Raw genomic sequence first — 69,785 nt, 5'->3', positions numbered from 1 at the left:
GCATGTGGCCACTGCCAGAGCAAGTGTCCAGCCCGTGGTGTCCCTGCAGCACAGCCAGGGCCTGGGGAGGAGGCCTGGGACATGTGAGGGAGAGACTGTGACCTGCCCTGACCCTCCAGAGATGCTGGTTGTGATCTCCTGCGCCGCAGAACAGGGTGACGTGTTTTCCTTTCCCATCTTTCCTTATGTTTTACATTGATTGCTGGGTAATAAATGGTGTTTGCTTGAAGCACATGCAATGAGGAGTGGGTCAGGGAAGTGCCCAGAGCGGAGCGAGTACCCCAGAGTGAGGACACTGTAGCCCTGCTCAAGTGATCATGGCAAGATTGGAGGTCAAGCCCCCTAGGAATCCTGGGCCCAGCCTTGTTAGGGATACAAGGTCTCTGCCATACATGAGAGTAGAAAGAGAGTCCTTGAGGTCAGGCAGCCTCTGGGTAAGGGGGTGGGGACTCAGATCCTTCCGCCAGCCAATTCCACTGGGGTCGTGTATAATAAGCCAGATTAGACTCTCCTTACACTTGTACTCTGTCCTCACTGCTTCTCTCTCTTCCTTCCCCCATCTCTGCTGCTCCCCCTCTGGGCTTTCTCAGCACCTGGCCCCACAGCACTTCCTGGCAGCCAGAGACTGCGCTTTCTGCATCTGCCGATGTGGCCTCTCTCCTGATTGCTAAGGAAAGGAACCTTTCCAGGAAATGGCTACAGCTTCTGGGAATCCCTGTGTGGCTGTGAACAGCATATGGGTCCTGGCACATAAGGCAACTTAAAAGCTGAGCACCCAGACAGGGGCTTGAACCCTGGACCCTCAGATTAAGAGCCTGATGCTCAACCAAATGAGCTACCTGGGCTTTTTGAGAAACATCTTCACCGTTAAAGCAATAAAGAATCCTGTGGCACCTTATAGACTAACAGACGTTTTGCAGAGCATGAGCTGGGTGAATACCCACTTCTTCGGATGCAAGTGGTGGAAATTTCCAGGGGCAGGTTTATATATGCAAGCAAGAAGCAAGCTAGAGATAACGAGGTTAGTTCAATCAGGAAGGATGAGGCCCTGTTCTAGCAGTTGAGGTGTGAAAACCAAGGGGGGAGAAACTGGTTCTGTAATTGGCAAGCCATTCACAGTCTTTGTTTAATCCTGAGCTGATGGTGTCAAATTTGCAGATGAACTGAGCTCAGCAGTTTCTCTTTGAAGTCTGGTCCTGAAGTTTTTGCTGCAGGATGGCCACCTTAAGATCTGCTATTGTGTGGCCAGGAGGTTGAAGTGTTCTCCTACAGGTTTTTGTATATTGCCATTCCTAATATCTGATTTGTGTCCATTTATCCTTTTCCTTCACCGCCACCACAAGAGCGAGCAGGCAGGCAAACGAGAGGCAAAAAAAGTCCCAGGAACCCCTCGTCTTTTTCTGCACAGCCACTGCCTGTCAGCAGGGTTCCCCCTCCTCCTCCTCAGTGAGACTAAATCTAAGCACCTAGACAGCCGGCCTGTCCGCTGCACCCCAATCCCCCATGCCTGAGCCTCCCTGCCACAGTCCTGCACCTGGCCCCATAGAATTAAGTCTCACATCTCGCTGGGAACTCGACTTCTTGTGCCCAGAGTGTCTCGGCCCCTCAGCAGATGACCTGAGAAACACAATGTCCGGCTTTTCCAAAGAAGAGCTTAGACCCTCATCATGTGGCCTAAAGGATAAGGCATCTCCTGTGGATCGGATGATTCAGGATTTGAGTCCCTCGTGGTTGTGCTCACTTTGTGCTGCAAGTCCTGCTCCTTCAGGGCTGGAACCTCTTCTTGGCCGCTCAGGCCAATGCTCTGGCTTCAGCTAGAGCCCCGGGAAGGAGTTGGGGGGTGGGCGTCACAAAGGCTGGGGCATGAGCCCCAGGTGCTTCCAGTCTCGCCTTTGCCCTTCCTGACTTGCCAAAGAAAATGGCGGCTGCCCGGCTAGTGTGTGGAGCAGTTTCTCTTCCAAGTGTGCGCCTGTCCCTGTGCTGGAGGGGGGTTGCTACATAGCACCTTGGGAGCCTGGGTGTTTCTCTGCTTCTCGCCAGCTGGGGAAAAGCCTCTTGGGGTAAAATCTCCTGCCCCACTGCCAAAGTGAGCACAGAGCGTGGGAACAGTAAGAGGCCCCACCAGGGGGGCTGGCCCTGCTTTCCTACCATCTTGTGATGCTGGCCACAGAGCGACAGCAGCCGCCCCGCATGCTCCTCTGCGGGTGGCCTTCAGTGTGGGTTTGGCATGGCAGGGAGCAGGCTGGCTGAGTGTTTTTGTGCCCATCTGAAGGCCACACATAGGCATGGTCCTGCCCTCCTCTGGCCCTGCCCTCGGTTGCTCTGTGGCTTTTAAGCCTTCCCTTGGAGCCATCAGCACCATATGCCTCTGCTCCAGGTGCCCAGAGGAGGAGAGGGCTGGGCTCCAGCCTGGGAAGCCTGGCCCTGGCCCTGCTTCTTTAAATGCCATGTGGGCAAGAGGAAGAGCTGCAGTGACAGGGACCAAAGTTGTGGGCATCAGGTGAAGCAGAAAGAAACCCAACCGTCAGGAATCTCTAGCCAGATGGTTAAGTTCTAGGACCCCGCCCTATGGTGGCCCAGCTGGACCAGAGACCCATCTCCCAGTGGGCACCAGTGACCCAGGAGGAGGAGAAACAAAACATCCACTCTAGTTCAGGCAGGGAGAGGGTAACCGAGCACATTGGGCTCCAAGGCTTTACAGCAAACCACCCTACCTGGCAGAGGCCCCACTGAGATTTGAACTCAGATTCCAGGATTCAGAGTCCTGAGTGCTGCCCACTACACCATGGGACCTGCTGCTGTTTTGTTTTCTAGACCCCTGTGACTCTCAGCTGGCTGGTTTGCACTCTGCACTTATTGCTTCCCACCAGCGGCTTCCTCTCGCAGGACTCTCTCTCCTCCTCCAGCGACTGTGGGCCTGCACGGCTGGATCCGTGGGTCCTGCCCTGAGTCCCTGCATCCCCCTGCTTTGTCTCCATTCCTGCAGACTGCAAAATGTCAGGGGAGGCCGCCCTCCCTTCACTCGGTGCTCCTGCTCATATCAGCCAGCTGCAGCCTCATCTCCTGAACTCGGGCAGCTGTCGCTTGATCCTGTTCTACAGTCACACGCTGACTGGTTCCCCAGCTTGATGGTCTTGTGGAAATCCCACAGGTGACACTGCAGGACTTGGCACTGTTGGTTTCTTTAATGTTGTGGTGTTTGCACGACTGCCAGAACAAAGCCGCCAACTCCTCCCTCACTGACTCCCACCAATCCCCCTGGTAACCACAGAACCTCTGATGCTTTCCCCTTCTGCCAACAACGCCAGGCCTCGGCCCCTGCTCCTTTATCTTGCAAGCTCTGGATGTTCAGCTTCCAATATCCTCTGCCCTGGGTCAGGGACAGGTGGCTCCAGGCACCAGCGCAGCAAGCGGCGGGGGGGTTGCCTGCTGGTCGCTGTGAGGGTGGCAGTCAGGCTGCCTGCAGGAGGTCCCCTGGTAATGCGGATTAGGCGGCATGTCTGCGGGAGCTCTGCCAGTGCCCCGGCTGCAGCAGCAATTCAGTGGTGGTACGCTGAAGGCACAGGATCGGCAGACCTCCCACAGGCATGCTGCTGAATCCGCCTTACCAGAGGACCTCCGGCAGGCATGCCACCGAATACGCCTTACCAGAAGACCTCTGGCAGGTGTTGGGATAGATCTGTATTACATTATATACTAATGTTAGATGTGTAGAAAGTGTGACTAGAAAGGAGCAGTGTGACGGTGCTGCCCCTGGGAGCCAGCTGAGGTCACTCAATCAGGGTGAACTGCAAACAAAATGGGGCAGACACACCCCAAACATTGGTGGTTATTCCAGTACTTAGATTTACCAACCAGCACAACACAGCTTCTGTAGCACCTCACTGGTTACTCAGAAGTCCAAACAACGCAGTTCCCAGCCTCCGGCCTCTGTCCAGACACACACATCAGATATGATGATGATTCCTGAAAATCTGATCTCATCATATAAAAGAAAAGGTTCTTCCAATCCCAAAGGATCAGCCACATACCCAGGTCCAATTATAACTTAGATCTTACCCAAAATACACGCTACAGCCAATTCTTATTAACTAAGCTAAAATTTATTAAAAAAGAAAAGAGAGAGAGTGCTGGTTAAAAGATCAATATACAGACAGACTTGAATTCAATTCTTGAGGTTCAGATGCATAGCACAGATGAGCTTGTAGTTGCCAAAAGTCCTTTTAGAAATAGTCCATAGATTATAGTCCAATGTCCATATTCAGGGTGACTCCAGTCAGTGACTCGGGATCTCAATCCTTATGGCTTAAGGTTTCCGTCTCTTGAAACCCAAAGCAGATCTGAGATGAAGCAGGATCATGTCCCAGGCTTCTTATATAGTTCCAGCAGCCTTTCAGCCTGAGAAAACAATAGGCTTAACTCCTTCTCCCAAACATCCTGGCAATTAGCACAGGGTAATTTACCCATTAAACAGTTCAGATACAGGTTAGTACAACCTTCAAAGAGACACAGAGACAATAATACTATTTCACTCAAGTATCATCATAAATATTAATATTCCTTTTTTGATCTTTGAATTAAAACTACAGCAATAGACAAGACTTGTTTGCTGACATCACAAGCCCTGAGCAAACATCTCCCTTCTACCTCTAACCATGCAGACTTACATTTCAAAGCTCTATTCATTCACATATCTTCCTAACTAGTCCTTAAAGTTCACCCATGGGTCAGGTCAGTGGGTGAGTTAATTAACTCTTTCTGGCCCTGTCACCTTCCAATGAAATATTATATTACACTCATAATGTCACAGGAGGTCAGGAATGGGATGGCAGGGGCTGCGGGTCGGCAGTGAGGGGCACCATCAGAGCTGGAGGGAGCAGGGGCTGCGGGTCGGGAGTGAGGGGCACCTGCAGAGCTGTAAGTCTGGAGGTCAGGACTGGGATAGCAGGGGCTGCGGGTCGGGAGTGAGGGGCACCAGCAGAGCTGTGAGTCTGGAGGTCAGGACTGGAATGGCAGGGGCTGCGGTCGGGAGTGAGGGGCACCGTCAGAGCTGGAGGAGCGCAGGGGGCTGCGGGTCGGGAGTGAGGGGCACCAACAGAGCTGTAAGTATGGAGGTCAGGACTGGGATGGCAGGGGCTGCGCGCCGGGAGTGAGGGGCACCAGCAGAGGTGTTAGTCTGGAGGTCAGGACTGGGATGGCAGGGGCTGCGGGTCGGGAGTGAGGGGCACCATCAGAGCTGGAGGGAGCGCAGGGGCTGCGGGTCGGGAGTGAGGGGCACCAACCGAGCTGTGAGTCTGGAGGTCAGGACTGGGATGGCAGGGGCTGCGGGTCAGGAGTGAGGGGTGTCACGGAGTCCCCGGGCGATGCTCTGGAACTGCTCCCACAAAGTCAGGCAGGACTCTAGGGAGCCTCCTCTCCTCGGAGCAGACTGTCTCCAGGGCAAGAAGCTCACACGGCTTCACCTCCTGGGTCTCTCCTTGGAGCATTCAGCATCCTCTGCCCTCCGTGCGCTTCCCACAGCGAGTCCGCCCAGGTGGGGTCCTGGGAAGCCACAGGGTCCTGCCCCCCCACTGCGCAGTCAGACGTGACTCTCAGCCAGCCAGTAACACAGAGGTTTATTTAGATGACAGGGACACAGTCCAAAACAGGTCTTGCCGGTACAGACAACAGGACCCCCTTTAGTTAGGTCCATCTGGGGCCCCAGGGAGGCCACAGCCCCATTGGGAGGCCCGAGCCCCATGGGGGCTCCCCTCCATTTCCCAGCCAGCTTCCAAAACTGCCGACCCCCCTCCAGCCCCTCCTCTCTGGGCTCTGTCTCCTTCTGCAGGCCAGGAGGTCACCTGATCTCTTTGTTCTCCCACATCTTTAGCATCCCCTTGCAGGGGGAAGGGCCTGGCCATTAGTTGTTATGGAGACTTCGTCACATGACCCAGTCTAGACGAAGTGAGGCAGAGTTTGGGCCAACGTCAGTTTGGAACAGCCCGACTTAGCCCGGCAGTTTTCTCAAAGTATCTGCTGTTGTAAACCGCATGTCATGTGGACGTGCGAACCCCAAAGGTATCAAACATGAAAGACACATAAGGCCAGTTACGGGGACGTTTCCATGGCCAGGCCTGAGCGTTAAGCAGCTGGGCTCTAACAGCTGCCTCCTCAAAAGGAAAAGGGGCCTCAGCACCCATAAAAATAACTGGTTGCAAAAATCAATCATCCTGCATCCATCACCACTTTAAATTCTGACCTCTCCTGCCCGATGTGTCTTTGTTTAGCAAACAAGTGAACTGGGGAACTCTGGGGCTGTTACCCTCTAACTCAGGAGAAGGTTACACATCTTGACTCAAGCAATATTCCTCTTGAAAAAAAATTATTTTAAAGTTTATCAAAATAAATTCCATTTGAAATAGAAATAATTACAGTCTACACTGGGGCTCTATTTTCATACATGCTATTTCTCTCCCATGTTCCCCCACTCTAATTCCTTTGGAGTGAGGTTTTACTTTTCAAGATTAGCCACCATTTCCGATATAGTAGGAGGGGCAGGGAGAGAACTAGAAGAAAACCTGAATTATATTGTAACACTGAAAGTTATCACATAAGCAGCCTCTTACTTTACACTAATTAACTTCATGTTTAATTTCATTAACAACTTATTCAAAGATTACAAAATATAAACCTATAGGGCAGTTTTCGCTTAATTCCCATTTCCACCCAGTGAGCTTTGTGTGAAATCACATTCTACAATAACCTAGGAGCCTTCCATTTCTGTGAGTTCATTTCATCCTGGGTCTTCTCCCAAAAGTGTGGGTGGAAGGGCTCTCATGCTAGTGGGTAGGTTGCATCATGAGAAAACCACCTGTGCTCTATTTCCACACTTTCTAATCTTTCAAAGTAGCAGGAGGTGGAGAAGTGATACAAATGCTTAAGACCTAATAGCAAAACTAAGAGACAAAACCACGGAGTCAGGACTCAGCATTCATGTATCCTGCAGCCTGAACTTGGAATGTGATACATTCCCTCATTGGCTACCATCATTTGCCCAGCATGGAACTGCTTCTTGTCCAGCAAGTCAGTCAGATTGGGACCCACAGGCATGGAATGGCTCTGAAGGAATCAGCTGTTTCTCTCTGTGCTTCATGAAACTTTGGATCCAAATGGTAAAAGACAGTTGTTCCCAATTTAATCATGGCGTCCTTTACGAGTGGGACCAATGCCACTTAACTAGGGAGCAGCATTCTAAAAATAGTTTACCTGGGCCACAGGTCACCATAGCTTCCATCTCTGGGGTGAAAATCAAAATCTGCAGTTTCTCCCTGAGTTCTTGTCAAATCTTTGAACTTTCCTGGAGTAATTTTACACGTCTCTGGTGTAGAATTCTTCACCAACCACACAATGTATCAATAGCGATAGTGAGGCACAACTCTCCCAAATATGCCCTTTCATTTCTTTAATCTGGTGGCACAGATTTAAATTAGGGACTAAATTCAGGTGTGGTTTAGAATCCCTGTAAAACACCAAATGTCAGGTATCTATGGAAAATAGGTCTCTTTCTGCAGCTATATAACATTCAACATGGATTTCATTTTCTGCATATTTGCAGCATCTCCCAGGGGTGAGGAGAACAGAGACATCACTTCCATTTTCCCCATCCCCACCTAGATAGGAATTGCATTTCCCAAATAATAGGCAACACGCACCTGATTAGGAAGGCGATATCTTCAGGAGTCACCTCCTGCAGGGCCTGGGCCACAACTGCTTTTGAAGCCCAATGCAGGTGTATCGTGCTTAGTTCCAAGCCATTTGCTAGGGACTCGTTTTCCCAGCCCTTTAGAAAAAATACTGACCTAACCAATTGTACAACAGGGGATTGGGACGGTGATGGGGAATAAAGAACAGGAGCTGCAAAAGGCAGAAGCAGGCAACTCATCTAGGGGAGCTGAGAGACCACAGTGAACATGGTGCAAAGGTCACTCTGTGGGAATTCGCAATTGTGATTTTTTAAAAAACAATCTTTGTCCAGCCGGAATCAAGGTATTTCTTACAATTCTCTCATATGTGGATTTTCTTATGTCTAACAAGGTGTGAGTCTGATTGAAGCTTTTCCGCACTCAGAGCACGTGTAGGACGTCTCTCCACTGTGGATTCTCTGATGAGAGATGAGGGCTGAGCTATAACTGAAGCGTTCCCACACTCAGAGCATGTGTAGGCACCTACCCGTGTGGATTCTCTGATGTGTGATCAGGCAGAGCTCTGCTTAAAACTCTTCCCACACTGAGCGCATGTGTAGGGCGTCTCTGCTATGTGGATTGCCCGATGTCTGATAAGGTTGGAGCTCTGACTGAAGCTTTTCCCGCACTCAGAGCACATGTAGGGCTTCTCCCCTGTGAATTCTCTGATGTGTGAGAAGGTCTGAGCTCCACTGAAGCTGTTCCCACACTCATGGCATGTGTAGTGTGTCTCTTCCAAGTTGATGCTCTCGCGTGTAATAAGGTCTGAGTGGCTACTGAAGTTTTCCTCTGGCCTCTGCTGAGTCTCACAGGCTTTTGTCTGTTCTGGGAGTGCACAACTCCTGGAAACATTCCCTTTGGGTCTTCCTGATAACGTCCCATGTGCTTCTACTTGCTCACATCTTCCTGCTGAGGTGTCTCCTCGTTCTCACTTGCCATCCCACCACCTGATGGGAGACAGAGAGAATCCAGACATAGGTCACTCCCTGTGCCGGAGAGAAAGGAATCTCAGAGAGAGGAATGGAAAAAGGTGTGAACAAACCAAAATATGAGTGGGAGAGAACAAACCTATCAGGAGCTGATTTTCCCCAAACCCTTCCCCAGAGCAGAGAGAGGAAGGGATCAGTTCTGGGTCTGCATCTCACCAGAACTCTCAGGGGAAAGTGAGATTGGGGAGGGACCTGCTGCCAACTGTCAGTCAGGATAGGTGGGAAGCCATGAGTGACATCTGCCTAATGATTCCACATCTGCAGGGAACAGTTCTGAACTTGGAGCGCTTACAACTTGGAGAGTCTTTGTAGGGCATCCCAAATGTTTCCTGTATTCACAGACAGTTGTTGAGATGGTTCACCCAATTCCTCACCTGTGCACACAGCTCTCGGGAGCACTTTTTTCTAGAGCCATAGAGGTCTGAGACCCACGGCTGGTCCCCTCATTCCAGCTGCAAGATCACATCAGGTTTGGAAACTGGAAACCCTGGGAAGGGAAAGAAAAAAAGGAAGGTCCATGGAATTTGTGGGATACTTGTCACAAGGAATATTCCATGGTTTTAACCCCAGCTCATTTTTAAGACGTAACACCCCAAGGCCGGCTTCCTTGGCTCAAAGTGGCAGAAGAGTTATTATTATAACTCATATTCATGACCTTAGTGCCTAAGAGCCAATGAACCATGGGCCCCTGTTGTGCTGGGCACAGCACAAACCCAGAATAGAAGATGGCCCATGCCCTGAAGAATTTACAGTCTAACTAGACAAGACAGACACAGATGGGGGAAGAGGTGGAACCCGCCAGCAGAGTGAACTATGTGACGGCAGAGGGACAGATCTGATGAACACAGGTATAGAACTTGAGACTATTGTATTTAATGTTATGACTGGGGCCAGTGTTTTCCGGAAATTGCTGCTATTACTGCATTTCCCCCTGAAACTACTCTTCATTTCTGGAATCACCCTTCATATCCAGAATAGCTGAACAGAAGGTGGTTGGGGATGCAGGGTCACAAACCCCACATTTCTGCCTGGAGACCCCTGACTCCTCCCCAGGGCACGGGGCAGAGGCTGGGGGCTGGCTGCTTTTGAGACTTGCTGCCAATTTCTTCCCTCCTCATACAAGTCTGGGCTCAGAAAAAACACTGGAGCTTCCCCTTGGGAGACGGGGCACTTGGCAGTGGGACGTCGGGCTCCCTCATCAGGCTGCAGAGCGGATGGCACTCGCACCTGCTCTCGGCCGCGTCCACAGCACCTCTCCCTGCTCCTCTCCCTGCACACAGCTGATTCATGCCCTGTCTCCCCAGCAAACAGCCGGCTCCAGGCTCTCAATGCCCAGGGTCTGGGCCCCACCTTCCCCACACAGCTGGCTCCTGTCCCCTCCCCCCAATGCACTTTCCGGCTGTAAAGGATTATATGTTGCTCATGCTTGTCAATTACTCTGTTTTCGCTGCCAGCAAACACTGGCCCTACTTATGACTGTTATCTGTATCTTTGAGCCAGCCCTTGAAAGCACGAATACTTCACAGACTGTGGTGCTGAGATGGGCCAGATGATATCGGGGAGGCTGAGGGATGGGGGGATGGGTTTCCTGTGCAATCTGGTGTCACTAAGGCTGGATCTCAAGGCTGGTTATGCAGAACTCCATCTTCTGAAGCTTTGCCCCGCACAGAAAGGGGCAGTGACTGATTTTACCTCTTTCGGGAGACTGAAGATGACAGACTTTTGGGGAGAAACAGTTGAGTTTGAGCTGACTGAGAAGGGCCTTTTGGGCTACAAACTGACATGACCTGAGAACCCAGACGTAAGCTTTTAAAGAAGGTTTTTAATATACTTTGGAATGATCGGGGATTCCCAAGAAAAATTTTGATGCTTTTCTTGCTTTGTATCTTTTCCCCATAAGGCACACTGACACTGTCATGGATCCACAGGATCTGTGCAATGCCCTGGCTTTTAAACTGTCCTTGGGAGGTGTCCCTTGAGTGCACTAGACCCCCAAGGGCTCCCACTCTTCCACAAGGACAGGCCATGTAGCTTGAGCACCTGAGACTGAGCCTCTGGCTTCAACACTCCTATTTCAACCTGTGAGCTCTGCCAGCAGATCCAGCCGAACGACATTCCTGTTCAGAGACTGTTCCTCAGTCAATGCACAGAGCAAGTTTGTGCTGTGACACTCGGCAGACTTTTAAAACATAGCAGGGTTCATTAGTCAACTGAAATACAGCACTGAACATCTTTAGATTAGCACAGAGAAGCAAATACGACGATATAGTCCATACTGGCCAATGCCCTTGAGCCAGGCTGCAGTAGAAAACAGTTTGGTTTCCTTTCACTTTGCCTGCCCGTTTGTCTTCGCTCCGGTAGAGCTCCTGCGTCTGCGAGCCCAGTTCTTCCTGCTCCCAAGCACATCATGAGTCCATGTGTGCTTCACTCAGCCAAGGGAGATCCTGCCATGGACAGGGGACAATTATTCCCTTGTCTCTGTTGGGTATTCCATTGATGTAGATTGGCCCCAGCCAATCCTTAACGACCAATTTATATCACCCCGTGACAGCTCCGTGACAAAACACCTCATGTCTCCTGCTCTTTATAATCATGGCAATACCAACCACAGAGGGAAACTGAGGTGTGTATTGGCATCACCAAAATTCCTGCCTCTCTCACACACACACGGCTCACAGCCCTTGGAGAGAAAGCAAAGCACAGGAACTGGAGGTTAGTCCAGTGAACACAGTGGAGGACAAGCTGCAATCCTCACACCCTGGTCAAACAGGAGAGGCATGTGGGTCCCCACCCATACAGAGGGGCTGGCTAGAGGCCTGATACCCGAGAGGCCATTGCTTGAGCAGACCATGGAGGCAGGTCAAAGGCTTCGCTACCCCAGAACTGTGGCATCGCAAAAGCACATTTTTGGGAATTAGGAAATCTAGTGACTCAGGTGTAATGGGAGGGAGAATTAAACTCCCCCAGTGTGTGGAGAAGGCTGGGGAATTAAACACTAAAATTCAGGAGCAACAGCCCCTAATTCTTCCGAAAAGAAGGAAGTTTGGGGTGGGCTTTAGCAATTAGGTTGCAGCACATTCATAGATTGGAATTATTAATTAATAAGTGATGTAAATCATGAGTATTAATGCTTGATGCTTAATTATGGACTTCCCAAAGGCCATGTATGGGTTGGGGCAGCTATTGACATTCTTGTAATCAGAGAAAAGGAGCAGATAGGGTATATAGCCATCCTATTACCATAAGGAAGTGGATAAAATACCTCTCCTAGTTACCAGGTTTTCATTTTGTCGGGTCCCTGAGACAGTGTAAACTGAAGCAGGCTCCCTTCTGATGGGCTCCTTGCCCGTCGATCTTTCTTTCCAAGGGTGTCGGTATCTTGTAAGTATGCACAGTGCAAAACCCTCTTTACTGTACTTACCTTAGTTTAATCGTTACGTGTATTGAGCCTGGCCTATGATTTCAGTTATAACTGTCTGGATTAAATCACGTTTCTGTGCGTTTCACCAAATTCCATCTTCTCAATTAACTCTGAGTAGCCCTGTACAAGGGCAAGTTGTGCCCCAACCTGTAATCTTATAGGTGTAGAAACTGTCCAGGCTACACCTCCGCCCTGTGACATCATCAGCCAAGCGCCCATTGGTGCCTGGGACGTGGCCCTGGTGTGGGAGGGAGGATGCAGCAAGGACTCAGGGTCGGAGGCCGGGGTCACTGTGCATTGAGATGGGGAGGCCATATGGGGAGGGGGGTAATGAGTGGGAGAGGGAGGTCAAGAGTTATAATAATAATAATATTGGGGGGGGATGTATAATGAAGTGAAACTGAACAGAAATAAAACTGGAGTGGAGGCTCTAAAGCAACAAGGTTTGGGTAGGGATTTGGGGTTAAAGGTCTGGGATCCCCCACAGCTCTGGATCCCCAAACCTCTCCTCCCTCCCACTGACCCACCCAGCCCACTTCCCGGGTGCCCGTCCCCCCCACACCCCGCCCCATCTTCCCACTACACAAAGCTGGCACCACCACCGGCCCCCGTGGGAGCTTCTTGGGTTACCTCCGCGTCTCTCACAACCTCCTCCCTCCCTGCTGCTTCTTAGCTCTAACCCTGCACACACCCGCCCCATGTCCTGGCACCCCAGAATTATCTACTCCCCCCTTCTCCTCCCCTCCCACGGCTCTGTTCTCTCTTCACCCGTGGGGTCCTGAATGGCAACATTATACACTCTCCTATCAAAAGAGGAGCTCATCTGACTGTCACACAAGCCATGCATGAGTCATACACCTATTAACTCAATTTAGAATTCTACAGGTGGCATATTTTCCTCCTAAAATGGGGAAACGGCATGAAAGCTACAGTGATTAATGTAGTTATTAAGGTATCCTATAAGGATACATTAAATGCAATTTTCAAATGACTGTTGGCACCAAAAAGGCAAATGTCCAAAAATTATTCTAGTGGGTGGGAGATAAGGCAAAAAAAGGAGGGCAAGGGAACTTGTCAAAACTTGTATGACAAATAAAAAGGTATAAAGTTATCACTGCTCAGGTTTTTTAGAGCCCCCACAGCTTCTAATAACCGAGAGGACAGGACTCCTCACCCAGCAAGACCACCGTCTCATAGTTCTCCTGCATGACATCCCTGTGCAGGGCTCTCTGAGCGGGGTCCAGCAGAGCCCCCTCTCTCCTGGTGAAATACACAGCCACCTCCTCGAAGGTCACCGGCCCCTGAAAGAGTGAGAGTCCAACACTCAGTACCTGCTGCCCCCGTCACAACCCCACCACACACAGGGGAGAGGAGCCAATCAACGGGAAGCTCTGGGTGGCTCACGGTCAGGAGTCCCACCCCCACCCTGCTCAGAGCAGCCAGGAAACACCAGGGGGAGGGGACGAAGCGAGAGCCCCTTGTCTCTCTCAGCAGATCCATCCCCCCACAACTAGCCACAGACGGACACAGGAGATGGAGCCCCTAGCAGGGCGCAGGGAGAGCTCGCTGGCAGGGAGCCCAGCGCTGTTCTCATTGTGAAGAGCAGGACAGGACCAGACTTAGTGGGGGGCAGACGACATGACGGTCCAGGGGGGCCTTGCTGAGGAGTGTCCTGTCTCTCCTCCCCCCACTTCTCTTCAGCTGTCTGCCCCTGCACCTGTTCCTGCAGCCCTGCCCTCCCCACTGAAAGCTGCCCCGGCCAAGCTGCTCCCAGGAGCCTCCCGTGTGCTGTGCAGGGGGTGTTTGCTGATGTCAGGAGGCCCCACCCTCCTGCCTCTGCCCAGTCTCTGCTGAGCTCAGGTGGGGACAAGATTCTGTGCTGCTGCCTCTGGGTCAGGAGTGGAGCTGCTGGCCCCTGCTGCTGTGTGAAGGAGCCTTCGGACTAGTGAGTGCCGCTGGGCTGGAAGTGACAGCGGGTGTGTCTCACCCCGCCCCACACTCACCCCACTATAGACACTTCAATTACTGTTATTACTTCTTTTTTCTTCCTGTCAAAATGTGCAAAGTGCACATAGTCTCTGTAATTTTATTCTTTCACATTCGGTCAGGATGACAGTGCTGGTATTTTAGCTTTCTAACTGGTCTGTGCATTTCAAAATTTTATTTCTGTCTTATGCTTAAATTCAATTCTTTGAGTAACGAGTTCTAAAATGCCTCAGCTGTCCTGGCTGGAGTAATTATCATTATTACTGTTATTACTGTATTGTGCTTTGTCATTCATTATTTAAAATGGTACAATCAAATAACAGACTCTACATTTTGCATGTACTTACCTTAGCAGGGCTCATTTAAAAAAAATTAGCTAAACTCAAAACTTTAGACACTGTGCAGATGAAGATCACTTATCTTCAGATTGTATTTTTAAATCTGTCTGTAAAGTAACTTAAAATGTCTATGAAAATAAATCCAGTTCCAAGTAGGATACTAATAGCAATGATGGAGTGAAATGTTAGTGAGTCACCTACATGATAGTGACCAGTTAACACAAATGCCGAAATAACTAGAGAAATAAATTCCCATTCGTAAAACAGAGAAAAAAAACTTTAATCCCCTATGTAAACTAAGTAAATATGTTTTCAGTGGAATGAAAAACAATTGACTAAAATAGCGGAGATAATGGCAGTAACATGGAGCGTGTCTGTTAGAGAAAATAAGCAGATTTTATTTATTTTTATTTATCTCTACTAAAGATGGGGTAAAAAGTATCAACCTCGTGTTTCTGATACCTGCATTAAAGCTCCAGAACTGATACCTCAAGGCTTGGGATAGGGAATATCTTGCTGTATTGTCTCCTGATTGTTCTAAATTTACTTTGAAATTTAATATGTGGCTGTATTAAGATTATGGGAAAAGAGGTACCAAGTGGTAACAGGGTGAACAATTAGCAGGAAGATTAATTTTAAATAAAAATTTTTTTGTAAAGGCACCTCTGTTTCCAAATGTGCCTTAACCACAGGATACAGGTTGTGTGTCAATGCTAATGAGGTATAATCAGAATCTCATTATAAAAAGGGGGTGCCCAGAGCAGGAAAATTGAGCTCCCTGTGGGAAATTCCAGCAGGAACCATCCCTCTACTGATGATCAATCCAAGAGAGACACCTCAGACCCTAATACTATTGAACAGGATGTGAGTAGAACTAGAGTTGTAACTTTTGCACAGGTCTTCATAGAATGTCTATATGCCTTGGGTCGTCGTAACCTTAACTGTAACTTCAATAAAACTTGTAAAACCGACTAGACCTTGTACCTGTGAATGTCTGTGTGGTCACTACCCTTGGTCTTTGTGTGTTCCTAGAGACTGTACATTTGAAGCAAGTAGCAGAGGCGACTTTCACTCTGTTAAGCTTGAAACTGTCGCCACCAGAGCCGACCCCGCGGCGGTGTAATACCACATTACAAACTGCACTTTAAATAAAAGGCTGCACAATACACCACACACCAGGCCACCCTCACTTCTGCGCTGCTGCTGCTGGCGGTGGCATGGCCTTCAGAGCTGGGCGCTCGGCCAGCACCCGCCGCTATCAGGCCGCCCTGCCAGTGCTTAATTTGTGCCATGGCTGAGCTCTGGCACCTCTTTCAATACAAATTAAGCACTAGACGGAGGCACCGGGGCCTGGACGTGACGGTGGGGAGCCTGTGAGGGCCAGGGGGGATGGGGGGCACCAAAATACAAGTTCACCCAGGGCGCCATTTTCTCTCAGGCCAGCCCTGGAGCTGGGTATGGGGGAGGGGCACATCCCCTCAGGCCGTGGTTCTCAAGCAGGGGTCCCTGGACCTCTGGGGGGCTGCGAGCTGGTTTCAGGGGCTCCTCCAAGCAGGGCCAGTGTTAGACTCGCTTGGGCCCAGGGCAGAAAGCCCAAACCTCCCTGCCTGGGGCCATGAGCCCTGCCACCAGGGGCTGAAGCCAAAGCTGGAGCAATTAGCTCTGTGGGGGGCCCTGTCACATGGGGCCCCAGGCAATACCCGTTTGCTACCCCCTAACACCAGCCCTGGCTTTTCTGGCGTATGCAGGGCAGTGGGGGGGGGGGTTATAACATGTTGAGGGGCCTCAGAAAGAAAACAGTTGAGAACCCCTGACTAAGCCTCATTGGTGGGTGCCCCTCTACATCTCACAGCAGCCGCTGGTTAGTCGGGTGAGGCTCCAGCCCTGGGATTCTGCTCCCTTTACCTAGCCCCACCTAGGTGTGTTCTTTGCTCTTCCACAAATCAGAGCATTTCCACCTTCTAACCTCATGGGTCTGTTCCTAGAATGAAAGCCACATATTACCCAGATCCCAACAGGTTTGCTACACCCTGGCTTCCTCCCATTCTCCACCCTGTGAATTTCCTGCCCCGCTCCAACCTCTAAACCAGACGGCCCAAGCCTCCCACCTCCTGTGTATCTGCTGTCACTCTCCCTCCAGCAGGAACCCACCAGTAACCCCCAATAATCCCTACCTGAACGGGCTCCTCTGCAGCCATTTCCCTTCCCTGTCCCATGGGAGGATGGGATGAACCGGAGCGAGACGTGGGCGTCATTCTGCAGCCTGGCAGGATGAGAAGGGCAGTTGTGGAGGTTTCAGAACTGGCTTTAGTTCATGTCACATCACAATTCCCCCAGGCCCTTTCCCTGCAGACAGACATCCTAGACTCTGCCATGCTGGAAAATGCTCGATCTCTTTATTACAGTGTACACCTGACCCCTCCTGCCAGGGGTAAATCCACAGACATTTTTCAGCCTCTGCAGTAATAAACTCTCTGAACAAAATGCTAGAAAGGAGCAGAACCAAAGGGGCTGGGCAGGCTCCACAGGGGACACTGGTTCCTCCTTCCCCACCGGTGCCCCAGCCATGCCCTGTGGCTGGCAGAGAGCGGCCACCCCATCTCCACCCCAGAGGGAGCTGTGTCTCAGGGGTCCCCCAAACAGCACCCAGGAACCCCCATCCCTTTTGGGGAATGACTCAGGGCAACAATTTCCCACCCAAACAAGGACGAATTGCTGCTGATGAAATGGGGCATGGGGGGGAAGCCCCCCAAATATGAGGAGAATTTAAATTGATATTTGAGAATTATGGAGAAAATCAGGAAAAATAAGAGACTAGAGAGTCAATAATTTTAGGAAAAACGAGGGAATCTCCTTGGGTTTGACGGTCCTGTGTGGGGAGGGGAGAACCAGAGAGACTTGTTACCAGTACTGGGGAGGGAAGTGGCACAGACAGGAGAAGGAGGCAGGTATCTCCCCCCCCCCGACTCACACACACTCTCCCCCTACACTTTCCTGGCTGCCCAGAGACCGTTCAACCCCCCCCCCCACCTGCCCCACTGCCCTTCCCCCGCCTGCAGCTCCAGCTTCTCCCCTCCCGCCCCCGCCAGCCACACAACGGGGAACCCCCGGGCCCCAGGCTCTGTCCCCACCTGGATCCCAGCGGGGCCGGGGGCAGATCCCGGCTGCAGCGGAGAACAGCGGCTCCGCTCCGGCTCGGGCGGCTCCAGCGCTGCCGGCAGCACGTGGACACCCGGGAGCAGCTGCTGAGCCCGGGCTCCTGCGTCACAATGTGCCAGAGCCCCGCCCCCAGAAGCTGCCCCGCCCCCGGGCTGTGCCAGAGCCCCGCCCCCAGGAGCTGCCCCGCCCCCGGGCTGTGCCAGAGCCCCGCCCCAGGAGCTGCCCTCCCCGGTCCGTGCCAGAGCCCCGCCCCCGGAGCTGCCCTGCCCCAGGCTGTGCCAGAGCCCCGCCCCAGGAGCTGCCCTGCCCTCGTGCTGTGCCAGAGCCCCGCCCCAGGAGCTGCCCTGCCCCTGGCCTGTGCCAGAGCCCCGCCCCAGGAGCTGCCCTCCCCGCGCTGTGCCAGAGCCCCGCCCCAGGAGCTGCCCCACCCCTGGGCTGTGCCAGAGCCCCGCCCCAGGAGCTGCCCTGCCCCAGGCTGTGCCAGAGCCCTGCCCCAGAAGCTGCCCCACCCCGCGCTGTGCCAGAGCCCTGCTCCCAGAAGCTGCCCCACCCCGGGCTGTGCCAGAGCCCTGCCCCAGGAGCTGCCCCACCCCGGGCTGTGCCAGAGCCCTGCCCCAGGAGCTGCCCCACCCCTGGGCTGTGCCAGAGCCTGGTCCCCAGGAGCTGCCCAATGTCCCATCTCTGGGCTTTGTTCTCCTGCCTCCTTCTTCCCAGTACCCCCAGCTCCCAGCTGCTCCCTTCCTGTGTCTGCAAACACCCTCCCTCCCCTGGGCGGGCTGCAGCGCTCGCTGGGGCTGTCTCCAGTGGCTGAAGTTTCCTCCATCTCTGCTTTACCTGCGGGGGGGAGAGACAAAGAGAGGAGATGGTCCCAGGGTATGAAAGCAAAATTAGGGGGCAGGGAAAGAAGGACTGTTTGGAAAGGTGGGTTTTTGGGAGGGGGGGAGGGAGTCAGAAGAAGTTGGGCAGCAGAGGCTCAGAGAAATTGAGGGGAACCCCCTGGGTGTCCCAGTGTTGGCCAGGGTTTGTACAGCACCTAGCGCAATATGGGGTCCCGATCTCAGTCATGATCTGTGCAGCACCTGGGAGCCCTGATGTCTGTTTCCTGATCACAGGCGCTGGGAATGGAAAGAGGGAAAACCTCAGCACCTGAAGGGTTAATGCAGCCCTGTGTGCAACCCCCACTGGGTGGCGCTGCTGCTCTTATGAGGGTTTTAACAGACCAACATCGCAATCCCAGTCCCATAGGGTCTAGTGGTCAGGATTCCTGGTTTTCACCCAAACAGCCTGGGTTTAATTCCCAGTGTGGGAATAATGCAGAGTTTTTGCTCAGAGGGGAGGAAGGGAATGGGGAGGATCCTGGAAACAGGGCATTAGACAGTGCTGGGAGGGGATCCCAGAAGTGGGAGTGTGGGGCAGAGCTCTGAGGGGAGATCAGGGAAGGATCCCGGCTGTGTGGGAAGTGGGCAGCATGGAGAGTCCAGGCCTGGCATGGGGAGTGGGAAGGGGGAATGTGTCCCTCTAAACTCACCCAGGGCAGACTTGGCAGGACTGGAAGAATTACGTGTTTGTTGGTAAATGTCAATTTCTGTGGAAATACACGACCCAATGGCAAAATATTTCCATCGATAATAATCAGAATTGACAGATGGGCAAAGTAAGAAACATGCTGCTTGAGAACGTGTCCTGTTCTAATCCTATAGGGGTCCCTTCTGCCTTGGGCACCACCATGTGGCCGTTTCATTTTCCTCCCCATTTTCACACAGACACACAATTTCCTTTGCATGGATCCACGAATAGCAAAACCTCCCTGTGTCTCTTGTCTGAGCCAGGGCATTCGATTCCATTGAAACCTTCTCTCCTGCAATGGCGATGGTCAGACAGAGGGGACGTGTCCACCTTCACCCCCCGCCCCCCGGCAGTCAGATATTTTCTCTCCTCTTCATGCTGCTGTTGTTATTCCATGAGTCATCAAGGATGGAATAAAAAGCTGAGGTTACTCCAGGGTGAGGAAAGAAAGGAGCCACCAACTCCCTGAAAAATCTCAGTGCCCAGAAAAAACCTGCCCTGCTATTGGACTCACAGAGGTGCTGGCGATACGACGGGAAAAGGGACTGTCTGAATTGTCAAGGCAGCGAATGGACAATCTACAGCAGCATCATTAACCACAAACACACTCTAGCCATGCTCCAGCCAGTAGGGAAATGGGCAGGAATTCTTGCTGTTCAGCCACGGCCACACGTACAGAGCTGCACAGCAGTGAGTGTGCTGGGGAAGCTGGTCTGAGCAATTGGAAATGACCCTTCAGTGAGAACAGAGCCATAGTGTAGAAAGGGCCCTGTGTTAAGTGGTGGTGACAGAGGGCTTAGGGAGCTGGGCTGACACCATAGGGGTTTTTCTGTGGAGGTTTGATTCTTGCCAGCTAGGCAAGGCTGATGTGTGGTTTCTTCATGGCTGTACTTTCAGTGATGCAGGTTTCTCTATCCCATTGTTCCATAATTATAATCAGCCAATCAGAACCTCTCCATAGACCCCTTACACGACAACATTTCTACCATATTGGCTGCAAATATAGAACAGTGGTCGCAACGGTGATCTATACAGTTACAGATTATATCAATAACGTCACAGGAGGTGACACGGCATCAGTGAGACCGATATTGGAATAGCCTCCAGTTTTGGTGTCCTCATTTGAAAAAGATGTTGTGAAATTGGAGCCGGGGCAGCAAAGAGCCACCAAATGTTCTGAGGGCTGGAGAAAAATGCCTTTTAGTGAGCTATTGAACGAGCTCAACCTGTTTAGCTTATCAAAAGAAGATTGGCAGGTGACTTCAATGAAGTGTTGAAGGGCCTTAATGGAGAGAAAAGATTGGGTATTAAAGGGCTCTTTATTCCAGCAGAGAAAGGCCTAACAAGACCCAATGGCTGGAAGGTGAAAAGAGACAAATTCATATTACAACTAAGGCACAAATATTCAACAGCGAGGATGATTCACCACAGGAACAAGCTACCAAGGAAAGTGTTGGATTTGCCATCTCCTGATGTCATTTAACGAAGACTAGATGCCTTTCTGGAATGTGTTTGCCCCAAAAGTAGCTCCTATGTCATACAGGAGGCCTGTGATATGCAGGGGGGCAGATTAGATGCTCTAATGGTCTCTTCTGGCCATAAAGGCGACTAATTTCTGAAAAACTGAGTGTAGCATTGGGAGCAGCGTGTGATGTTTTCCTGTCTAGCCGGCTTGCTTCCTAGAACGAACGCTCCTTGAATGGGGTGATCCACAGGGAGTAGCTCAAACCTCCAAACTGCCTGGCCAGGGGCAGGACATTAGCACAGCAAGGGAGGGGTGTGGCAGTGACATCACAAAGGCCTTTTGCAAGACCTCAGACTATTGGTCAAAGGTGGTGGGGAGGTGGTGACCTCACAGAGAGATGCTGACATCAGCCAGGCAGGACAGGGGTGAGGGGCCAGGGAAACCCCAGAGACCCCTGTGGCTTTGCTTCAGCAAGTCTCCTTCTCCAGGTCTCTCTTTGAGGACTGAGAGAGTATTCGGGTTCACGTACGTGAGCGCCAGGAGGAACCTCTTTCGAGTTTTCTCCTCCCCTTTTCCTGATTTTACTAGAAAACAGCCGTCCCTGTTTAGAAGGTAAGAGCCTCCTCGAGGTTTGAAACCTGTTCAGTCTGATCCATCTGGTGACAGTTGAATTCTAGGCATGGAAAACACGAGCTTAAGGAGGCAGAATTTTATTCTGCACCTGGGATTTTGTCCCTTAGAATCACTGGGGACATTAGGGTTTGTCCTTTTTGTTTCACCTTTTCCTCCCTCCTTTCTCTTTGTCTCTTGCTTCTTTTGTCCTTTCTCGTGTTCCCCTCCCAATACCAGGAGGGTGTGTGTGTGTGTATTGCGGGGGAGCAGTGTGGTTTTTCCCCATGTAGCCAGCACCAGACCTGGCACCACCCGCAGCTCTGCACCCTTCCTGCCACTGCATCCCCATCTCACCTCCTGACCCTGGCTGGGCGCCCCCGGCCCCTCCTAGCAGGGGGCTGTGCAGGAGGGTCTCCTTGCAACCATGAGTGGGTGTCTGGTGGGTGCTGTCACTTCTGCCAGAGACCCCCAAGAAACTCACCAGCTTCCTCCGCATGCCGGGAGGGCCTCCTACTTTCTGTCTTGGGGGGGAGGAGATTCCATGATGTCAGAGCCCATGGGGGGAGGGGCTCAAATCACGAGTCTGGAGTGGCAGGGCAACCCCCTCCCCCAGTCAGATTCTGCTAGGGGGCTGGGCTGGGATCTGTAGGGAGGGAGACACAGGAAAAATCAGCCACTACTATGGAACCCAGGAGTCCTGGCTCCCGGTCCCCCTGCTATGACCTCTAGACCCCCCTCCGCTCCCAGAGCCAGGGATAGAACCCAGAGGTCCTGGCACCCAGCCCCCTCCCTGCTCTGACTATTAGACCCCACTCCTCTTTTAGGTTCACTGCCTCTTCTATCCACCCACCCCACCTGTCCATCCCTTTGCTGCAGGTTCCTGGGGTGTCACCCCTGCTCTGCGCTCCCCCAGTGCAGCCCAAGGCTTTTCCTCCCCCCAACCACACATCCTCTCCCCCTCGTGCTGGATCATCTGCTTGGCCCCCCGCCCCTCTCGGGGCGCGCTGTGCGGCGTGGCTGGGGATTGTGCAGTGGCTCAGCACCAGGCAACGCAGAACGTAAACCACAGGCCCTGCCCTGCCCCACCGCACCGGAGCTGCCCTCCAGGTGCATTGGAGCCCAGCACCCTGCACCTGTTCCCTCCTGCCCCACAAGGGGTGAGCTGCAGTCCCCACCTCGCTCTGCAGAGGGGAGAAGGGTCAAGCCAACCAGCCCATTTAGGATGGGGGAATCAACACCCTTTTTTCTGCACAGCCACTGACCATCAGCGGGATTCCTTCTCCCTCCTGTGCCTCAGTGCAACTAAATCTCTGTACCTAGACAGCCGGTCCATCCACTGCACCCCAGTCCCGCATGCCTGAGCCTCCCTGCCAAAGGCCTGCACCTGGCTCCAGAGAATCAAGTCTCACGTGTCGCTGGGAACTCGATTTCTTGTGCCCAGAGAGTCTCAACCCCCCTCAGTAGATGACCTGAGAAACACAATGTCCGTCTTCTCTAAAGAAGTACTTGGAGAATTTTTTCTTGTGTGACCAGGTGGCCTAATGGAGAAGGCGTCTGACTTTGGATCAGGCGATTGAGGGTTAGAGTCCCTTGGTGGTTGTGCTTGCGCAGTTTTACCTTTGTGTTGAAAGTCCTGCTCCCTTCAGGGCTGGAACCTCTTCTTGGTCACTCAGGCCAATGCTCTGGCTGCAGCTAGAGCCCCGGGAAGGAGTTGGGGGGTGGGCGTCACAAAGGCTGGGGCATAAGCCCCAGGTGCTTCCAGTCTCGCCTTTGCCCTTCCTGACTTGCCAAAGAAACTGGGCGGCTCCACTTCCAAAGTCAGCACCATGAGTGGGAACGGTCAGAGGCCCCACCATGGGGGCTGGCCCTGCTTTCCTACCCTCTTCTGACGTTGGCCACAGAGCATCAGCAGCCGCCCTGCATGCTGGCCTGTGGGGGGCCTTCAGTGGGGTTCAGCACAGCAGGGAGCAGGCTGGCCCTGTGGCTGTCTGCTGGCCACACATAGGCATGGTCCTCTCCTCCTCTTGCCCTGGCCTCCGCTGCTTTTAAGCCTTCCCTTGGAGCTGTCAGCACCAGCCGCCTCCGCTCTAGGTGCCCAGAGGAGGAGAGGTGCTGGGCTCCCACCTGCCCAGCCCTGCTTCCTTCAAGCACAGTGGCAAGTGCCAGACTTGTGGGCACCAGGTGAAGCCGTGAGAATCCCAACCCTCAAGTGTCAGTTCCAGAGCCCTGACCCATCCAGCAGGAGGGGAAAAAATTGCTCTTGCAGCACTGGAGACAGGGAAGTGGAGCAGTGTGAGCTCCAGGGCTTTACCACAAGGTCCCACTGAGTTTTGAACTCAGATTGCATGATTCAAAGTCCTGAGTGCTGCCCATTACACCATGGGACCAGCTCATACTGCCATCTCTGGCCATCAGTGACCCTCATGGGGCCAGCTCATGTAAGGGACTGTTGGCCCCTTACTAAAGCTTAGTGGGGGGTTTGGTTGGCTAGTTCCCAGTCCCAGTAGAAGGGGGAAGGGCCAATGGGAAATCAGGCCCCTGAGACTGACAGTCCCCTGGGCAATGGGGAGAGGCCAAAGCTCCAAGTTAGCCGCACTGACAGGCCAGGCAGTGTAATGAGGGAGTCACCAGGCCAGGGGGTCCCATCCTCCGTGGGAGCTGGAACTGCCTGGGCCAGAGTGGGGCGGAGCTAAGGAGAGAGCAGGAGCCTGAGAAGAGCCGGGGAGCAGAGCTGTGCAGGTGTAGTGCCAGAAAATGCTCCGTGTAGGACTTTGCTACCTGCAGCAGTTACTGAGACCTGAGGTTGTTCTTATTTGCTGACTTGTCCTAATTGGCTAAAACTTGACAGTGGTGGGAGATGGAAGCATAAAGGCTTCATCCTCCAAACGATCCTGCCTGGTGTCCATCTGTATCTATTACCTCTTAACACAGGATTGTAAAAAATAGAGTGAGGTCATTTAAACATCATTTATTTTGCAGCTTCATTTACTGTGCTAACAATGTAGCATCCTGACACCGATACTGCTGCCCATGTGACCTGTGGCTTGGATTCATTATAGTGGGACGTGGGACACGTGGAGGATAATTTAAACTCTTAATTTCCTTACAGTTTCCCTGCAATATACGTCTCTGCTGGTGCAATTTCTGACCATTGCACGTCTATTGTATTTATTACAATAGCCCAAGTAAGTCACACAAGTGACATAGTCTAGGGGCTTGGCTACACTTGCAAGTTAGAACGCATTAAAGCAGCCCCGGGTGCCCTAACGCCTGAGGTGTCCACACTGGCAAGGCACATGGAGCACCTGGGCTCTGTAGGTGGAGCACTCCTGGTAATCCACCTCCATGAGAAGTATAAAGCTCGCTGAGCCCTGCTGAAATACCCGGGCATCAGTGTGGATGATGTGTTGCATCACTGCACTGTGTTTGGCCTCAGGAAATGTCCCATAATTCCCTGAAGTCAAGTGCCCACTCCGGTCATTGTTTTTAAATCGGGTGCAGGCATGCGGATATCCCCTTTCAAAGCTCCGTTTCTGACAGCCGGCTGCTTATCTGCTCCGGGACAAAGCAACCATTAGTGTGGAATGCTGCTGCTGTTGTGAGTGTGTATGGGGGGCGGGGGTCTGCTGCTGTCTGAACACACAAGACAGCATGCTGACACACTCTCAATCCCCCAAACACAGTGTCGCTCCCCCCACGTACAACACACTCCCTGTCACACTCCACCTCCGTCCCCCATTTGAAAAGCACATTGCAGCCACTTGCACACTGGGATAGCTACCACAATGCACTGCTCTCTGTGGCATTGCCAGAGCTGCTAATGTGGCCACTCCAGTGCGCTTGCAGCTGTCAGTGTGAACACACGGCAGCGGTTTCCCTGCTGTGGTTTAACTCCCAGTGCTCTACATCTGCAACTGTAGCCAAGCTCTAAATTTGCCAGACCAACCGAACTCAGTAACTGCCCTCCACCACCATGTGCAGTGAGTAGGGGCACAGTGAAGCACACACCACACTTGCTGGCTCAGCCTTGTGCATGCTGGGGTGGCCACCTCCCCATTGATGAGACCTGGTCCCACCAACTCCATGGAGCTCCAGTCTGCCCTGCAGCCATCCCTGTCTGTGTTGTCTTCTCTAGCAGTTGACTGGAAGGTGAGCATTGGCCGCATGCCATGTAGCCGTGTTATCTCCAAGGGCGAAAGCAGGAGGAATGGTGCCTTCATAGCCCACCTAATATTCCATAACCTAGTTAAGAAAAATATTTCTCAATAAACTCTCAGTAAAACACCAGAAGCAGCCAGTGTCCGCATCAGTGTACAAGCATTGGTATTTTCTTGAAATTTGTCAGACCAACCTAACTAACACCTAACACACATTTGAAGTTCTTCTTTTCACACTGTTGCTCATTCTCAGGTTCTGCTTTGTTTCCAGACAGATCCATTCTCTTTCAGGACAGCCTTGCTCTTTCTAACTGTTTCACTCACTGAGGTGTTGGAGTAAACACTCCCCTTCCTTCTATTCTCAGATAAACACTAGTATTAAGTGTTTGCTACTGATGGGTTTAGAAAGCATTTGTCACATAGAAGATGTCATTTCTGGGGGCTTGCTCCCAAGATCCAGTACTTTGGGTTCAAACGTCTCCCAGCTTCCTTGGGGAAAATAACACCAAGGCTTCTTTGCAATATACAAGACGAAAAGAGTTTTTCACCCCAGATGGGACTTGAACCCACCATCTCTGGCTTAGGAAGCTGAAGCCGAAGCCAAAGCCAAAGCCTTATCCATTAGGCCCCTGGGGCCCTAAAAAAAGAAAAGCACTGGAAAGAGGGATGGAAATTCCCTCTCATGATTGCACATTCCTCACATTCACTCAAAAGCCAAATACCCCATTTAATGGCCTTACAGAAATGTCTGTATCCCCTGGCAGCGAGGCACCTGGGCAGGTGGCTGACAGAGCTGAGCACCACCTTTCTGCCAGCCATCGTTAGAGAAGAACCCCACCCTAGCGTCACCCCTCCCTCCTTCAGCACCTCCACGTCTGTGGCTCTGAGCGGAAGTAGGATGATTAGGGGCGAATCCGGGGCTGGAAGGGGGGTAAGGTCAGCCTGTAAGGAGTAACCAGGTGGGGCAAACCCAGGGGGAGGCTGTGGGCTGCTGGTCAGTTGTTGGGATTCGAGCTCTAGATCAAAGCTGCACAGTGACCTGACCCCCAGGGTTACACGGCTGACATAGTGACCCCCTTACTGGCCTCGGTGACCCCCAAGCCCTTGTTACTAAGGGCATTGAGGAGTCTCTGTCCATTAATAACTTCTGGGAGCTCCCCAGCAGGCTGCGGGCGTCAGCCGCCTCCTGCCTCACAGGTTAGACTCTTGGTGCTGTGCCAGCCGCCCCCTCACTTGCAGGCCCAGTGTAAGAAGCAGGAGGCCCGGTGCTGGCAGAAGAGGGTTTTGATTAATCAACCTCTGTGTTATGGGCACAGGGCGCTTCCACTCAGTAGCATAGCTGGGGGGGGGGAGCAGGGGGAGCAGCTAAGGGCGCCGGGTTCCTCCGGTGGGGATGTGGAGCAGCCATTCGTTTTCCTGTTCGCACTCCTCTGCGGTGTGAAAATCGGGGAGGGGAGGCAGAAGCCCCACTTCCCTCCCGAAATGATGCCCAGTGGGGGAAGCCAGGACAACAGAGGGGGGCGGCAAGTGGTGGCCAGACTCTCACCACCAGGGTCTAGCCTAGCTCAGGGTCCAGCTCAACCTCCTCCCCGCGCCACTGGCCCCCAGCCCCCTTCCACCACCAGGTCAACCCGGGCACTAGGGCAGGAACAGGGTGAGGCAGCAAGTCAAGCTGAGCAAGGCAGGCAAAAGCCAGTCTTGTCTTCATGGGCCGCTCCCAATGACGTCCTTTTTGTGTGCAACTGCTGCAAAAACATCCCAGACAGAGAAGCAACAGGCCAAAATACTAGCATACAGCTGCCAAAGTAGCTCAGTTGGGAGAGCGTTAGACTGAAGTTCTAAAGGTCCCTGGTTCAATCCCAGGCTTTGGCAGGCCCTTTCATCCCTCTTTGCACAGTGGTGACTTGTTTTCTGGGAGCACAGTGGTCCCTGCACCCAAGGTGAGTCCCTGAGCTTGGACTCTGCAGTAGGAAAAGATACTGTGGGCTTCCACCCCTAATTGGCTGGCCTGACATTTAACAATGAGGGACAGGAGCTGTCTCTCCTAAGTGAGTTATTGGTGGACCCAATATGGCAGGAAGAGAGTGCTAGAGGGGGTGCTGGGCAGTGACAGGCAGGTATAGAGGATGAAAACTCTTCTGTGCAGCTGAGGGAGGGCAGTACCAGGGAAGGGGCATGTGTGAAAGTGGCCCTGTGGAAGGGAGTTGGGGCCCAGGAGGAGGCACTTGATGTTCAGTGTCTTGGAGCAGCTGGGCTTGGACATGGTGGGTGTTCAGGAAATGCACATTAACAACTCTAGGGTAGCTTGATGGGCAGAGGGTGATTGGGGGAAGGGCCCATCTCTCTGGTCCTCCAGGCCAGGGAAGAATGATGGGATTGGAGTCTTGTTCTTCACATTCGCAGTGCGAGTACAGAAGGTGGTGGAGCTCCGACCAGGGAGGGCATTACTGGTGGGCTTTGTGCTCCATGGCACTGGTTACGGCTATATTAGTGTGTATGGTCCCCAGTTAAGGCATGAAAGGAAAGTTCTATGAAGGAACTGGCTCCCTTCTTCTAGACCGCACGGTGTTTGGTGTCGGGGGGGATTTCAATTGTTGCACCGGCCTGAGGACTGCTGGTCCTGTTTTCCCGACTGTCAGAGGAAACTCTTCTATGATGAGCACTACCTGGTGCAGGTCTATAGCGAGGTTGGCTTAGAGAACGTGTTTCTGCACAGTGAACCAGTGGAGGGTGGGCAGTAACCTCCTATTCCTCTGACCCGAGCTCACACCAGCCGCAGAGGGGATACACCTTTCTGCGGGGACAGACCAGGAGTTGCACTGACCGGATTTCCGTGAAGGAGAGCACGTCGACAGCCCAGTGCAGGGTGGTGCCAATGGACAGTTCGGATCACGCAGCTCTCACCGTGTGCTCAATGTGGGCAATTCCCTGACCCAGGGCAGAGGATATTGGAAGCTGAACATCCAGAGCTTGCAAGATAAAGGAGCGGGGGGGCGAAGCCTGGAGGTGTTGGCAGAACGGGAAAGCATCAGAGGGTTCTATGGCAACCAGGGGGATTGGTGGGAGTCGGTGAGGGAGGAGTTGGCGGCTTTGTTGTGGCAGTGGGGCAAACACCACAACATTAAAGAAACCAACAGTGCCAAGTCCTGCAGTGTCACCTGTGGGATTTCCACAAGAGCATCCAGGCAGGGGAGCGAGTCAGTGTGTGACTGTACGATCGGATCAAGCGACAGCTGCCCGAGTTCCAGGAGATGAGGCTGCAGTTGGCTGATATGAGTGGGAGCACCGAGGGAAGGGAGGAGCAGACTCCCCTGACATTTTTGCAGCCTGCAGGGAATGGAGACAAAGCAGGGGGATGCAGGGACTCAGGGCAGGACCCACGGATCCGGTAGTGCAGGACCACAGTCACTGGAGGAGGAGAGAGTCCCGCGAGAGGAAGCCGCTGGTGGGAAGCAATAAGTGCAGAGGGCAAACCAGCGGAGAGTCACAGGGGTCTAGAAAATGAAATAGCAGCAGGTCCCATGGTGTAATGGGCAGCACTCAGGGCTCTGGAATCTGAGTTCAAATCTCAGTGGGACCTCATGGCAATATGTTGCTTTGCTACAAAGCACTGGAGCTCAATGTGTTTGGCTACCTTCTCTCAGGGTCAACTAGAGTGAGGTTTTTCCCTCCTGCTGGGTGACTGATGCCCACTAGAGATAAGTCTCTGGTCTGGCTGGTTCAATGGGCTGGCGGCTATAGGTTGGGGTCCTAGAACTTAACAGTCTGGCTAGAGATTCCTGTGGATTGATCATATGGTTGCTTCTTGCTGCTTCACCTGATGTCCATAACTTTGGTCCCTGCAGCTGCAACACTCTTCCTCTTGCCCACATGGCATTTAAAGGAAGGAGGGCCAGGGCCAGGCTTCACAGTCAGGGCTAGGCAGGTTGGAGGAAGAGTCCCAGGCTGGAGCCCAACACACCTCTCCTCCTCTGGGCACCTGGGGTGTTGTTTCCCCCTGTTCAGGCACCCCTGGGGCCCTGCACTTCACACAGCTCTTCCTGATTTCAGCTGTTAGTGAGGGAGCCTCACTGCTAGCGCAGACTGGACAGTTTCTTGCATGAGAGACACTGTCCCAAAGCAGGACTAATGCTTAGAGCTGGTTCTCAGTGATTTCAGATCTGTTGGTCTGCAGCAAGACTCTCCATTGAGTCTTAACCAGCTCTGTTATTACACAGGGAAGAACAAAAGGGTCAATTGGGGCCTGGAACCCTTTAGAAGAATCCACCCCACCGAGTACAACACTTGTCGCTACCTGCTGTCAGCCCCACTGAGAATGTTTTGGGGTCACTCCTTGGCTTTATCAGCCTAGGGGGGTCTCAGAGAATCTTAACTAATAGGTGCTCCAGTGGCGCAATTGGTTAGCGCACAGTACTTATAGGGCAGTGCTGAGGAGCTATGCTGAGGTTGTGAGTTCAAACCTCACCTGGAGCACTGGTTTTCATTAGCCAAGTGGCATCACCCCCTCATTTGGCCCTGTGGAATGTAGAATTCCAGCCCAGGGACCCTGAGGAGGGGAGGAGTCAGAAATGCCCCTTCACTTATTACCTCCTCTCCAGAGCACAGGTCAGAAGCTACAATCCTTTCTCCCCCACCAGCCCCTGTGCCAGGATCCCTCAAGCAGAGCCTGGAGTCCTGCCCATGGCATCTGTACTATTGACAAACACTAAGTAACGGGGACAAAACACTCAAATCCCACCTGGTGCGGGGAGCCAGGTTTGCTCTTCAAATTCTGTCGTTGGTACATTTCCAGGCCTGGGAATGTCCCACAACAGCATTGAATGGGAAGCTGCCTGCAGAACAGTTACACTGCACAGAACTCCTGTGGAGGAGGGGTGGGAATTAGTAACATTTTGAGGATCGTTTGGGAAATGAGCCTTTGCTGACAAGGTTTGTCTCTGTTCATATTTCACCTTCAGGTGTTATGTTGAGGGATCTTTAGTATATTTGTGTGAGGTTAATAACTATCTCCTCAACTTTATTTACTCAACTTAAAAATTGGTCACTTGATTTTTGCATCTCCCTGTGAAAATACAACTGACGTGTGGCTTTCTACAGGGGGTCATGATGTTAAAGTTAAGGAATTCAGTCTCTGTACTTCTGGGGGGGTGGGTTGCTTTTTTACAGCTGCCTCACTGCCAGGCACATTGGGCTGTTAGCTGCACCCACTGTCCTTGCCAGGGGCCCCTGCTGAATACTGGGGGTTGCACTGCCGTGCTGGGGTGACTGCAGGTGGAGAAGCTGCTGTGGAGCAATGTAGAGCAGGTGCAGGAAGGAGACGGTGTCACTATTCTCATGCTGAACTGCACAGTTTTCCAAATTTGGGACTAGATTCATAGATTCATAGACTTAAGGTCAGAAGGGACCATTATGATCATCTAGTCTGACCTTCTGCACAATGCAGGCCACAGAATCTCACTCACCCACTCCTGTAACAAACCCCTGACCTATGTCTGAGTTATTGAAGTCCTCAAATTGTGGCTTAAAGACCTCAAGGTGCAGGGAATCTTAACATAAGAACATAAGAAAGGCCGTACCGGGTCAGACCAAAGGTCCATCTAGTCCAGTATCTGTCTACCGACAGTGGCCAATACCAGGTGCCCCTGAGGGAGTGAACCTAACAGGCAATGATCAAGTGATCTCTCTCCTGCCATCCATCTCCATCCTCTGACGAACAGAGGCTAGGGACACCATTCTTACCCATCCTGGCTAATAGCCATTTATGGACTTAGCCACCATGAATTTATCCAGTCCCCTTTTAAACATTGTTATAGTCCTAGCCTTCACAACCTCCTCAGGTAAGGAGTTCCACAAGTTGACTGTGCGCTGCGTGAAGAAGAACTTCCTTTTATTTGTTTTAAACCTGCTGCCTATTAATTTCATTTGGTGACCCCTAGTTCTTGTATTATGGGAATAAGTAAATAACTTTTCCTTATCCACTTTCTCAACATCACTCATGATTTTATATACCTCTATCATGTCCCCCCTTAGTCTCCTCTTTTCCAAACTGAAGAGTCCTAGCCTCTTTAATCTTTCCTCATATGGGACCCTCTCTAAACCCCTAATCATTTTAGTTGCTCTTTTCTGAACCTTTTCTAGTGCTAGAATATCTTTTTTGAGGTGAGGAGACCACATCTGTACACAGTATTCGAGATGTGGGCGTACCATGGATTTATATAAGGGCAATAATATATTCTCAGTCTTATTCTCTATCCCCTTTTTAATGATTCCTAACATCCTGTTTGCTTTTTTGACCGCCTCTGCACATTGCGTGGACATCTTCAGAGAACTATCCACGATAACTCCAAGATCTTTTTCCTGACTCATTGTAGCTAAATTAGCCCCCATCATGTTGTATGTATAGTTGGGGTTATTTTTTCCAATGTGCATTACTTTACATTTATCCACATTAAATTTCATTTGCCATTTTGTTGCCCAATCACTTAGTTTTGTGAGATCTTTTTGAAGTTCTTCACAATCTGCTTTGGTCTTAACTATCTTGAGAAGTTTAGTGTCATCTGCAAACTTTGCCACCTCACTGTTTACCCCTTTCTCCAGATCATTTATGAATAAATTGAATAGGATTGGTCCTAGGACTGACCCTTGGGGAACACCACTAGTTACCCCTCTCCATTCTGAGAATTTACCATTAATTCCTATCCTTTGTTCCCTGTCCTTTAACCAGTTCTCAATCCATGAAAGGACCTTCCCTTTTATCCCATGACAGCTTAATTTACGTAAGAGCCTTTGGTGAGGACCTTGTCAAAGGCTTTCTGGAAATCTAAGTACACTATGTCCACGGAGCCCCCTTGTCCACATGTTTGTAGACCCCTTCAAAGAACTCTAATAGATTAGTAAGACACGATTTCCCTTTACAGAAACCATGTTGACTATTGCTCAAGAGTTTATGTTTTTCTATGTGTCTGACAATTTTATTCTTTACTATTGTTTCAACTAATTTGCCCGGTACCGACGTTAGACTTACCGGTCTGTAATTGCCAGGATCAACCCTAGAGCCCTTTTTAAATATTGGCGTTACATTAGCTAACTTCCAGTCATTGGGTACTGAAGCCGATTTAAAGGACAGGTTACACACCTTGGTTAATAGTTCATAACTTCACATTTGAGTTCTTTCAGAACTCTTGGGTGAATGCCATCTGGTCCCGGTGACTTGTTAATGTTGAGTTTATCAATTAATTCCAAAACCTCCTCTAGTGACACTTCAATCTGTGACAGTTCCTCAGATTTGTCACCTACAAAAGCCAGCAAGTGACCTGAGCCCCATGCCGCAGAGGAAGTCGAATGTCCGAGAATAATTCTAGGGGAAGGTGAACGCAGAGCAATGACACTGGAGATGCCCAGACCTCCAATAGGGGCAATGTGGAAATTAATAATGGGAAGATCATTTGTGAAATTAGTCGTCACTGACAAGATTTGTCTCTGTTCCTATTTCACGCTATGGTGTTAGTTAGAGGAATAAGTACAGATTTTTACTATATTAATTAAACACTTAATTCTATTTAATCAAGCCAAAAACTTAGTATCACTTATTTTTCTCTGTCCTAGCAAGAATGAATTGAATTTTGTGACTTTCTGGAAAGTGCAGCGAGATTAAATGTGGGAAATTCAGTCTCTGTGTTTGTGAACTGATGTTTTCCTCTCACAGGTCAGTGACTGCATTGAAATACCCAGAGGGATCTAAGGACTGGTGTACGCTGGGCACTGAACTGGCAAAGCGACGTCTCTCAGGGTGTGACCCCCCGACAAACCCATATAGTTAAGGTGACCTAAGCCCGGGTTAGATAGTGCTAAAGAAAAGGAAGAATTGTTCTGTCCATGCAGCTATTACAGGGATGGGAAAATCCCTCCAGTCACTGTCTACTCCAAAGTGCTATAGCAGTGCCACAGCAGCGTTTTAAGTGTAGACAGAGTAAAACTAGATTTATCTCCAGTTCGCACTGTGGATGCTCAGGCACTAAGACTACAATAATAACAACAGCAGCAGCACAGTGCTTGTGTAGTTGGCAGGATTTGAACCTGCGCAGGGAGACCCCAACAGATTTCTAGTCCATTGCTTTAACCACTCAGCCACAACTACTTGATATGCAGCTGTTTCACTGCATGATGATTTTGTTCTCACTAAATTGTCACTTCAAATTGTTTGCCCAGACCAGCTTCCCCAACACACTCACGGCTGCCCATCAGTGTAAGTGTGTCCTTGGCTGAACAGTGAGAATTCCTGCCCATTTCCCTTCCGGTTGGAGCAGCATGAGAGTGTGTTTGTGTGAACGACATTGCTGTAGATTGTTGTTCATTCCCCACTCTGACAATTCAGACAGTCCCTTTCCTAGTCAAATCTCCAGCACATCGTTCCAATAGCAGGGGGCAGGATTTCTCTGGGGCACTGAAATTTTTCAGAGGGCCGGTGCGTGAACTCAGCCTTGCATTCCACCCTTGATGTTTGATGGACTAACAACAGCAGCAGAAAGAAAGAGCGGAGCCAATATCTCCCTGGCAGGGATGCAAGTGCCATGACCCCTCTGTCTGACCGTCATCATTGCAGGAGAAAAAGGTTCACTGGCATCGAATGCCCTGGCTCAGACCAGAGACACAGGGAGGTTTTGCTGTTTATGGATCTGTGCAAAGGAAATTTTGTCTCTGTGTGAAACTGAGGTCAGAAATGAAACGTCCACACGGTGGCCCAATGCTCTAGGGAATGTGGGTGAAGGACTCGGGCTGAGAAATGATTTAACAGGGCTTTGTTTCAATTTATTGCCCTGTTTAAAATCTATGGCTAAAAGGCAGCCACTGTTGTTAGTACTTGTACCTGTGTAGGGACACCCCAGTGGGTGTCAAGTCCATTGTCTTCACCAGGGGCAGTCGATTATTTTAGCAAAGTACAAATTTCTTGATCAAGGCCTAGGCTCCAGAGAAAACAATACACTGCTGATAAGAAGAAGTACATCAAAAGATTTTGCAGCCACCATGGGCATAACTATGATGTGTCGTGTTTCACTCTTTATACCTGGCGCCACCTCCTTTCCCTTTAGCCTTGTAGTTGACCAAGGGCAAAGCTGAACATCTCCTCAGATACCAGGGAGTGTTTGTGTCCATTCCTGTGAGCTACACAGGGGTTTGATGTTGCTGTTTCAGTCCTCTGGCTCTGCCGGGATAAGGAACAATTCAGGCTGTCACTGAACTGAAGGAGGAAGATCAGTTTTTGACAGGCAGAGGGACGCCTCCTCTTAAAGGTGTTTGTCTGGCTGGCAGTCCTGGTTCCCAGGTCTCGCCCGTAGGGCTCCAGCAGTTTTGGGACCAGGTCACTCCCTTGGCCCCATCTGCTGCCCCCAGGCGCCGCCCCCTCAGTGCAGCGGAGCTGAGCAGCATCTGCCTGCTCGCTCCAGTGGCTGCCGGCCCCTCCCCATGGCAGGGCAGGGTGGGTCTGTGCCTCCGCGGGCTGCCCCCGCCCCGAGCCCCTGCAGCCAATGGGACGCTGTGGGGGTGATGCCTGGGGGCAGCAGAACATGGAGGCCCCCCAGCCCACCCCGCCTTGGAGCCCCAGGTAAGCGCCACACCCCTGACTCCCTCCGAGAGCCTGCACCACCATCCCCTCCCCACATACCCCCTCCTCCCCGCAAACTCCCTCCCAGAGCCTGCACCCCCCTCCACACACACCTGCCCCCAACTCCCTCCCACAGTCTGCACCCTCTCCCTCCACACACCCCTCCCGCCCACCCTAATCTCCCTCCCAGAGCCTGCACCCCCACCCCTCCTCCTGTTCCCCCTACCCTCTGCCCCAGCCCAGAGCCTGCACCCAGCACCCAAACTCCCAGAGCCGTACAAGGAATTTTTGTGCCCGAGGAAAGGGCCGGCTCCAGGCTCTTTGGCGGGGGGTCCCTGAAGTCCCTGTCGGAGGGAAGGACCTGCCACTGAATTGCCACCGCCGCTTCATTCATCCTTCGTTGGCAATTCAGCAGCGGGTCCCTGAGTCCCTCTCGGAGGGAAGGACCCACTGCTGAATTGCTGCTGAAGAAGCAGCAGTGGTAGAGCTGCCGCCGAAGCGTCCTTGATCGGGGTAGAGCTGCGCCCCTCCATTTTGCGCACCCGAGGCAAGTGCCTCACTCGCCTCGCCTGTTACAGCGCTGCAAACTCCATCCCAGAGCCTGCACCCCAGAACCCCTCCCCCACCCAAACTCCCTCCCAGAGACCAGTCTCTCACCCCTTCTGCACCCAAACTCCCCCCAGAGCCTACACCCCTCCTGCACCCCAATCCCCAGCCCAGCGCCTGCACCCTAGACCTCCTCCCCCCACCCAAACTCCCTCCCAGAGCCTTAGGCGGGTGGAGTTTTGGGGGGCGGGTTCTGGACAGTATGAGTGACATTATTGGCCCACTGGGAGGACTGGAGGACTGGCACTGGCCCTAAGGTAAATTGAGGTTGAGACCCTGCTTTAAGGGATTGGAGCAATGCTGGAGAGACTGACGGGCAGGGAGCTGGGGAGCTGTGTGTGCTCCAAGGAGAGTTGTTGTTGTGCTCTGGTGACACAGAGCGGGGGTGGGGAGTTTGTAAACTGTGGTGTTTGTATAGAGAGAAAGTTTACTAACCCCCAGGTTAAAAACTGTTCTTGTCCTGGGCTATACAGGACACTCTCTGTTGTGAGGGTAGATTAGTGGGTGAATGTTTCCTTGCAGGGAAATGAGTTCCTAGTTCCAATCCAAGTGATTCCCTTTAAAAACTTTTTCGAATGAAAATCAATTTCCAGACCCATCTCCAGTATGTTCAGGAGTTCACTGAATGGGGGCAGAGGGCTTGAAATGAATTTAAACACTCAGCATTTTCCTGTGCAAATGAATAAAGACCTAGCAGAGCTGTCCAGCAGCTGAAATCAGTTCCAGTCCTCAGCGTCTCTAAGAGGGACACTCGGTAGCTGAGGCATGTGGGACACCTCTGTGGTGAGGACAGGTGAAAAAATGCTGGATTCAATGAAAGCTGAGCCCATAGGAGGGGAAGGTGAACGGCAGCACCACACAGGGTCATAACACTCAGACACGGGGCTTCACTGTCACTGCCCCTGTGTTTTCCATCATTTCTATCCTAAGGAACACGCCCTCCCCCTCCCCCACACACTGTCACACACAACCTTCTCCCCTTGAGCCCCATCCCACCCCTCCCCCTCTCCCCCCACACGCCATGGGACACAGCCTCTCGGTGACTCACCCAGATGGGGGCTTGTCTCTGCATCTCCCCAACAGGGGAGCAGAGAGCCGAAAGGGCCACAGGAGACCAATGGAGCTAGGCAGGGATAGAAAAGACTTCCCCTCCCTTCTCTTCTCTTCTCTTCTCAAGAGTCTTGTTAATCTCACCCATGGGATGTTCCAGCACCGGGTGGGCTCAAAGCACCAACCTTCCCCTCAACAACGGAAGGGGGAACCAGCTCTATCACATGGAAGGAGACTCCCCACCTCTGCTGCTGCAATTCTGCAGCCATTAATATGGATTTGTTTTAGCTAATGCAACCCCCTCAACTCCTAATCCATCCATGAATCAAGGAGACAAGACCCTCAGGTGGGCACCAGAGGTGCAATGGGTTAGTGCACAGGACTTACAATAGCAGTGCTGAGTGGACCGGCTGATGGCTCTCTTCGCAAACGGACGCCATCAGACTGAGCCACGAGGCGTGCTGCAGGATAGCCCCTCCCCACCAAAAAGCAATACCAGGACGTGGATTTGAACTGAGGTTGCTGCGGCCACAGTGTTGAGTACTAACCACTATACAATCATGGCCAGGCGCTGGGGGTGCAGGCAGCAGCCCACTGGAAAATGCTCAGCTCTGCGCTCTCGGGGCGGCCACCTACCTCGCTGGCGGCCACAGGTCTTTCTCAAGTCTCCCCATTACAGTCACAGGTCAAATGCTGAGCAAAGGAAAAAAGACAGGAAGCCAATCCCATGCCTGTCCCTTTTTCTGTCTTCCTCCACCCCTGGACCAAGTCCCTCCCCGTTTGTCTGGGCCATTGTCCTCATGGCCCTGGCCAGCCTATTTCCCTTTGCCGCTCTGAAACGTGCCCCCACGTGCAGGCCCCGGGGGAGGCTTTGGCTAGGGCGAGCGTGTCCTTGCGAGGTAACTGTCTCTCTGGAGGTGAAAGTCATCAGTGCGGGGTGCGAAGGGAAGTGGCCGTCGAAGGAGAATGCAAGGCATGTGGCGGGCAGGCCAGGGATTTCTTTGTCCCCCCTTCAAAAGGAGTCACCCTCCCCATCAGGGAATCAAACCCCGGTCTCCAGCGTGACAGGCAGGGATACTCACCACTATACTAATGAGGAAAGGGGCACAGGGAGGGGCCCCAGCTCCCACAGACCAGCTATGGTCAGCGTACACCTACATCGTCGCATGGGCCCCAGCAGGCAACAGCACCCCTGGCCCTCTTCTGCTTCCCAAAGGCTTTGGCCGCAGCAACAGCCCTGGGAAAAGCCCTGGCCCTCCTCACCTGCCCTTGCCCAGCAGGACGCCTTTCCGGGCCTACACAGCTCCGCACACAACACCCGCCTGGGATCTTGCCCTCCCCTACCAGCTCAGCAGCACCTTTTTTCCTCTCAAAACCTCCTCTTGCCACCCTCCCCCTTCCACACTTCACACTCACCTCATCACAAACTCACCCACGGCCCCTTTGGCTTCCCAAGCGCCTCTGGAGGGACGCAGCTTCCCAGGCACGCAGATCCGGCTGATGGCTCCCAAGTGTGCAAGTCCGTCCCCACAGAGCTGCCCCATAGGGTGACATTGAAGAAACTGTGGAAAACAGGACGGGGGTGGGGGGGTAATAGGCTCCTATATAAGAAAAAGTCCAGCCAGACTGGACTGTCCCTATAAACATGGGACATCTGGTCACCCTGGAGCAGCTCCGCACTCCTGCTCCCTGGTTGGTGCGTTTTAACGCGGGGGCTGAAGCGGACGCGAGAAAGGGAAGGGAGCGAGCTCGGAGCTCTCCGGCGCCACCTGCTGGGAGCAGAGGGCAATGACTGAGCGACGTCCTGGCTAATTTAAATATCACCTGGTTCTCTGCCGGGTGGCTCCACTGGAGAGCTGGGGCGTGGCCTGAGTGTGGCAGCACCTTATTTGCATATATTAAAAGCGGCAGTTTGGGGCCATTGGGGTAAAATATGAGTACGTTTTGCGGTTGGGCCCCACATGTTTAGTGCAGGCTGTGGGGAGCCGGGCTGAGCAGAGCCTGCCCCGACGGGGTGTGTGGTCACCCTGAGCTGGGAGCGTGTGGCCAGACATGGGGAACGGGCTGCGGAGGGGGGGAGGAGGTTGGCTGTGGAAAGCAAAAAGTGTTTCCACCTTTTTGGGTGCCGTTCTCGTTATCTAATGCAGAGCAGCGGTGGAGGAGGGGAATTGAGACTCTGCTTTGGGGGTTGCTGTGGGGCGCAACACGAGCCACTGGTGCTGGCTGCTGCTGTGGGGCATAGGACAAGTGGGGGCGGGGCTGTTCTTGAGATGAGGGCTGGTTCCTGATTGGCTGGTGCTGGCCTGCCTAGTGTTTTTTGATAGCTGATCTCCCATTGGCCCTCGTGCGGGGCGGGTCTCTGAAAGCTGGTCTCCCATTGGGCCCTCCCCAACTGACGTTCTGACGGGCTCATCTCCCATTGGTGACATTGTCTGACAGCGATGCGGGGTCCCGATGGCAGCGGGGGGGCTCTGGCGTCCGCCCGCCCGCGGCGGCTGGGAGCTGCGGGGCCACCTGCACAGGCCGGGGGCTGCGGCTCCTCCTCACCCCCCCCCCCCGCCCGGTGACTGGGAGCTCCGGGCTCTGCCTGCGGTGTCTGAGCGCCGGGGGCTCCTCTCCTGCCTGGGGCGGCCGGGAGCTCCCGGGGCTGCGGCTCCTCCTCACCCCCCCCCCCCGGTGACTGGGAGCTCCCGGCTCTGCCTGCGGTGTCTGAGCGCCGGGGGCTCCTCTCCTGCCCGGGGCGGCCGGGAGCTCCCGGGGCTGCGGCTTCTCCTCACCCCCCCGCCCGGTGACTGGGAGCTCCGGGCTCTGCCTGCGGTGTCTGAGCGCCGGGGGCTCCTCTCCTGCCCGGGGCGGCCGGGAGCTCCCGGGGCTGCGGCTCCTCACCCCGGTGACTGGGAGCTCCGGGCTCTGCCTGCGGTGTCTGGGCGCCGGGGGCTCCTCTCCTGGCCGGGAGCTCCCGGGGCTGCGGCTTCTCCTCACCCCCCCGCCCGGTGACTGGGAGCTCCGGGCTCTGCCTGCGGTGTCTGAGCGCCGGGGGCTCCTCTCCTGCCCGGGGCGGCCGGGAGCTCCCGGGGCTGCGGCTCCTCACCCCCGGTGACTGGGAGCTCCGGGCTCTGCCTGCGGTGTCTGAGCGCCGGGGCTCCTCTCCTGCCCGGGCGGCCGGGAGCTCCCGGGCTGCGGCTTCTCCTCACCCCGTGACTGGGAGCTCCGGGCTCTGCCTGCGGTGTCTGAGCGCCGGGGCTCCTCTCCTGCCCGGGCGGCCGGGAGCTCCGGGCTGCGGCTCCTCCTCACCCCGGTGACTGGGAGCTCCGGGCTCTGCCTGCGGTGTCTGGGCGCCGGGGCTCCTCCTGCCCGGGCGGCCGGGAGCTCCCGGGGCTGCGGCTCCTCCTCACCCCGGTGACTGGGAGCTCCGGCTCCGCCTGCGGTGTCTGAGCGCTGGGGCTCCTCTCCTGCCCGGGCGGCCGGGAGCTCCCGGGGCTGCGGCTTCTCCTCACCCCGGTGACTGGGAGCTCCGGGCTCTGCCTGCGGTGTCTGAGCGCCGGGGCTCCTCTCCTGCCCGGGCGGCCGGGAGCTCCCGGGGCTGCGGCTCCTCCTCACCCCCCCCCCGGGGACTGGGCGCTCCGGGCTCTGCCGGCGGGGTGTGAGCGCCGGGGGCTCCTCTCCTGCCCCGGGCGGGCCGGGGCTCCCGGGGCTGCGGCGCTGCAGGGTCTGTGAGCAATGACGTGGGGCTGCGGGGTCCTCCCGCCATCAAGGCCTGTTGGGAAATCCTGGGTCCATCCGCAGCAGCTGGGAGCTCTGGCGTCCGCTCGTAGGAGCTGCAGGGTCCATAGGCAGTGGGGTGGGGGTGTGGGGGCTCCCCGGCCACCCTTGGCTGCTGGGAGCCCCAGGGTCTGCCTGCGGTAGCTGTGGGGAGATGCGGGGTTGGGGGTGGAGGAGGGGGCTCCAGCCTGCAGGGTGGGGCCGAGGGATTCAGAGTGCAGGAGGGGGCTGTGGGTTGAGGCAGGGGTTGGGGTCCAGGACGGGGTGATGGCTCTGGGGTGGGGGCAGGGATGAGGGGTTCCAGGTGTGGAGGAAGCTCTGGGCTGGGGCAGGAGGTTGAAGTGCAGAGGGTGAGGGCTCTGGGGTGCAAGAGGGGGCTCTGGGTCTGGGGGGGTTCAGGGCTGGGGCAGGGGGTTGGGGTGCAGACTTACCTCGGGCGGCTCCTGGTCAGCGGTGCAGCAGGGGGGACCTACTGGCCACTTCCAGGGCGCAGTGCGGTGCCCTAGGACACGTAGGGACCAGCCTGCCTGAGCCCCGCAGCATCGCTGACCGGACTTATAACGCAGTCACCCGACTGGGAGCTCCAGGGTCCCCCTGTCACATGTGGTACCTGGGAGCTCTGGGATCCACTCACAGTAGCTGAGAGCTGTGGGGTCCATCTGTGGTGGCATGGGCCTGTGGGAGCCCCTTCCGACACTGGTGGCTAATAGCTGTGGGGCCCCCACCGGCCGACAGCTCCAGTCTTGCTGCCCCAGGGCTGAGGCGGAAAATGTCACTGAGATCTCTGACAGTCACAGATTCTGTGACCCCCTTTATATAATCTTAGCCTTAATAGTTGTTGACTGTCTCTCTCAATCTAGTGGTCTGCTCTAGCGCAGATGGGACAGGGAAGACAGACGCTCACCCCCCAGCACAGGTTTGGGCAGCAATGGCTCTTGGGCTATTTGCTGAGCATGCAGAGGACTTGTCCAGGCCGTTGGAGAAGCTCAGCCAGATGAGGAGCTGGAAGAAGGAGACCTGAGCAGCCTGGACATCCCACTTTTTCTCCACAGCCACTGCCTGTCAGCAGGATTCCTCCTTCTCCTCAGTGAGACCAAATCTAAGCACCTAGATAGCTGGTCTGTCTGCTGCACCCCAATCCCTCATGCCTGAGTCTTCCTGCCAGAGTCCTGTACCTGGCTCCAGAGAATTGTCTCACATTTCACTGGGAACTCGACTTCTTGTGCCCAGAGTCTCGGCCCCACTCAGCAGAGGACCTGAGAAACACAGTGTCTGCCTTTTCCAAATAAGTGCCTGGAAAGGGTTTGTTCTTGTGACCACGTGGCCTAATGGATAAGGCGTCTGACTTCGGATCAGGCGATTGAGGGTTCAAGTCCCTTCGTGGTTGTGCTTGTGCGATTTTACCTTTGAGCTGAAAGTCCTGCTCCCTTCAGGGCTGGAACCTCTTCTTGGCTGCTCAGGCCAATGCTCTGGCTTCAGCTAGAGCCCCGGGAAGGAGTTGGGGGTTGGGCGTCACAAAGGCTGGGGCATGAGCCCCAGGTGCTTCCAGTCCCGCCTTTGCCCTTCCTGACTTGCCAAAGAAAATGGGCGGCTGCCCGGGCTAGCGTGTGGAGCAGTTTCCCTCTTCCAAGTGTGCGCCTGTCCCTGTGCTGGAGGGTACTTGCTACATAGCACCTGGGGAGCCTGGGTGTTTCTCTGCTTCTCGCCAGCTGGGGAAAAGCCTCTTGGGGTAAAATCTCCTGCCCCACTGCCAAAGTGAGCACCTTGAGTGGGTCCAGTCAGAGGCCCCACCAGGGGGGCTGGCCCTGCTTTCCTACCATCTTCTGATGTTGGCCACAGAGCATCAGCAGTTGGCTGTGGGTGGTTTTCAGTGGGGGTTCGGCATGCCAGGGAGCAGGGAGCAGCCTGGCTGGGTGTCTCTGTGGCTGTCTGCTGGCCATGCATAGGCATGGTTCTCCCCTCCTCTTGCCCTGCCCTCGGTTGCTCTGTGGCTTTTAAGCCTTCCATTGGGGCTGTCAGCACCAGCCGCCTCTGTCCTAGGTGCCCAGAGGGGGAGAGGTGCTGGGCTCCAGCCTGGGACTCTGCCTCCCTCCTGCCTTTCCCTGACTATGAAACCTGGCCCTGACACTCCTTTCTTCAAGCGCCATGTGGGCAAGAGGAAAAGTGTGGTAGAAAACACAAGGGCCAAACTTGTGGACATCAGAAATCCCAAACACCCAGTCAACCCATAGTCACTTCTAGATCCCCTTCCAACCAAAGACCTGGCTCCAGTGGGTATGAATCACTCAGCACAAGGTAAACAACTCATTCTTATACAGCTGGAGACAGGAAAGCACTTGGCTCTCCAGGGATTTACCACAAGGTCCCACTGAGATTTGAACTTAGATTTCAGCATGCCAACCATTACACCATGGGACTAGCTTGTGCTAGTTTCTCTGAACATTGGTGACCCTATCATAGAATACCAGGCTTGGAAAGGACCTCAGGAGGTCATCTAGTCCAACCCCCTGCTCAAAGCAAGGCCATTCTACAGACAGACTTTTGTCCCAGATCCTTAAATGTCCCCCTCAGGGACTGAGCTCACAAACCTGGGTTTAGCAGACCAAAACTCAAACCACTGAGCTCTTCCTTTCTCACAGGGTCAGCTTGTGTAAGGGACTGTTGGCCCTTTACTAAAACTGAGTGGGTTTTTTTTGGTTGGCTAGTTCCCAGTCCCAATAGAAGGGGGAAGGGTCAATGGGAAATCAGGCCCCTGAGACTGACAGGCCCCTGGGGCAATGGTCACCAACTGGTAGGGAACAAGTGAGAATTTGTTAATGAGTAAAATTCCTGGTGAAAATTGGCAAAGCTGTGGAGAGTTTGAAAAGTTCCAGTGAATTTACACATAAAGATACAAACAGAGAGACAACTAGAGAGAAAGAGAACATCACAGACTGCACAGGCCCACACAGACATAAACAAAAACCAAACCCACCCAGCACACAGAGCCATAGACACATAAGGGAAAGCCACACAAAACATAGAACAAATCCACACCAAAAAGTACAGCAAAAGCCCACAACAGGAAAGCACAAAACCCACATACCAAAAGAATACTAAGCAAAAAACAATCTGCATGCAAAAGTCATACACACACACACACACACACACACACAAAACTATATGGCATCCACAAAAATCACACAGGACCCACATGCACATCAACACGACAGACAAAAAAAAACCCCAACATACAGAAAGCCAGGCAGGGTTTGAGTCTCACAGCGAAGAGGGTGAGCACACAGTTGGTTTGGGGAGCAAAGACTGAGGGGGAGTCGGGGGCAGTGCTCTGGGCTCTGCTCGACCCCTCCTGACACAGGCGGCTGGTGGGGAGCAGAGCCTGGTAGATCTGTGGAATCTGCCCTGCTCTCTGTAAAGCAAGGGGACCTCGGTATCTTCTGAGCTTCACTTGTATTTTCTGCAGGCAAAATGATTGGCAGAAGCTATTTGCTTAAAGGAAACTAGGGCTGTAGGTGAGGTTTGAACTCACAACCTCAGCATGACTCCACTCAGCACTGCTCTGTAAGTACTGGGCACTAACCCATTGCACCACTGGGCCCTGCTTGTAAGAGCTTGTCTCCATGTTTCATGGATGGATTAGCGGAGTGGGTGGGTTGCATTAGCTAAAACAAATCCATATTAAAGGCTGCAGGATGGCAGCAGCAGAGGTGGGGAGCCTCCTTCCATGTGCTAGAGCTGGTTCCCTCTTCCGTTGCTGAGGGGAAGGTTGGTGCTTTGAGCCCACCTGGTGCTGGAACGTCCCATGGGTGAGATTAACGGGACTCTTGGGAAGGGAGGGGAAGTCTTTTCTATCCCTGCCTAGCTCCATTGGTCTCCTGTGGCCCTTTCGGCTCTCTGCTCCCCTGTTGGGGAGATGCAGAGACAAGCCCCCATCTGGGAGAGTCACCGAGAGGCTGTGTCCCATGGCGTGTGGGGGGGAGAGGGGTAGGGGTGGGATGGGGCTCAAGGGGAGAAGGTTGTGTGTGACAGTGTGGGGGGGAGGGGGAGGGTGTGTTCCTTAGGATAGAAATGATGGAAAACACAGGGGCAGTGACAGTGAAGCCCCGTGTCTGAGTGTTATGACCCTGTGTGGTGCTGCCGTTCACCTTCCCCTCCTATGGGCTCAGCGTTCATTGAATCCAGCATTTTTTCACCTGTCCTCACCACAGAGGTGTCCCACACGCCTCAGCTACCGAGTGTCCCTCTTAGAGACGCCGAGGGCTGGAACTGATTTCAGCTGCTGGACAGCTCTGCTAGGTCTTTATTCATTTGCACAGGAAAATGCTGAGTGATTAAATTCATTTCAAATCCCCTGCCCCCATTCAGCGAACTCCTGAACATACTGGAGATGGGTCTGGAAATCGATTTTCATTCAAAAAAGTTTTTAAAGGGAATCACTTGGATTGGAACTAGGAACCCATTACCCTGCAGGGAAACATTCACCCACTGAGCTACCCTCACAACAGAGAGGGTCCTGTATAGCCCAGAGCAGGAACAGTTTTTAACCTGGGGGTTAGTAAACTTTATCTCTATACAAACACCACAGTTTACAAACTCCCCACCCCCGCTCTGTGTCACCAGCTCCCCAGCTCCCTGCCCGTCAGTCTCTCCAGTGTTGCTCCAATCCCTTAAAGCAGGGTCTCAACCTCAATTTACCTTAGGGCCAGGGCCAGTCCTCCAGTCCTCCCAGTGGGCCAATAATGTCACTCATACTGCCCAGAACCCGCCTCCCAAAACTCCACCCCTCACCTGCCTAAGGCTCTGGGAGGGAGTTTGGGTGGGGGGAGGAGGTCTAGGGTGCAGGCCCTGGGCTGGGGCTGCGGATTGGGGTGCAGGAGGGATGCAGGCTCTGGAGGGAGTTTGGGTGCAGAAGGGGTGAGAGGCTGGTCTCTGGGAGAGAGTTTGTGTGGGTGAGAGGTTCTGGGGTGAAGGCTCTGGGATGGAGTTTGGGTGCAGGGTGCAGGCTCTGGGCTGGGGCAGGGGGTAGCGGGAACAGGAGGAGGGGTGGGGTTGCAGGCTCTGGGAGGGAGATTGTGGGCAGGCGGGAGGGGGTGTGTGGGAAGGGGGAGGAGGTGCTCAACTCCGCTGCACTGCTGAGGCCCCTGAGGGGGAGCGCCAGGTGGGGCCAAGGGAGTGACCTGGTCCCAAAACTGCTGGAGCCCCACGGGCGAGACCTGGGGACCAGGACTGCCTGCTAGACAAACACCTTTAAGAGGAGGCGTCCCTCTCCCTGTCAAAAAATGATCTTCCTCCTTCAGTTCAGTTACAGCCTGAATTGTTCCTTATCCCGGCAGAGCCGGAGGATTGAAAGCAGCAACATCAAACCCCTGTGTAGCTCGCAGGAATGGACATAAACACTCCCTGGTATCTGAGGAGATGGTCATTTTTGCCCTTGGTCAACTACAAGGCTAAAGGGAAAGGAGGTGGTGCCAGATATAAAGAGAGAAACACGACACATCATAGTTATGCCCCTGGTGGCTGCAAAATCTTTTTAGGTACTTCTTCGTAGCAGCAGCGTATTGTTTTCTCTGGAGTCTAGGCCTTGACTATACCTTGGCCAAGAAATTTGTACCCTGATAAAATAATCGACTGCCCCTGGTGAAGGCAATGGACTTGACACCCACTGAGGTGTCCCAACACAGGTACAAATACTAACAACAATGGCTGCCATAGATTTTAATTGGGGCAATAAATTGAAACAACCCCCTGTTAAATAATTTCTCAGCCCGAGTCCTTCACCCACATTCCCTAGAGCATTGGGCCACCATGTGGATGTTTCATTTCCGACCTCAGTTTCACACAGAGACAAAATTTCATTTGCACAGATCCATGAACAGCAAAATCTTCCTGTGTCTCTGGTCTGAGCCAGGGCATTCGATTCCAGTGAACCCTTCTCTTCTGCAATGGCGATGGTCAGACAGAGGGGACGTGGCACCTGCATCCCTGCCAGGGAGATATTGGCTCGGCTCTTTCTTTCTGCTGCTGTTGTTAGTCCATGAAACACCAAGGGTGGAATGCAAGGCTGAGTTCACGCAGCAGCCCTCAGTGCCCCAGAGAAATCCTGCCCCCTGCTATTGGAACGATGTGCTGGAGATTTGACTAGGAAAGGGACTGTCTGAATTGTCAGAGTGGGGAATGAACAACAATCTACAGCAATGTTGTTCACACAAACACACTCTAATCATGCTCCAACCAGAAGGGAAATGGGCAGGAATTCTTGCTGTTCAGCCAAGGACACACTTACACTAATGCAGCCGTGAGTGTGCTGGGGAAGCTGGTCTGAGCAAACAATTTGAAGTGACAATTCAGTGAGAACAGAATCATCATGCAGTAAAATGGCTTTATATGTTAAGTAGTTGTGGCTGAGTGGTTAAGGCGATGGACTAGAAATCCCTTGGGGTCTCCCTGCACAGGTTCAAATCCTGCCAACTACGCAAGCGCTGTGCTGTTGTTGTCGCTATTAGTAGCTGAGCATCCACAGTGCAAACTGGAGCCAGATCTAATTTCACTTTGTCTATACTTAAAATGCTGCTGTGGCACTCCTATAGCACTTTGGAGTAGACAGTGACTGGAGGGGTTTTCCCATCCCTGTAATAGCTACATGGACAGAACAATTCTTCCTTTTCTTTAGCACTATCTAACCAGGGCTTAGGTCACCTGAACTCTATAGGTTTGGGGAGGGGTCACACCCTGAGAGATGTTGCTCTGCCAGTGAAGTGGCCAGGGAGGTTGAAGTGTTCTCCTACAGGTTTTTGTATATTGCCATTCCTAATGTCTGATTTGTGTCCATTTATCCTTTTCCGTAGAGACTGTCCAAAGGATAAGGATAAATGGACGCAAATCAGATATTCAACCTCCCTGGCCACACAATAGCAGATCTTAAGGTGGCCATCCTGCAGCAAAAAAACTTCAGGACCAGACTTCAAAGAGAAACTGCTGAGCTCCAGTTAATCTGCAAATTTTACACCATCAGCTCAGGATTAAACAAAGACTGTGAATGGCTTGCCAATTACAGAACCAGTTTCTCCTCTCTTGGTTTTCACACCTCAACTGCTAGAACAGGGCCTCATCCTCCCTGATTGATCTAACCTCGTTATCTCTAGCTTGCTTCTTGCTTGCATATATATACCTGCCCCTGGAAATTTCCACTACTTGCATCCGAAGAAGTGGGTATTCACCCACGAAAGCTCATGCTGCAAAACATCTGTTAGTCTATAAGGTGCCACAGGATTCTTTGCTGCTTTTATAGTTCCCGCAGTCTCCCCCGCCCATTGGAATTCTGGGTTGAGATCCCAATGCTGACGGGGCTAAAACAGTGTCGTGGGTGATTCTGGGTAAATGTCGTCACTCAATCCTCCCTCCGTGAAAGCAACGGCAGACAATCATTTCGCGCTTTTCCCTGGATTGCCCGGCAGACGCCATAGCACGGCAACCATGGAGTCCATTCAACCTTTTTACACTGTCACTGTATGTCTACTGGATGGTGCTGACAGATGCGGTACTGCAGCGCTACACAGCAGCATTCCCTTCCCTTCTGCAAGTTAGTAAAGATGGTTACCAGCCATATTGTACTGTCTGCTGCTTTGCAAGTTGACAGTGACAGTTACACTGTACCATCTACTGCTGTCATGGGTGCTCCTGGCTGGCCTTGGTGAGGTTGGCCGGGGGCCCATGGACAAAAATGGAAATGACTCCCCAGGTTATTCCCTTCTTTAAGTTTTGTCTAAAGGGAGAGTCAGTCCTGTCTAGACTATCAGGAAAGCCTACTAAAGAACCAGAGAGGCAAACGGCCGCTCCAGGTCAGAGCCCCAGACGTCCCACAGAAATGATGAGCTGCATGCTATTCTAGGGGGTGCCCCTGAAACAACCCCACCCATTGCTTCCCTCCTCCCCCACCCCTCCTGGGCTACCATGGCCGTTATCCTCCCATTTGTGTGATGAAGTAATAAAGAATGCAGGAATTTGAAACAACACTGACTTTATTGCCTCTGCAAGTAGAGCTTAAAGGGGGGAGAGGAGGGCAGCCTCCAGCTGCTATGATATTCCAGGCAGGACTGAATCTCCATTAGACAAAGCTTAAAGAAGAGAATGACCTGGGAGTCATTCCCATTTTTGCCCAGGCGCCCCAGGGCAACCTCACCAAGGCCAGCCAGGAGCACTCACGGGACAACAATGACGGATATCAGTCCTACTGTACCGTCTGCCGTCCGCAAGGGAAGGAAAGGCGATGCTGCTGTGTAGCACTGCAGCACCACGTCTGCCAGCAGCATCCAGTAGACATACTGTGACATTGAAAAAAGGCGAGAAACAATTTTTTTCCATTTGCTTTCATGGGGGGGCGGGGGGTGGGGCGACGACATATACCCTGAACCACCCGCGACAATGTTTGTGACCCTTCAGGCTTTGGGAACTCAGCCAAGAATTCAGATGGTTTTCGGAGAGTGCAGGAACTGTGGGATAGCTACAGTCATCAGTTGCCCCTCCCTCCGCGAGGGTCCATTTCATTCTTTGGCTTTCTGGTACGCTTGTCTCAGCTCCTTAAGTTTCACGCAGCACTGTGTTGAGTCCCCGTTGTGGCCTCTGTCTATCATGGCCTTGGAGATGTTTGCAAATGTTTTGGCATTTTGTCTTTTGGAACGGAGTTCTGATAGAAATGATTCATCTGCCCATGGAGAGATCAGCTTCAGTATCTCCTGTATGGTCCATACTGGAGCTCTTTTTGGATTCTGGGACTACATGGTCACCCGTTCTGATCGGCACTCCATGCTGGGAAAACAGGAAATGAAATTCAAAAGTTTGCAGGGCTTTTCCTGTCAACCTGGCCAGTGCATCCGAGTTCAGATTACTGTCCAGAGCAGTCACAATGGTGCACTGTGGCATAGCGCCCGGAGGCCAATACCATCGAATTGCAGCCACACTAACCCTAATCTGAAATAGCAATACCGATTTCAGCGCTACTCCCCTCGTCGGGGAGGAGTACAGATACCGGTATTAAGAGCCCTTTATATCGCTATAAAGGGCTTCGTTGTGTGGACGGGTGCAGGGTTAATGCGATTTAACGCTGCTAAATTTGATATAAACTTGTAGTGTTGACCAGGCCAGAGAGAGCAGCAGGTTTCCCCTGTTTCCTGCTCTTGTTTTCTTGACTAGTTTCTCCTCTGCACCAACTTGCTCTATTTCTTTGTGAGCCTGGCTAGCTCAGTTGGCAGAGCATCAGACTTTTAATCTGAGGGTCCAGGGTTCAAGTCCCTGGCCACATAATAAACTACTCCCCGAGACCTTAACCTGTCTTTCTCACATCCTCTTTGATGTTACTTTTTCTCTGCAGGATTTTCCCTTTCCTCAGAAGGGCCTTTTTGTGTGTGGGTTTGAAGGGGCAACTTCCTGACAGCCCCTCTGTCCTTGCAGCCTGGAGGAATAAAGGCCTCTGGGCATAGAGCATCTTCCTTCCCTGCACACACACACACATACAAACACACAGAATATCCCTAAGGAATTAGAATCACCTGCTGCCTTCCCCTGTCCTGCTGGATCCCCAAATGAAGATGCTCTTCAGCCTAAACCCATGTCCCCTCTTTTCCCAGTGCCCCTCAGTCCCAACCCTCAGTCCCTCCTATGCTCACTGCTCCTCATTCCCAACCAGAGCCTGCTCCTCTTCACCCTTCTCCTCTGTCCCAACCCACAGCCCCCTCCTATTCCCAGCGCCCCTCAATCCCAACCAGAGCCTGCTCCTCTTCACCTTTCTCCTCTGTCCCAACCTACAGCCCCCTCCTATTCCCGGTGCCCCTCAATCCCAATCCACAGGCCCCCCTCCTCACGCTGCTCCTCAATCCCAACCCACAGCTCCCTCCTTCCCTCCAGCAGCAGGTGCTTCAGACCCCCTCAGGAAGATTTTCTTGCAAGGTTTCGTGTATGAGTCTGCATGTGGATTTTACAGTATGTTGGAAATAGGTTGGTTGTTTGCCGAAATGATCACTGGTGGCTGGTGTTGGATTCCCAGTCTCCATGTTATAGGGGCAGGAGAAATAAAGGGTTGTTATCCTTGTTGTGTGAACCGAGGGCAGCACAACTGTGCTTGGCAGACCCTGATTGAGGGACTCACCCTCAGTTCAATAGCACTTGCTAGGCAGGGGACAGGGGTTCCAAAGCTGAGTGGGTTGGGGCTATGTCCACACTGCAATGAAACACTCATGGCTTTCCTGTGCCAGTGCAGGCTCCCAGGCTAGGGCCATGGGGTGGTAAATTTGCACTGTAGACATCTCAGCTCAAGCTCAATATTGGGCTCTGGGAGTCCTCAAGGTTGGAAGGGAGTTTAGCAAGCAAAAAAGATAAACTGGCAGTGGAGTATTACCCTGGACTTGACAGCATTTCTCCATTGGTCTGTCTGCTTTGGGGCAGGGACAATAACACGTCCTGCTGCATCTGTTATTTCAAAGGACGGTTTAGGATTTTCATTCTCACACATGGTGCACAAAGCAGGACTCAACCCTCAGTGCAAACTAAACGATCTGCCCACAGGTTCTGGCAGCCACAATGAGCATTTAGTGTGAGAGCCCAGACCTGCCCCTGTCCCAGAGGGAGGGGGGTCATCTGTGACAGGCTGGACCACTGACCTATCAGCTCTTAACTCTCAGTAATTCCGTTATCAGTGCCTGTGCGTGTAATTGAAACAGCCATATTGGGCTGGACCAAAGGCCCATTTAGTTCTCTGACAGCTGCCAATACCAGGTGCTCCAAGAGTTAGTCAACAAGGCACCACTGGGAGTTGAACCCAGGATCTCTTGTTTACAAGACAGGTGCTTTAGCCAGCTAAGCCATGGTGCCTGCCTGTGGCTCAGGGACACTCTCTGCCCACACCTGACTCCCTGCCATCCCCACTGGGGCCTGAAAAGCTTTGCTTGTGTTGGATTCTGCAAAGCAGAGGAACAGGTGAGGTTTTCCTTGCAAGCTCTGTGTGTGTGTGTGTGTGTGTGTGTGAGAATCTTTGGCCAGGTCTGCACTACAAAGTTATTTCAGCATCATTATATTGCTCAGCTGTGTGAAAAACACACAACGCTCCCTCGGTCAGCAGCTTTTGGCTGGTGCACACACTGCAATGCCACGTCTGGCGACAAAATAAAACCACCTCGACAAGAGGCCTAGAGCTTTGTGCCAAATTGTCAGTGTAAATGCTGCTGGTCATTATATCACCATAACTGGCCTCCACCAGTATCCCACAATGCCTGCTGTGAACTCACCTGCTCTGCATTCCTGCTACAGAGGCCGGACCTCTCTCCTTTCATAGCTCCAGAAAGTTCTGACAGCTGAGCTGCTATATACACCGGGATTAGGTTGATAGAACTGCATTGCCAGCCTAAGTAATGTAATTACACCAACCTAATTTCCTAGTGTAGACCTGTCCAAAGAATCGCACACACACCTGGGGAGCAAAACTTCACCTGCTCCTCTGCTTTACAGAAGCCAAACACGAGCAACACTTGTAAGGGCCCAGTGGGGATTGGCAGAGAGTCAGGTGTGAGCAAACACGCTGCTTTAAGCAACAATAATTACCATGGCTTGGCTGGTTAAAGCACCTGTTTTGTAAACAAGAGATCCTGGGTTCAACTCCCGGTGGTACCTTAAAGACTGGCTTTTGGAGCACCTGGTATTGGCTACTGTCAGAAGACAAGATTCAGAGCTAGATGAACCTATGGTTTAAATTACACTCGCAGGCACTGATAATAGAGTTACTGAAAGTTTGGGTGTTAAGAGCTGATAGGTCAGTGGTCCAGTACCCTCAATGTGGTTTTAGCTGGAAACACACCTGGAGGACAAAGACTCAACTGAACTGATTCAGAAGAGAATAATAACAATAATACTTTCAAACCAAAGTCCCCAAACAGATTAGTACTGGTTTTTCAGTTTGGGGATTTTTTTTTTCCCAGTCAGACCTTGCCAAGGGAAGCAGGGAGAAAATGTTTGAGTTGCCTCCTTCAGAACAGCTTGGCCTAGACACTAGCTGTGGGTCACTGCTCTGGCCTTGCTCGGGTTGAGGGTATTTTAATAATTTGGGCTGGTCCCAGGGTATTTGGAGGACATGACGAGGATGTTCCCTTTTGAGATATAAATTAAGAAATACAGGACTAGAGAATTTTTCTTTTTTTAAGAAATCTGGGATTTAGACATTTTATTTAAAGCAAGAGAATTCTGAGTTTCTGAGAAGGTTTTTGTTTGCAAGAAGCAACATCATACCAAACGGGGACATGGTTGTCTACAAAGGAGGAGTAATGACTAAATGCATCCGATGAGGATGCGATTTGTACCCATGCATGCAGAGCACAATGGACTAGCAGTCCATCACCTTAACCACTCAGCCACCTCATCAGAACTATCAAGGAAAAGACAGGAGGAGAAATCTAATGTCAGCAGAGATAGGGACAATAAGGAGTTTTTAAATACTAAGCGGAAGCAGAGGCTGAATGAGCTCCCCCTTCACATCTAGTGAGGAGCTGGGGGAAAGACTTCAGGAACAGACGGTGTTTGCACAGACACACCTACTCTGCCTAGCTATGCAGCATGATGGGGCCGCTTTCCCAGAATGACCAGTTTTGGCTGGTGGCGGGTTACAAATCACTTTAGGATTGAGTGGAATGAAATGTTATTATCCTTCCTGCATGAGTGAAGGGCAGCAGAACATACCTAGTCCGTCCTGATGGAGGGGTAGGTGGGTGAGGAATAGCTTTCATTGGACTTCATAGAAGTGATTGAGAACGTCATCCTAAAACAGTGGTCCCCAAACATTTCACACTGTGCCCTCTTATCCAGTTGGGGGAGGGCAAAACCAGAGCTTGAGGGATTCAGCCCTGGGTGGTGGGGCTCAGACTTTTGGCTTCAGCCCCAGGCACCAACAAGTCTAATGCCAGCCCTGGTGATCCCATTAAAACAGGGTTATGACCCACTTTGGGGTCCTGACCCACAGCTTGAGAACCACTGCTCTATGCTGATGGGAGAGAGTTTTCCTGGGGTGTAGTTAATCCACTTCCCCAAGAGGTGGCAGCTATGTCAGTGGGAGAAGCTATATTGGTGGGTGTGCAAGCTGTGGTGTTCACCACATTTAAGAAGTTTAATCAAACCCCATTTTTAAAACCACTTCTGGTCTGGGAATGGCAAAGGATCTCGAGGAAGCAGGGTCTGTCCTTCAAAGTCTTGGAGATCATGAGTCCATGGTCATGGGGGTATAGCTTAGTGGTACAGTGCTTGATGGTAGATCAAGTGATCCTTGATTCAAGCCCCAGTGTTCTCTTATAACCTTCTTTCTTTTTTTTTAAAAAAGGAAAACATTTTCATTTCCATTCTTCATTATGTTCAGGAGCTCCACTATACGGGGGTGCTTGATATGAATGTAAACACTCAACATTTCACTGTCCAAATGCACAAAAACCTAGCGAAGCTGTCCATCAGCTGAAATCAGTTCCAATCCTCTAACTGTCTAGTTTATGTTTTCATCAATTAAACAAAGGTATCATAGGAATGTACATTTGAAGATCCCTCTTCTCCAGGAGCTATGTTGTGCAGAAGAACAAGAGCCACATCCAGCTACAGTTCAGGAGTCTGATGACCAAAGAGCCAATAAATGTTCTGAGGGATGGAGAAAAATGCCTTCTAGTGAGCTCAACCTGTTTCGCTTATCAAAAGAAGATTGAAAGGTGACTTCATTGAAGTGTTGAAGGGCCTTAATGGAGAGAAGAGATTGGGTATAAAAGGGCTCTTTAATCGAGCAGAGAAAGGCATAACAAGACCCAATCGCTGGAAGGTGAAAAGAGACAAATTCATATTACAAATAAGACACAAATATTCAACAGCGAGGATGATTCACCACAGGAACAAGCTACCAAGGAAAGTGGTGGATTTGCCATCTCCTGATGTCATTTGATGAAGGCTAGATGCCTTTCTGGAATGTGTTTGCCCCAAAAGTAGCTCTTGTGTCATACAGGAGGCCTGTGATATGCGGGGGGTCAGATTAGATGCTCTAATCGTCTCTTCTGGTCATAAAGTCGACTAATTTCTGAAAAACTGAGTGTAGCATTGGGAGCAGCGTCTGATGTTTTCCTGTCTAGCCGGCTTGCTGCCTAGAACGAACGCTCCTTGAGTGGGGTGATCCACAGGGAGTAGCTCAAACCTCCACAGTGCCTGGGCAGGGGCAGGACATTAGCACCGCAAGGGAGGGGTGTGGCAGTGACATCACAAAGGCCTTTTGCAGGACCTCAGACTATTGGTTACAAATCACTTTAGGATTGAGTGGAATGAAATGTTATTATCCTTCCTGCATGAGTGAAGGGCAGCAGAACATACCTAGTGGTCCTGATGGAGGGGTAGGTGGGGAGGTGGTGACCTCACAGAGAGATGCTGACATCAGCCAGGCAGGACAGGGGCGAGGGGCCAGGGAAACCTCAGTGACCCCTGTGGCTTTGCTTCAGCAAGTCTCCTTCTCCAGGTCTCTCTTTGAGGACTGAGGGAGTATTCGGGTTCACGGACGTGAGCGCCAGGAGGAACCTCTTTCGAGTTTTCTCCTTCCCTTTTCCTGATTTTACTAGAAAACAGACGTCCCTGTTTAGAAGGTAAGACCCTCCTCGAGGTTTGAAACCTGTTCAGTCTGATCCATCTGGTGACAGTTGAATTCTAGGCATGGAAAACACGAGCTTAAGGAGGCAGAATTTTATTCCGTACCTGGGATTTTGTCCCTTAAAATCACTGGGGACATTAGGGTTTGTTCTTTTTGTTTCACCTTTTCCTCCATCCATCCATCCCTCCCTCCTTTCTCTTCGTCTCTTGCTTATTTTGTCCTTTCTCCTGTTCCCCTAGCAACACCAGGAGCAGTGTCGGGGTGTGTTTGGGGCGGGGGCAGAGAGGGGGATGGGCGGCACTGGGGAGGAGCTCGGGGTGTTAGGGGCGGGGGTAGAGAGGGGATGGGCGGTACTGGGGAGGGAGCTCGGGGGTGTTGGAGCAGGGGCAGAAGAGGGGATGGGCAGCATTGGGGAGCTCGGGGTGTTTGGGGCGGGGGCAGAGGGGATGGGCGGCACTGGGGAGGGGTCCTCAGGGGATGATGGGGCGGGGGCAGAAGAGGGGATGGGCGGCACCGGGGAGGAGCTCGGGGTGTTTGGGGGAAGAAGAGGGGAAGGGCGGCACTGGGGAGGGGAGCTCGGGGTGTTTGGGGAAGAAGAGGGGATGGGCGGCACTGGGGAGGAGCTCAGGGGGTGTTTGGGGTGGGGGCAGAAGAGGGGATGGGCGGCACTGGGGAGGGGAGCTCGGGGGTGTTAGGGGATGGGGGCAGAGACGGGGATGGGCGGCACTGGGGAGGGGAGCTCAGGGGTGTTTGAGTGCGGGAGCAGAAGAGGGGATGGGCGGCATCGGGGAGCTCGGGGGTGTTGGGGGCAGGGGCAGAGAGGGGATGGGCGGTGCTGGGGAGGAGCTCTGGGGGTGTTTGGGGCAGGGGCAGAGGGGAGGGGCGGCACTGGGGAGGAGCTCAGGGGTTGGGGGCAGGGTCAGAGAGGGGAGGCGGCACTGGGGAGGGGAGCTCGGGGGATGGGCGGCACTGGGGAGGGGAGCTCGGGGGTATTTGGGGCAGGGGCAGAGAGGGGATGGGCGGCGCTGGGGAGGACCACGGGGTGGGGTTGGGGCGGGGACAGAGAGGGGATGGGCGGCACTGGGAAGGGAGCTCGGGGTGTTTGGGGTGGGGGCAGAAGAGGCGGACGGGCGGCACTGGGGAGGAGATCGGGGTTGGGGCGGGGGCAGAGAGGGGATGGGCGGCACTGGGGAGGGGAGCTCAGGGGTTGGGGCAGGGGCAGAGAGGGATGGGCGACATTGGGGAGGAGCTCAGGGGGTTGGGGCAGGGGGCAGAGAGGGGATGGGCGGCATTGGGGAGGAGCTCGGGGTTGGGGACAGGGGCAGAGAGGGGATGGGCGGCACTGGGGAGGGGAGCTCAGGGGTTGGGGCGGGGCAGAGGGGATGGGCGGCAGTGGGGAGGAGCTCGGGGTGGTTGGGGTGGGGCAGAGAGGGGAGGGGCGGCACTGGGGAGGAGCTCGGCGGGGTTGGGGCGGGGCAGAGAGGGGATGGGCGGCCCTGGGGAGGGGAGCTCGGGGTTGGAGGCAGGGGAGGAGGGGATGGGCGGCAGTGGGGGCGCTCCGGGGTTGAGGCGGGGCAGAGAGGGGATGGGCGGCAGTGGGGAGGGGAGCTCAGGGGTGTTGGGGGCAGGGTCAGAGAGGGGAGGGCGGCACTGGGGAGGGGAGCTCGGGGATGGGCGGCACTGGGGAGGAGCTCGGGGGTATTTGGGGCAGGGGCAGAGAGGGGATGGGCGGCGCTGGGGAGGACCACGGGGTGGGGTTGGGGCGGGGACAGAGAGGGGATGGGCGGCACTGGGGAAGGGGAGCTCAGGGGTGTTTGGGGGTGGGGGCAGAAGAGGCGGACGGGCGGCACTGGGGAGGGGAGATCGGGGTTGGGGCGGGGGCAGAGAGGGGATGGGCGGCACTGGGGAGGGGAGCTCAGGGGTTGGGGCGGGGGCAGAGAGGGGATGGGCGACATTGGGGAGGGGAGCTCAGGGGTTGGGGCGGGGCAGAGAGGGGATGGGCGGCATTGGGGAGGGGAGCTCGGGGGTTGGGGACAGGGGCAGAGAGGGGATGGGCGGCACTGGGGAGGGGAGCTCAGGGGTTGGGGCGGGGCAGAGAGGGGATGGGCGGCAGTGGGGAGGGGAGCTCAGGGGTGGTTGGGGGTGGGGCAGAGAGGGGAGGGCGGCACTGGGGAGGGGAGCTCGGCGGGGTTGGGGGCGGGGCAGAGAGGGGATGGGCGGCCCTGGGGAGGGGAGCTCGGGGTTGGAGGCAGGGAGGAGGGGATGGGCGGCAGTGGGGGCGCTCCGGGGTTGAGGGCGGGGCAGAGAGGGGATGGGCGGCAGTGGGGAGGGGAGCTCTGGGGGTGTTGGGGCAGGGTCAGAGAGGGGAGGGCGGCACTGGGGTGGGGATCTCAGGGGTTGGGGCGGGGCAGAGAGGGGATGGGCGGCAGTGGGGAGGGGAGCTCGGGGGTGTTGGGGGCGGGGGCAGGGAGGGGATGGGCGGCACTGGGGAGGGGGCTCAGGGGTTGGGGCGGGGCAGAGAGGGGATGGGCGGCACTGGGGAGGGGAGCTCAGGGGTTGGGGGCGGGGCAGGGAGGGGATGGGCGGCATTGTGGAGGAGCTCAGGGGTTGGGGGCGGGGTAGAGAGGGGAGGGGCGGCAGTGGGGAGGGAGCTCAGGGGTTGGGGGCGGGGAGGAGGGGATGGGCGGCACTGGGGAGGGAGCTCAGGGGTTGGGAGCGGGGTCAGAGACGGGGATGGGCGGCACCGGGGAGGAGCTCAGGGGCTTGGGGCGGGGCAGAGAGGGGAGGGGCAGCAGTGGGGAGGGGAGCTCAGGGGTTGGGGCGGGGCAGAGAGGGGATGGGCGGCAGTGGGGTGGGGGCGCTCAGGGGTTGGGGGCAGGGCAGAGAGGGGGAGGGGCGGCAGTGGGGGAGGGGCGGCATCGGGGGAGCTCGGGGGGGGGTTGGGCTGCTTCAAGGCCACGTGACGCCCTCTCGGAAACTCCGCCTCTCCCGAGACAGCCAATAGGAAGAGGAGGCAGAGCCCTGACCAATGGGAGCGCGAGAAGAAACCTTCCCCCCCCCCCGCCCAGTTCCAGTGTGAGGTTGGGAGCTGGAGTGACCAGAGCCCCCAGCAGGGTGCATCGGGGCTGCAGTGACTAGAGCCCCAGCAGGGTGCATCGGGGCTGCAGTGACCAGAGCCCCAGCACTGTGCATCGGGGGCTGCAGTGACCAGAGCCCCCAGCAGGGTGCATCGGGGGGGGCTGCAGTGACCAGAGCCCCCAGCAGGGTGCATCGGGGGGGGGCTGCAGTGACCAGAGCCCCCAGCAGTGTACATCGGGGGGGTGCTGCAGTGACCAGAGCCCCCAGCAGGGTGCAGTGGGGGGGGCTGTAGTGACCAGAGCCCCCAGCAGGGTGCAGCGGGGGGGGGCTGCACTGACCAGACCCCCCAGCAGGGGGGCTGCCGGCCGGGGGGTTCCCTGCAGTCTGGTGCCATTCACAGGGAAACCCGCAATAGCCTGACCCCCCCACCCCTGTCCGAGCTCCCGCCCTGCCCCCCAGCCCACTGCCTCTTGAGCAGCCCCTCCTGCGGTGTCACCACTATCCCCCCCGGCTGTGTCCCCCCCGCAGCTTCCCAGCTCCCCAGCTCCCCTCCGGTGGCCCCCCCACACTTCCTCCCTGCAGCCTGCCCCATTCCCCCCCTGAGTCCCAGCTTCACCCCCCGACATCTCTCCAACCCACCTCCCCCCATCGCAGCCTCTGCCCCCCAGTGCCCCGGCCCTGCTCCCCGGGCGGGGGGGCTTGAGAGGCCCCCACCCCCCGGCCGCTCCACTCCCCACAATGGGCAGCTGCTGGCGCTGAGGAAGGGGGGTCTGGGCCAGGCCAGGTGCTGGGCCGATCCTGGTGAAAGAGAGACGAGCCGGCAAGGCTGAGAGGCCCCTCCCTTGTCTGGGGGGGGGACAGGGGCTCCCACAATTTGGCCAGTGTCACCCTCCCCCAGCCAGAGGAGACGTCCGCTCCCAGCAGGCCGTGCTCCATCTCCACCCCGCAGGGGGGGAGCCCCCAATCCACCAGTGCCCCCCACCCCGCCCCCATCAGCAGCCAAGCCGGGAACCTGCCCCTTCTCCCCTGCGAGGGCTGCAGGACTCCCTGCCCCCGCAGCACCAGCCTCCCCCCATGTCCCCGGGGTGGGGTGGGGGAAGGGGGGATTCCTTCTTCCCATTGCCCAGATCCCACCCCCACCCCGGGCTGCCCAGACGGGAGCCAGGGGCTGCAGCAGTTGGCTGCTTCCCCAGGGCTACCAAGGAGCCGCCAGGAGAAGGGACGAGATTCTCCACGGCGCTGCAGCCGTTCACACTGGGACCCGTCTCACACGGGGGAAACTGAGGCACCAGGGAGGGCGAGATGGGCTGCACCAGCTCAGATTGGGAGTCTGGGGGAGAGCCAGGAATAGAACCCAGGAGTCCTGGCTCCATGGGCAGCTTGGGACTCCTCCACTTGGGAGGCTGGGCGGGCCGGACTGTGGCCCTGCCCCAAGGCCTGCTGCCACTCAGCCTCCTCCTGCCAAAGCCCCGCCCACACGCCCCTCCACCCCGCCCACACGCCCCCTTCAGCCCCGCCCACACGCCCCCTTCAGCCCCGCCCACGCCCCCTCAGGACCCCTTTGTTCCACTCCCTGACCCCCGCCCACCTCTCACGTCTCTTCCCCGAGGCCCTGCCACTTGTGCCTCTTCGCCCCCACCCCAAGGCCCCCCCCACCTGCCTCTCTGCCGTTTGCACCCCCGGCCTCTCCCCCCACGGCCCCATGTGGCCGGATGGAGCTTGGGAAAGGGCGAAGTGAGGATGGGGCCATGGGGGGAGAGGATGAGTGGGAGCAGGGCCTCTGGGTGGAGCACGGGCCAGGTGCCTCCCCGGGCCCCTTATACCCACCGCCCCTGCCTGGCTCCCGGCCTCCCCGGCTCTAACCACTAGACCCAGCGGCACTGGGACAATTTGTATAGTGGGAGGTGCTGAGAGCCAGTGAACAAAACTGTAAACCCTGCACAGGATGGAAACCACTTCAAGCCAGGGGGGACACCACGACTGGCCCCCACTCCCTTCCCAGAGCCAGCGGTGGGACCCAGATACCCTGGCTCCCAACCCCCACTCTAACCACTAGCCTGCACTGCCCTCCCACAGCTGGGGAGAAGAACCAGGAGTCCTGACTCCCAGCCCGGCTGTGGGTGGAGCAGGACGTACTGGCCATGGGCTCAGCTGGGCATCGCTTACCATTAGGCTGGATGGTATCCCAGTGCTGACCTCCAGCCCCACAGCTCTGCTGGTGCCCCTCACTCCCGACCCGCAGCCCCTTGGTTCCCCCCACCACTGACGGTGCCCCTCACTCCCGACCCGCAGCCCCTGCTATCCTAGTCCTGACCTCCAGCCCCACAGCTCTGCTAGTGCCCCTCACTCCCGACCCGCAGCCCCTGCTATCCTAGTCCTGACCTCCAGACCCACAGCTCTGCCGGTGCCCCTCACTCCCGACCCGCAGCCCTGCTATCCCAATCCTGATCTCCAGACCCACAGTTCTGCTGGTGCCCCTCACTCCCGACCCGCAGCCCTGCTATCCCAATCCTGATCTCCAGACCCACAGCTCTGCCGGTGCCCCTCACTCCCGACCCGCAGCCCCTCCTATCCCAATCCTGATCTCCAGACCCACAGCTCTGCTGATGCCCCTCACTCCCGACCTGCAGTGACTGGGCTTCCCGCGGAGCTCCCCAGTCACTGTGCTGCCGGTGCCCCTCACTCCCGACCCGCAGCCTCTGCTCTCCCAGTCCTGACCTCCAGACTTACAGCTCTGCTGGTGCCCCTCACTCCCGACCCGCAGCCCCCTGGGTTCCCCCCAGCTCTAGTGGTGCCCCTCACTCCTGACCCGCAGCCCCTGCTATCCCAGTCCTGATCTCCACACCCACAGCTCTGCTGGTGCCCCTCACTCCCGACCCGCATCCCCCTGGATTCCCCGCTGAGCTACCCAGTTACTGCGCTGCCGGTGCCCCTCACTCCTGACCCGCAGCCTCTACTATCCCAGACCTGACCTCCAGACTCACAGCTCTGCTGGTGCCCCTCACTCCCGACCCGCAGCCCCGCCTATCCCAGTCCTGACCTCCAGCCTCACAGCTCTGCTGGTGCCCCTCATTCCCGACCCGCAGCCCCTGCTATCCCAGTCCTGACTCCAGACTCACAGTTCTGCTGCTGCCCCCTACTCCCGACCCGGAGCCCCTTAGGCGTCCACCAGCTCTGATGGTGCCCCTCACTCCCGACCCGCAGCCCCCTGGTCTCCCTTCTGCTCTGCTGCTGCCCCTCACTCCCGACCCGCAGCCCCTCCTATCCCAATCCTGATCTCCAGATCCACAGCTCTGCTGGTGCCCCTCACTCCCGACTTGCAGCGACTGGGCTTCCCGCAGAGCTCCCCAGTCACTGTGCTGCCGGTGCCCCTCACTCCTGACCCACAGACCCCTGGGTTTCCTTCAGCTCTACCGGTGCCCCTCACTCCCGACCCGCAGCCCCTGCTATCCCAGTCCTGACCTCCAGACTCACAGTTCTGCTGCTGCCCCTCACTCCCGACCCGCAGCCCCTCCTATCCCAATCCTGATCTCCACACCAAGAGCTCTGCTGGTGCCCCTCACTCCCGACCCGCAGCCCCTACTATCCCAGTCCTGACCTCCAGCCTCACAGCTCTGCTGGTGCCCCTCACTCCCGACCCGCAGCCCCTGCTATCCCAGTCCTGACCTCCAGCCTCACAGCTCTGCCAGTGCCCCTCACTCCCGACCCGCAGCCCCCTCGATTCCTCGCTGAACTCCCCAGTTACTGCGCTGCTGGTGCCCCTCACTCCCGACCCGCAGCCCATTAGGTGTCAACCAGCTCTGACGGTGCCCCTCACTCCCGACTCGCAGCCCCTGCTATCCCAGTCCTGACCTCCAGACTCTCAGCTCTGCTGGTGCCCCTCACTCCCGACCCGCATGGGTCACCCCTGGAGCAGGTTAAAGCTGCAGGTTGACAGTGGGGTTGCTGCCCCTGTGAACAGCTGCTGTAGCACCGCCTGGGCAGGACAGGGAGAACCAGTTATACCCCTCCCCCGCCCCAGCCTGTATCGGGGGATGGGAGCGCTCACACCCTGGGGCCCCTGAGTTGGGACGGAGGGAGGCCCCCGTGCACCAGGGATGCTGTAAGGGCGAACAGTGGCACCCACCCACGCACCCGAGATCTTCTAGGGGGGGAGAGTGGCACCCACACACCCAGGATCTTGTAGGGGGGGACAAGGGCATCCACACTCCGGTATCCTCTGCAGAGGGACGGACACCCACACATCCAGGATTCTGTATGGGGGGCAGAGGTACCTGGACACCTGGGCTCCTGGGCAGGGGATGGGGGGCACCGAAACATCCAGGATCTTACCTGGGACGACAGTGGCGCCTGCAGCTCGACATGAGACGGGGGCAGGGGGAGCAGGAGCATTTCCCAGTTCCAGGCTGTCCCTGTCTGGCCCAGGCACAGAGCTCACAAGCAGAGTTTAAAGCTCCAGCTGCCAGGCTGAGAAACAAGCCAGGCTCCGTGGCTGGTACCTGTGATCCCAGCTCCTGGGGAGGCTGAGGCTGAGGCTGGCGGATCGCTTGAGCTCAGGAGTTCTGGGCTGCAGGGGGCTGTGCCGATCGGGTGTCTGCATTACGTTCAGCATCAATATGGTGATCCTGGGGAAGCTTGGGGTCTCCAGGTTGCCTAAGGAGGGGTGAACCGGCCCAGATTGGAAACAGAGCAGGTCAAAACTCCTGTGCCGATTAGTAGTGGGATTGTGCTTGTGAGTAGCTCCTGCAGTGTAGCCTGGGCAAGACAGTGAGACATTGTCTCTTTTTATACACCCCCTCCCCCGCAGAGCCTGGAGCGGGGGATGGGAGCACCCACATGCTGGGGATTCTGACTTGGGGGGAGGGACGCCCCCCTGCACACGGATCTTGAAAAGGGGAACAGAGACACCCACACACCACAGAGACTGCAGGGGGGATGGGAGCACCCACACGCTGGGGATTCTGACTTGGGGGGAGGGACACCCCCTGCAACACGGGTCTTGAAAAGCGGAACAGTGACACCCACAGAGCCTGGATGGGGCAGGGGAACCATACATGGGAGCTAGTTCATGGGGTGGGGGACACACCCTTATGCTCCGTTGCACCATTCTTAATGAGAAGAACGGGGGCATCCACACAACACAGATCCTTAACGGGTGGGGGGAAACCCACACAATCCACTATTAACCAGGAGGGACAGGGGCAACAGACACCCCCAGTAGCGTGGAGAACACCCACATCCACCAGATCCCTCATGGAGGGTAAGACAGAGGGGATTGTAATGGGGCCCAGCGCACCCACGCACCAGGGATTGTTAAGGGTTGAAGGGACAAGGACACCCACACACACTGAGATCACGTCCTTGGAGGAACGCAAACCCTCCACAGAAGGACCTGGTCTCTTCTATGATGGCAGACCAGCCTGGGTGAGTCAAAGTCTCTTTTTATACAGGCACGCCCCAGAGATCCTGACTAGGGGAGAGAGACACCCACCCACCAGAGATCCTTAATGGTCTAGGGTGCACCCACACACCAGGGATTCTTATGGGTGGGAGGAATGGAGACAGCCAGACACACTGAGATCACTTCCTCCCAGGAGCCTGGGCCAGACAGGGAGACACAGTCCCCCTTTACAGATCTGCCAGACAACCTTCCTCCCACCCCCTCCACACAATGTTCTTATCTGGAGGTGAAGCCAGGGAAACCACATGGAGGATTCTTATCTGGGGAACGGGGGGGGCCCACTTACCACCAGAGATTCCTAAGGGCAGGAGGAACAGGGACTCCCACCTCTGTAGCATGGGGGTGGGTCGCCTGCTGGGCTCATCGGGGCATATTTCACCTCGTCAGTTCCCTGCCATTGCCTTGGGGGCCCCTTGTTCGCTGCCTCTGGCACCCAGTTTAGCCTCCTTCCTGAGGGCTGAAACGCTTTGATCTATCTAAGATCTGTGGGATCAATATGTGTCATGGTGTAATTCTGTGTTATTCAGGGGTCAGACTAGCTGAGCTAATGGCCCCTTCTGCCCTGAAACGCCATGAAAACATTTCCCTGGTTTCTCCTTGCGCCTGACAGACACCACGGTGAGGGGCCCAATAGAAGATCCTGGACACAGCGCTCTGGCTCTTACTTTACTTGGGGACGTCAGCGCTTTCCTAGCAAAGCTGCTGCTAAAGCGCCGGATTTGGGGAACGGTTCGGCTCCGATTCAGAGATCTGCCTGCGGGGTGTGAACCTGCCACGAGGAGTGGGAAACGCAACCAGCAACGGGAGGCGTTGGCTGAGCTCCAGGCTGCCCCCGTGTGGCCAACGCTTAGAACTGAGCAGCGGAGTTTAAAGCTGGCGCTGGGAGGGAGCTGAACACGCGGGGCACGAAGGCTCCTGCGTGTAACGCTTGTTGGGTGGGCAGCTGAGTGTAGCCGATTGCCGGAGTTCAGGGCTGCACCCTGGGGTGCTGAGCAGGTGTCTGTGCTCAGGTTGGCCTCGCTATGATGGTTTCTGGGAAGTTTGGGGTCGCCAGTCTCCCTAGAGAGAGAGGAGCCAGGTCAGCCCACGAAAGGAGGCTGGCAAAACTCTGGTACCAATAGACAGTGGGACTGCCCCTGTGAAGAGCAGCCCCGCCAGGGAGAGCCGGTCTCTCTTTATGCAGCCCCCCCCCATTCCTCAGGACGGGGGTTGTGCTCAAAGATCTGTGCCCCGTGTTTTCACCTCCATGTGAAGCGCACAGTGCAAATAACCCTCAGCCCATCAGCTCAGTTCCAGGCTCCACTTCCACCCGCTCAGGCAAGATGGTGCAGAGGAGCCCCTGGGTGGCTGTGGGCCTGGGGAGGGTGGCTTTTGATTTTTCGGCCTGACCGCTATGGGCAGCCAGGCCAAAAGTCAGATGGCCAGCTCTCCCGTCCACCACGCTAATCAGGAGCCCTTAGTCGACAGGCTTGGAGAATGCGGGCATCGCCCCCCACTACCTCTCGCATGCAAAGCGAGCGCTCTGCCGCTTGAGCTAATTCCCCACAGCTGGCCTGACTCTCAGGCACCGGGCAAAAAAAGGAAAGGGCTCTGTGGCCTTAAGCAGAACACAGCCTGAAATGGGGGGAAGGGGGGCGTGCTACCCAGAGCTGGGGAAGGGGGTCCGAGTCCCAGCCACGCTCCTCGGCACAAACACCAACGCTCCCTCCCTGGAGTGTGTCTGGGGTGAGAGTTAGCCCCTGAAACAAGCACCAAGCTTCAGAAGACAACACAGGGATAGATCACTTGACGATTGCCTGCTCTGGCCATTGCCTCTGAAGCGCCTGGCATCGGTTACTGTCAGAAGACGTGATAGGGGCCTAGATGGACCATCGGTCTCACCCAGGAGCGCCGTTCTTATCTTCACCACTTTCCTCTAACCCAAGCAAAGCCAGGAGCAGGCCCAGCTCAGCAACTCTAGCAGGCTCCCTGGCCTCTGGCCCAGCATACAGCAAAACGACCCTGCCTCCGCCAGGATAGACAGCCACCGACTCCCTCTTCCAGACCAACACAGCCCTTCCCCGCTTTGGCTGTCTCCAAGCTGTCTGCATGCTCTGCTCTGCTCCACGGCTGCCATGCTGCCTGAGATCAGGAGGCTGCGAGGTCTCACGGTCCCAGCTGAGCTGGTATCGCGTGCCACCCCGCCCATCTCCTCATTCCCTTCATGGACCCCTGGGATGTGAGTAATTCTGTATTTGAGTGGCTCTCCCTCCCGGCCAATGAGCTTGGTGTAGACTAGCAGGGAGGGAGGAGGAAAGGGATTGTGCTCCAGTGAGAGCTCAGAAAGAAAGGTGCAGGTCCCCCACTAGAGCCCAGCCCAGCAGAGCAAAGCAGAGCAGAGCAGGCTGGAGAATGTGTGTCTGGGTCTGACTACTTCTCCCATGCTCTTCCATTTGAGCTAACTTCCCCCAGCTGTCTCCAGCCTCCCAGTCAGCGCAAGGGGGAGAAGGGCCGGGGAGGAAGAGCTTTGTGCTCCGCAAGGGCTGGCTTTTTGGGAGGCCAAGGGGGAGAGGGATGGAGGCCACTGGAGGAGCTGAGCCGGCTGACTGACCATGGCTTCTAAAAGAAGGGCAAGAGAAGGTCCTGCGGCTGCCTTACCGCTGGAGAATGCAGGCATTGATCCCGCTGCCTCTCGCATGCGAAGTGAGCGCTCTACCACTTGAGCTAATTCCCCTACCTTGGCAGATGGCGTCTTGATCCATCCATTCGATAACGGAGGCCACATCGTTCCCTGCGCCAGCCGGTGACTCCTTCCAAAAGGGTCAGGCAAGAAAGGGCTTCCCGTAGGCCGGCTAGCTCAGCTGGTTAGAGCATGGTGCTAATAACGCCAAGGTCATGGGTTCAAGCTCCATGCTGGCCACTGCGGGAGGGAGAGGGTGACTTCTGCTCTTTTGGCTGACTGCTAGGGGTGGCAGAGGCCAAAACCAGGTGGGCCGGGAGTGGGCAAGAGCCCTGCTGGGCACCAGGCAGGACGAGGCTCCGGACACCTCCTTGGTCTCCCCTCCCTGGGCTCCTCACTCCACCTGCTGCCTGAAAGGAACTTGGGCCCGGGGAGGAGACGGTTGAGCCCGGCCAGCTGCCTTCCAGGCTCATAGGAGGCCAGGCTTGAGCTGCCCGCCCAGCGAAGCCAAAATCACAGGCCTGCCGGCTCGCCCCCATTGTCCACAGAGGGTTGACCTGATGGCCCGAATTCTTGCCGGCCGCCAGCTCCACCCAAATGGACCCGACGCCGGATCACGCTCCCCAGCCCAAGCCACAGAGGAAGGCTTAACACTCGGCACCCCAACCTAGGGGAGAGGCTTCACACTCCGCCGGCGCAGGGTGACCTTTGGGACTTCCCTGGACACCATCCTCCCACCGCCCACAGCCAGACCCCCCAAGCCCACACTCGAGCCCACCCCTCTGACAGGAAGGAGCAGGAGGACCACTCCACCCAGGGGCACCACCACTCGAAGTCAGCTTCACTTGCTTTCTCTTCTACCCCTTTCCTCCCAAGTTATGCGCGCCTCACGGGAGCCGGCCCTGGGAAGACGCAGGCACGGCACTCTGAGTGGCGGAAGCCAAACGCCCACACCGAGAGTTTAGCACGGGCTCTTGAGGCACTGGAGGAACCCCATGCAGACGCACTGACGGAGCTAAGCTTTACGGCCAAGGGCCCTACCTGTGCTGAAAGCCAACTTGCTTGTGAAAAAGACTCCTCTTTCGGCTCCCCTTCCAAACTTCCAAATGCCTCCAAATGGGAAAACACACACACTGAAACACCCAAACAGTCCTAACGCTGGGGCCAGGCGAAAAAGAAAAGCCAGGAAAAGATTTCTAAATGGCCACCATGCCAGAGTCGTACAGCTCCGCAAGTGAAACCCGTGGGAGGGACATTACACAGAAAAGGGGAATGGAAAGCTGCCCAAATTGAGATGCTGTGGAAAGCTACAGCCCCATCGCTACTCCTACTCTGCACACTTCTTGCAACAGCTGATTAACGGCCAGGTGCTTTTCGCATCCAAGCCCACACCAGGGGAAGACCTTGAGAAGCTTCCCGTGGCTTGCCTGGTTCAGCTGGTCAGAGTGCAGCACTCGTGGAGGCCATGGGCACCAACTTATATGGGCTCCTGGGGCTAAAGCCCCAGGAATATGCACAGTCAGGGGTTCTGCTCCACCAATATTTGGAGCTAGGTTTCTCCCCTGCTTGGAGCGCCCCCGCCTCTCATTTCCCCCGCCGCCGCCGCCGCCAGGGCTGGAGCTTCCCCCCACTCCCCGCCCTGGAGCTTCCCTGCCTGAACGTAAAGAGTGCGCAGCGCGCGTCTCTCTCCCTTGCTGCTGCTGCTGCCACCGCCTAAGGGCTACAGCATAACAGCAGTGCAAGCTGCTGTAGCACCTCAGGAGGGGGAGGGGAGTGGAGGGGTCCGTGCCGTGCTTGGCAGCCCTCCCCTCCCCTGCCCCTACCTGGAGGAGACGCGAAGGGGACTTCCGGCCAGGAGACAGACATCACTCACCTTAGCAGCTGCTGGGGCTTCCGTGAGTGTTTGACCCTATGATTCCCCCCCTGCCCCCACCCCAGCCCCAGCCCCCACTCCTGCCCAACACTGGGGAAGGGGGGGCAGCCCCATCCCCTCCCACCGTCCCCCAGTGAGGCTGTGGTGAGGGGCAGCAGGCTGCAGCAGGGGTCAGGGAGGCAGGAAGCCACATGTGAAGGCAGTGCCCCTCCCCACCACAGGGGAGATGGGGGAGGGGGTTCATAGACCTACCTGAGCAGCTGGGGCTTGGGTGTATTTTGTGACAACTTGCCCTCTCCGTCCCCGCCCCCCAGCCACCACTCTGCAGCCCCTTCACTCCTGCCCCACGCTGGGGACGGGGAAGCCCCATCCCCTACCCCCAGTGAGGCGCTGCAGGCTGCACAGGGGAGGCAGGAAGCCACATGGGAAGGCAATGCCCCCTCCCCCAGCACCCACCAACCCACCCGCCACAGGGGGGATGGGAGAGGGAGGCTTCCTAGATCTAAGCAGCTGGGGCTTGGGTGAATTTTATGACACCCTGCCAAAGCCCTGCACCTGGCTCCAGAGAATTAAGTCTCACATCTCACTGGGAACTCGACTTCTTGTGCCCAGAGAGTCTCGGCCCCCCCTCAGTAGCTGACCTGAGAAACACAGTGTCTGCAAAAGCAGCAAAGAGTCGTGTGGCACCTTATAGACTAACAGACGTATTGGAGCATGAGCTTTCGTGGGTGAATCCCTCCTTCGTTGGATGCGTCAGTGTCGGCCTTTTCCAAAGAAGTGCCTGGAGGGCTTTTTTCTGTGTGACCACGTGGCCTAATGGATAAGGCGTCTGACTTCGGATCAGGCGATTGAGGGTTCGAGTCCCTTCGTGGTTGTGCTTGTGCAGTTTTACCTTTGTGCTGAAAGTCCTGCTCCCTTCAGGGCTGGAACCTCTTCTTGGCCGCTCAGGCCAATGCTCTGGCTTCAGCTAGAGCCCCAGGAAGGAGTTGGGGGTTGGGTATCACAAAGGCTGGGGCATGAGCCCCAGGTGCTTCCAGTCTCGCCTTTGCCCTTCCTGACTTGCCAGAGAAAATGGGCGGCTGCCCGGGCTAGTGTGTGGAGCAGTTTCCCTCTTCCAAGTGTGCGCCTGTCCCTGTGCTGGAGGGTACTTGCTACATAGCGTCTTCGGAGCCTGGGTGTTTCTCTGCTTCTCGCCAGCTGGGGAAAAATCTCCTGCCCCACTGCCAAAGTGAGCATGGAGAGTGGGAACGGTAAGAGGCGCCACCAGGGGGGCTGGCCCTGCTTTCCTACCATCTTCTGATGTTGGCCACAGAGCATCAGCTGCCTCCCCACATGCTGGTCTGCGGGTGGCCTTCAGTGGGGTTTGGCATAGCAGGAAGCAGCCTGGCTGGGTGTTTTTGTGCCTGTTTGAAGGCCACACCTAGGCATGGTCCTGCCCTCCTCTGGCCCTGCCCTCGGCTGCTCTGTGGCTTTTAAGCCTTCCCTTGGAGCCGTCAGCACCAGCCGCCTCTGCTCTAGGTGCCCAGAGGAGGAGAGGTGCTGGGCTCTGTGACGAAGTGGGGGATTTTCTTAGGGTTTTCTGTGTTTTCCAGTGGTTTGCATGCACAGGGAGCGGGACTCAGTGTCCCCAGGTGTTACTG

General features: G+C 55.0%; 9 non-coding genes across 9 annotated transcripts; 6 read left to right on the top strand and 3 right to left on the bottom strand.

The window, feature by feature from the left end:
* Positions 1–2,721: 2,721 nt before the first annotated feature.
* Positions 2,722–2,793, bottom strand: TRNAQ-CUG. Its single transcript has one exon. It is a non-coding gene; the product is annotated as a tRNA-Gln (tRNA).
* A 24,420-nt stretch (positions 2,794–27,213) lies between these two features.
* Positions 27,214–27,286, top strand: TRNAF-GAA. The gene has a single exon. It is a non-coding gene; the product is annotated as a tRNA-Phe (tRNA).
* Positions 27,287–29,795: 2,509 nt separating this feature from the next.
* Positions 29,796–29,887, top strand: TRNAI-UAU. The gene is given in 2 exon segments: positions 29,796–29,833; positions 29,852–29,887. It is a non-coding gene; the product is annotated as a tRNA-Ile (tRNA).
* Positions 29,888–33,469: 3,582 nt separating this feature from the next.
* TRNAS-AGA lies at positions 33,470–33,551 on the bottom strand. Its single transcript has one exon. It is a non-coding gene; the product is annotated as a tRNA-Ser (tRNA).
* An 8,196-nt stretch (positions 33,552–41,747) lies between these two features.
* TRNAR-UCG lies at positions 41,748–41,820 on the top strand. The gene has a single exon. It is a non-coding gene; the product is annotated as a tRNA-Arg (tRNA).
* Positions 41,821–46,824: 5,004 nt separating this feature from the next.
* Positions 46,825–46,906, top strand: TRNAS-AGA. The gene has a single exon. It is a non-coding gene; the product is annotated as a tRNA-Ser (tRNA).
* A 4,316-nt stretch (positions 46,907–51,222) lies between these two features.
* Positions 51,223–51,296, bottom strand: TRNAT-UGU. The gene has a single exon. It is a non-coding gene; the product is annotated as a tRNA-Thr (tRNA).
* Positions 51,297–66,438: 15,142 nt separating this feature from the next.
* Positions 66,439–66,512, top strand: TRNAI-AAU. Its single transcript has one exon. It is a non-coding gene; the product is annotated as a tRNA-Ile (tRNA).
* A 2,435-nt stretch (positions 66,513–68,947) lies between these two features.
* TRNAR-UCG lies at positions 68,948–69,020 on the top strand. Its single transcript has one exon. It is a non-coding gene; the product is annotated as a tRNA-Arg (tRNA).
* The last annotated feature ends 765 nt before the right edge of the window (positions 69,021–69,785 follow it).

This window comes from Mauremys reevesii, linkage group 12 (genome assembly GCF_016161935.1).
Source record: "Mauremys reevesii isolate NIE-2019 linkage group 12, ASM1616193v1, whole genome shotgun sequence".
Lineage (NCBI taxonomy): Eukaryota > Metazoa > Chordata > Testudines > Geoemydidae > Mauremys > Mauremys reevesii.
Note: the sequence above shows the minus strand (reverse complement) of the source record. Positions and strands in the feature narration are given on the sequence as shown.